Source organism: Cervus elaphus, chromosome 14 (assembly GCF_910594005.1).
Source record: "Cervus elaphus chromosome 14, mCerEla1.1, whole genome shotgun sequence".
Lineage (NCBI taxonomy): Eukaryota > Metazoa > Chordata > Mammalia > Artiodactyla > Cervidae > Cervus > Cervus elaphus.
The window spans coordinates 27,245,816-27,317,904 of record NC_057828.1 but is presented as its reverse complement, the minus strand read 5'-3'; the positions used below and the strand labels follow the sequence as shown (position 1 = coordinate 27,317,904).

Genomic DNA, 72,089 nt, shown 5'->3' with positions numbered 1-72,089 from the left:
ACTATTCTTGTCACAAACAGTGGTGGCCAGAGACACTGAAACAGTGCTTTTAAAGTCTGTCAACCAAGATTTCCATATCCTAAAGAAAAATATCTTTCAAAAATGAAGATAAATGAATACCCTTTTAAATAAACAAAAGTTGAGACATATACTAAGCAGTTAATATAAGAAATGAAATAGAATGTTAAAAAAACATAAAACAAAAAAATCAGAGAAACAGAGGGATAAAAAAGTGGAAGGGAATAAAAGGGAAACAAATAGCAGGATGGTAGGATAAATTCAATGCTATCAATAACTTCATTCAGTGTAAATGCAATGAACAAATTAGAAGGGGGTATGAAGAAAACTCAGAAAAGCTAACCACGTGCCAATTCTAGAACTTTGGAAATCAGTTTGGAAGTTCAAAGAAAAGACAGTTATGATTTTTATTATCAGACAATCTAGGAGGAAAATCACCAGGGTGGGAACTTGACTTCTGACATCATAGTAGAATCCAGATGTCAAAGGACACAATATGTGCAAAATAATATTTAGAGACACAACCTGCACACTGATGGTAGGACATGGGATGACCAGTTACCTGTAAAGGGATCGTAATCATGTGGTGTGATCAGATGGGTCTGCCTGGAGAGAAGGCCATGGGGGCCACATAGGAGCGAGGGAACTGACATTGCTGCAGGATTTTAAGCAAGATTAATAAGTTCTGCAGGTTTACCATACAACACAGTGTCTATAGCTAATGATACTATATTGAATCCTTAAAATTCTCTAAAAGGTAGGTCTTGTGTTCTTAACACACACACAGATCATATCATCATCATCATCCATGATTTTGATGATGGTGATTGTTTGATGGATGTATACATATGCCCACATTTACTGAGTTTTATATGTTAAATATGTATGGATTTTTACATGTACCTTAATACAGTGGAAAGAAAGAAAGAGACTGAGAGAGGAGCGGGGAGAAAGGAGGGAGGGGCAGGGCAGAGGGAGAAGGGGAAAGGAAGGAAGAAAGAAGGAAGGAAGGAAGGAAGGAAAGAAAAATAAGGAAAGAAAGAAAAAAAAGATTAACAAAATAAGGAATGAGACACTCTGGTGTAAAGGAAGAGTGCCCGAGCAGTATGCAAAATATGGGGATAGGAGTAGACAACCACTCAATGGCAGCGAGTTACAGATGCCAGCAGCTGAGGTGGCAGAGGTTCTGCAAGGCGGGGAGGCTGTTTCAAACCAGGAGTTTAGGAAAGTCCCCAAACACATGGGCGGGGCCACGGACAGAGCCAGACCTTGACCTTGAAGAACGTCAGGAACTATAATGGCCCTGGAGTCAGACAATGTTTCCTTCAAGCTTTGTGGGACTTGAAGTTTATACAGTTTGGTGGTTCAATTTAAGAAAAACAGTACAAAGCAACATATACAAAGAAAGACACAAAAGTGACTTCATTTAGAATGAGAAACCACAGCACGCTACATATTTGGAAAAGTTGGCAGTTCACAAATTTTATAGAACACAGAAATACAATGTGATTTCACAACTGATATTCCTGACTCAATGCTCTGACCGCTATGTGTTTGACACATCTTTAAAATACTTTCTTTTTGTGTTTTGATTGCATATTCTTTAATCTCCTTTTCCTATTACAATGATATTGTAATTATTTTCTACACCAGAAAGATGATTCAGTCCCTCCTCTAACACGCCTGATTGAATTTTTTAAAATAAACGTAAATTTTTGAAATAACTTTTGATTTACAGAAAAATTGTGAAGATAGAACGGAGTCCCCATACACCCCACACCGTTTCCCCTATTACTGGTCTTTTCCATTTGCATGGTACATTAGCTGCCATTAATGAAGGGCTAGTAATACATTTCCTTTAACTAGTCAATACATTATTCAGGTTTTCTTAGTTTTTAACTAAATGTCCCTTTTCTATTCCAGCACCCCATCCAGACACCACACGACACTTCACTGTCAGGTATCTTTAGGCTCCTCTTAACTGTGGCATTTTCTTCCTTTCCTTGGTCTTGAGAAGTGGTTTGGGAAGCTACCAATATTCTTGCCTGGAGAAATGCAAGGACAGAGGAATCTGGCGGGCTACAATCCATGGGGTCGCAAAGGCTGGACAGGATTGAGTGACCAACACCTTCACCTCACTTTCACTTTGGAAGTCTACCAACCAGGGATTTTGTACTATGCCCTTCAGTTGGAATTTATCTGATGTTATTCTCATGATTAGACTGAGGTTACAGGTTTCAGGGAGGAAAAACCACAGAGATAAACTGTCATTTTCATTACACCTTATCAAAGGCACTTATCACTCCTCCTTCTCCCTCCCTCCTTTCAATCTGTCCCCTTTGAAAGGACGTCGCTAAGTCTGGGCCACATTTAAGGAGTAGGGAGTCATGCTCCACCTCCTTGAGACAGAACATTTACATAAGCTAATTTGAAATTTTCAGCATGGGAGATTTATCTCTTCTCCTCACTTATGTATTCAATCATTTATTTAATTATTATAAGTACATGGATGTTTATTTCATACTTTGGGTTGTAATCCAATACTATTTCATTTGCTTTATTGTTCAAATTATTCCCAACTTTAACCATTGGGGGCTGTTTTACTTGGCTCCAATGCCACGTTTGAAATACCCCTGTCATTATGTTGCTATTTTTTTTAACACTTTACTTTCTGACAGTGGAGCTATTCCAGGGTCATCTTGCATATTTCCTTCCTCAGGCATAAAATCAACCATTTCTCCAAGGAACTCTGATTCCTTCTAATGGAGATTGATATTACAAAACAAGATCTAAATATTAAGTACATTCATTGACACTAAAATTTAGTCACTTCTGGGACCTTGCAGCTGACAAAATAAGGAAATAGAAATGTATATACTAGCCTGTGTAAATATACATATCTACATATATTTCTATATGTAATCATCTTTATCTATATTAAGCTAAATATCAGTTAGTACAAATGTCTGCTGCTCTCAACTATTCCTTCATGTATCATTCCAGACTCTTTTCCTTGATATTTCTAACCTCCCACTTCAACAGTGAGAAGCCTGCCCCTACCATCCACCCTCTTTTATTTAATTGTTCAATTCCAGTACCATTGTGCACCAATATCAGAATTGTTAACTCTTCCTCCTGTGAGACTCAGCTTTATCAGCTAGAGTATAGTACTTACACACAGTTTCTTTGGCCTTAAGTCTTACAGATTCTACTAATTTGCCAAGTTACTTAGGTCAGCACTCCTTCTGCGCCCCCATCCCTTTCAGTAAGGTTGTTTCACACATTAGTAATACAGTTAGATTATTTTGTCACATTCTGCATTCCATCCGAAGATCTCCTGACCTCTTAAATTATATTTTTTAATTTGTGTAAAGTTCACCCTCAGTGAATATTCCACATCTTCAATAAACTACCAATTGCCTACCCTTACATAGTACTTATTATGTGCCAGACCTGTAACAAACTTGTAGTTAATGGGGATAAGGCAGGGTCAGGGGAAGGATAAATTGGAAGATTGGGATTGACATATATACACTACTATATATAAGCTAGTTAACTAATAAGAACCTGATATAGCACAGGAAACTCTATTCCATGCTCTCTAATGGCCTATATGGGAAAAGCATCTAAAGAAAGAAAAGAGTGAATGAGTAAGAAAGAAAGAAAAGAGTAAATGAATAACTGATCCACTTTGCTCTACACCTGAAACGAACACGTTTTAAATCAACTATTCTCCAACAAAAGTTTTTAAGAAATAGATCACATTTTGTGATGCAAAATGACTAGTGTCTGGCATCCATAATTGTAGGAAATTTGATTTTTCCTAATGAGTGTTTACCAGGCTTCCCAGGTGGCTCAGTGGTAAAGAATCCACCTTCAATACAGGAGACGTGGGTTTGACCCCTGGATTGGGGAGATCCCCCAGAGGAGGAAACGGCAACCCACTCCAGTATTCTTACATGGGAAATCCCATGGAAAGAAGAGCCTGGCAGGCTACAGTCTATGGGGTCACAAAAGAATCAGATAGGACTTAGAGACTGAACAACAAGAAGAGCAAACAATAATTTGGAAAAGTTTCTTTCAGATGTGTTACTTATTCTTAGGAATGTCAAATACATTTGTAGGATTGTGACCAAAGTTGGTAAAACTCTACTGAGGTTTCGTGAACAAGCTGTAAGATTTGGGAGAACTTTCCACAGACCACCAGCTGGGGACGGGCACTTCAGGCTTTGTTTCTCCTCCACATCCACATACTTCTGATGCCGCAGCCCCACACCTTTGTGTCCCAACATCAAGTGAACCCTCCCAGAGGATAGTAGCAGTATTCCTGGTCACCATTCTTGCTTTGGAATAGTTAGTAGTGATGTAACTATACCTGGACGTGTTTAGATCCATGTAAAACACTTCTGCAGTTTTAAATAATTGCAGCTCAAATATCTTTGTTGCTGCAAGTTATTAAAAAATACTACCATGTGGGCATGAGCCTACATTCCTTAGAAAATGAGGGGCCCTGAGGATTAAATTTATTGGCTTCATGTAAATTTACCTCTGAGTCAATCCTTTCATTCATTTATTCAACAAACATTTAATGGTCACCTCACGTGTAAAGGGGCTTGTGTTCAAGTGAAAAATGAGACAAAACCCCTGACCTCATGCCATCAGAAACCCCTTTCAGTAGAAAGAAACAGTACAGCTTATTGACAAGTAATTTCAAAATTTTATTTTCCATGAAGAAAATAAACAGGTTGCTATGATGAAGAATAAGAGGAGGACCTAATTTTAAAACCTGCAAATGAGGTGATATCTAAGCTCAAACTAGAAGGAAGAAAAGGAGTCCAGTACGTAAAGAGCTGGGGATGAGCCTTCAGGGAAGGAAATGGCTCACAGACATACACTCAGGATGGAAAGAGATCAGCCTCCTCCTGGATCTGATGTGCTGGAGTTTAGTGAGAGAAAGAAAAGGGACAAGATTGAGGCTGTGCAGTGAAATGGGAGCCAGACCCTACAGGGCATTCTCTGCAGGCCCAGAGAAGAATGAAAGTGAAAGTGAAAGTCACTCGGTTGTGTCTGACTCTTTGCGACCCCATGGACTATACAGTTCAAGGAATTCTCTAGTCCAGAATACTGGAGTAAATAGTCTTTCCCTTCCCCAGGGGATCTTCCCAACCCAGGGATTGAACCCAGGTCTCCTGCATTACAGGCAGATTCTTTACCAGCTGAGCCACAAGGAAAGAATGAGTTGTATTCAAATGGCAGAGAAAGCGCTGAAGTATTGGGTTGGCCAAAAAGTTCTTTCAGATCTTTTCACTGCGTCTTATGGAAAAACCCAAAGGAAATTTTTGGCCAACCCAATATTTTTAAAAAGAGAGTGACTGTTTGAGACTTTCCTCTTTTAAAGTAGAGGAAACTCTTCTTTTAAAGGAGAGTTCTGTAAGGGGAATAGATTGGGGGGGGGCGGGTCATAAAGGAAGCTGGGAGACCAGTTATCTGGGTGGAGAGCTGCTTTCATCATTTCCAGACCAGGTGGCCTTGGGTAAGCTATTTAACCTCTCTTAGCCTCAGCTCGAAGTTGGGGTGGGGTGAGAAGATGGCCCCTCAGCCTGCTCTTAGTGTACCCCTAGAGTCCTCTGCTGAGACACAGAGCACCTAGGAGGCAGAAGAGTGGTAGAAATTTCTGGTGTTCCAGGTCAGGGTCTGTCTCAACCCTGACTTTCGTCAGCAAGCCAGACACAGTATCGAGTGAACAAATGAACAGGAGGCTATCTCTCAAAGTGAGGTCAGGGGAATAAACTGAACTTTTATTTACTTTGCTGTTCTTGTGTGAACAGCAAGGAAAGGAACTAACTCCTTGGACTTCTTCAATAATCGTATTTTAGTCAGTCATTCGAAGCTCAAGCTTCATGAGAGGGAGGCTAGAAGGAGCTCCAGCTTTGTAGGTGGGCAGGCAGCAGTTGGTCTGCGGATGGCTAAGGGGATCTGCCAGACCCCTGGGATCCACCCAGTGTCAGAGTTGCGCCTGTCACTGTGGTGGAAATGATAAAGCTACAAAATAAGAGAAAGGCCATGAGTTCGCATAGTCTGGGGACCATACCTTTGTCTGGGGGATGAACAGAGCTGGTCAGGAAATTTGCTTAAAACATCCAGACTCTTCCCCTAAATTCTCTTCCCTAGAAGCTTAGCATGTAACTCCCTCTTACTCCTCTGTCATCTCCTCCTCTTTCTCTAAATATTCATTCTCCCCCCTCCAAACTTGCCTAATCTCCAACCCCCTCCTCATCTTTACCCAGAGCCTCTTTGCTTCCCCCATGACATATCTGACACTCTCTCAACTTCTCCAATTTGCATGGCCATCCTCTGAAAATAGCTCATCATTTATTTTTTTTCCACTCTCAGACACATCAACATTTAGTGAGCATGTATAATATATACCATGCATTGAGTAACTTTTCACATTTAAGTTTCACTTCTACCCTATGAGCTAAGTCCTGGTATTTTCCAGATTTTACTAATAAGAAAACTGAGGGGTAGCAAAATGAAGCAAATTGCCTGGAGGAAGTAGTACTTGCCAGACTTGACCTCCTGTTGCTTGATTCCCAATGCCACATTCTTAACTAATATGCCATCCTGTCTCCAAGTGACAGTGATAAAACCTGTAACCTCTGGATGACCTTCCCACAAGGATGGAAGCGTGTTCAAGGTAACAGGGGTCACAGGAAACCAAGTTGTACCTGCTCATAGAGAGGGCAGCTCTGTTCCCTGGAGGGTGGAGTGGGGTCAGGGGACCTGCCATCCAGTGTGGAAGTGGCATTTGGACCCAGCATTGGATGGAGGTGTTCTCCCTGAGATGAGGGATGAAGAGAGTGCCCTCATCTCTTAGGATGGGCCTGAGTGGATGGTTCACAGCAGGAAAAAGAAAACCCTCCAAGGAAACCTGGCAGACGGTCTCAGGAGCTGGTATGGAACACAGGAAGTAGATCCAGGAGAAAGATGTGGCAAAGCCAGGCCATCTTAGTTGCCAGGGAAACAGGAAAACAGCCTCAGGCAGGAGGGGCATCTATGAAGGTGGATGCTATGACAGAAGCGAGTCAGGGTCAACGACTCCCTTTTGGAAAATCAATTTATTTATTTAGTCATCAAATACTTCTTGTGCACCTCCTGTGTTCCTGGCCTGAGTCTCAGGGTTTGGTGTTCATGACTGAACAAAATTGACCAAATACTCTGCCCTGTGGAGAATTAATCGGTGCCACTCTTGCAGTGAAGTGACCAAAATGCACTGGATGATGACAGTGAGAAGAGTGTACCAGGCCTGAAGACACACACAGTAAGAGCTGTCAGAAGAATGAATCACCCAGGATGGGGGTCTGGGGGTGGGCAGAGGGGGACAGGGACAGGAGTTGGGAGGCTGCAGGGGGTGCTGGGAACTCCTAGAAGTTCTGCAAAGAATTTGTAGCTGATGGAGGAAATGTGTTTCTTTTATTGAACTGGGCTCATGAAAAGCTTTGACTGGGATGGTGCAGCTTCTTTAGCTTATGACTATCTGGGGTTGTGCTCCCAGTCAAGGTCAATGATCCGTTTTCCTTGGGCCTCGCAGCTAGTGGGGCAGTCTGGCCAAAGGGCCAGGGACTCTGTCCCAGGTGTCCTGGAGTTGAGAGCTGGAGGGAGGACTCTATTTCTGGCCCAGGGGAATTCAAGACTGGCAGCTTCCATGAAATCTTTATTTTTATTAAAAAAAAAAAAAAGAAGAAGAAGAATCAGGCAACAAATATTTGCTGTTGCAAACTTCTTTGCTTCGCAGAAAGAGTTTACTCTGAAACTCTTTCAAATACATACCAGAGAAAGATCCCTCAGTTGGTGCAAAATGGAATCTAAATAATCAAAAGTGTATTTATGACCAACTTTTCCAAAATTTGCCTCAGACAGGTCAGGATGTCCCAGTGAGCAGGTACTAATAAGGTGGCCTAATTTCTGTGACTGACGCTATAATACCAGTTTAAATTACTAGTTTTGTAAGGCATGTGATAGTAAAGCTATTCCAAACATTTAAATGAACAAATGCCTATGGCAAGGACCAAAAATTAGAGTCTATAATATTAATTGTGTAACTAACCTCTTTTGTGACCTTGAACAAATCATTTCACCTTTGTAAACCCAGGGCTTCTTTCCTCATAAAAGAGAGAGTGCATTAAACAATTCCTAAGTTCCCTTCCCATCCTGACGTAGCATTTCTGCAAGGTTCCATGAAGAAAATCACTAGGAGATTTGCATGAATGGAGCAGAGCTAGCATGCCTACCAAATGCAGAAGAAGAAAAGACACACAACAGCCAGAGGGTCACAGCTCTGAGAGCCTGGATCTAGGCATCCTCCTGTATAGGAGGATTGCACAGATGATGATACAGACTGTGGGCATCACTCACTCAGGAGAGATTTTGTTTTCCATTCTGTGGCCTAAGGGACAAGTTGTTGTGATCATGTAGATAAAGACTAGAGGGTCTTTAAGAGTAGTTTCATGTGTAGGCGGCTCCTTGGAGAAAGGTGCTCTGCATAAGTGAATTCCCAGATAAATCCCAAGTATATATCTGCAGCTATCAACACTACTTTCACTAGGTTTAACCTATTTTTCTCGGAGCTGGTGTGAAGAATATGCACTGTTATTCTGTGTTACCTGATAGGTTGTGGCTGGTTAAGGAAATAAAGTTCTGACTCTGGATGACCGGGTACTCTTTATCTTTAAAGCTTTTTTTAGTTTCCTCGCTTCTTTGTTTTCATTCTCTCTGCAGTTCACTCTCTTCTTGTCCTTGCTTTTTTGTTTTGATTTGCATGTGTCTGTTTCACACAGAACTACCTAGGGGAGGGCATGAAGGATATAACATGTGTAATTCACTTGAGCTTCCTGACTACTCCTTTCTCAGAATGAGGCTTTTATAACTTTCTATCAGGATGACAGAGCTACAAGACTGATCTCCATCAGTTACTCAGGTATGTACATCTGTATTTAGAAATCAAGAATCAATTCATAAAATAAGCAATGATTTGCTTTCATGAATCTCCTGTTTTAAAGAGGGAGGCAATGTGCATTGTGGGAAATTCAGATGGGGTCCAATCAGAAGAGGATCTTGCTCTATGAAATGTGAAAACATCACTTCCTCTTGAACTTTATGCTCTCTTGTCTGCAACATGAGACTAGGAATGCCCACCACAGAGCTGTTGTTAAGTTCAGATGTGGTAGAGAGATAAAGTGAAAACACTTTGTAAAGCACAACATGAAATTCAGTTCTTATGACATAGCGTTGCACTATTATTTGTGGGCCCATCTCATCCTCTAAACTGTAATCTATTTTCGGATAGAACGTTTGCCTTATATCAAAGGGTGAATGCAAAATATTTAACAACTGGCAGGGTGTCAGCCAATCAGGTTGGACCCTGGCCTAATCAAAGCAGATGCTGGTAATAAACAGCCAGAGTGCCTAAGCCTGCCCTTAGATCAGCCCTGCTCTCACCCATGGGAATCTTCCAAAGAACTAGTATAGTACCTTGCACAGGGATGCTCAGTGAATGAACGGAACTGCTGCTTTGCTGCTTTTTATCTACTTTGTATAACTACTCGCAAAAATTTTAGAGGAACGTTCCTCATTAAATTAAAAAAAAAAGAAGAACTACATCTCTCTACATCTCTCTATTTCCCCAAGATGTCTTAGGGGCATGTGATCTGTCTCTGCCCTACTTGACTTCCCCACAGAATATTTTTTTCCAAGCTCAGTTCCAGGCACTAATCCCTGAACACCTGAAGCCTCTTTTCTTTTACCTGAGTTATAGATTCATTAACCCAGACTTTTTAGAAATGTTATTATTAGAACTTTAATCACCCATGTCCTCCTTTTAAGTTCTTTCTAAAATTACTTTCTGGCAATAATAATTATGTCAATCAGGGGCCAGCCAAATATAACTGTGGCCCTCGAGCCAAATCAAGACGGGAGTTTCCAGCCATAATCTATTATTTGGCTCCAAACCGTGTGCTAGTTTTCCTCCACCCCCACCCCACCTCCAAACTCCCTTCCCTGTCCTACCTGGCGTTCTTTGGCAGAAAATGACAATAATAACAAATGGAGTCCTAAAGACCAGGGTAGAATGTTAGAATTGGATCTGTCTTAGCATCTATTGCTTATGTTGGAATCTAGGGCCAGATTCTGCCAGTCATGTCTTAAAGGAATGTGAAAAATGACATCGTAAGTAAATAGGGTCAAAGTCAAGGGCAGAGGCCAAAATAGTGGTGGAATGGCAGGGGGTGGGGCAGGGCTTGGGAGGGTCGTGATATTTGGGTTGGAAGAGAGAGAAACCAGAGACATGTAGACATGAAAGAAGACACAAAGTGCGCAGGTGGTAGGACTCTCATTTTGCAAGGTGATCTCAGCCACGGATGCTTCTGATGTGATGCAGGAGAGCTGTGGCGAATGTATCAGATGCAGACAGAAGTCACATCCAGTGGACGCATGTTAGCCATGGCTCACGTGACTTCCCGCTTTCCCACCCTCCCATCTCTGTGGCCAGAATTCTGTGGAGTCCAGGCTTGGAGCTCACTTTGACCAGAGCCACGCAGCATTTCATGACCCCACTTTCATCATCTTTGCTCAGTATGAGGCCAACGACGTTGTCCCTTTCTGCCTTGACTTCATTTATTCATTCAACAAACAAGCACCAGGAACCTACGCTTTCCCAGACACTGCGCTGGGTGTTGGTGTGGCAAAGATTCTATTCCTAGGGGTAAGGCATTGCAATGACAGACACAGGAAGCCAAAAATCACACTCGAAGGGAGCAGTGTGCTTGAATACTCAGAGGTCAGATAAAAGGCAGACGCCAGTAGTTCAGAGTGCCCAACTTGGGAGGAGGGGTCTAGGAGCCATTCCAGGGTGCTTCTGTAGATGAGGAGGGACCGTGGAAGGATCAGCCCAGGAAGTGAGGTGTTTAGATTTGGGTGTGGACAGCTCATTGGGGTAGCAGTGTTGAGGGGTGGCTTTCCCAAGGTTTGTGGTAATATCCAAGCCCAATCTTGGTAGTCTGGACTAGATTGACAATCCTGAGGATGAAGAGAAGAGGCTGGATCTGAGAGCTAAGCAGTGAGTATTGAGGAGTCTGGTGAATGACTGACCAAGGAAGGTGCTGGAGGCCTAGGTTAAACTGCCCTCTCCCTTGTTTCTGTCTTAGAGACCTGGTGCGTGGAGGCACTGGCTCCCTGCAGAAGACAGTCAAGGAGCAGAAGTCGGTTTAGGAGGTGAGGTGATGGTGAGAGGTCTATGGGTATTAACGCAGACTGTCAGTAGGAGATGTTACCCAAAACTACCTGCTTTGTACACCGAGATGAGAAAGGGAATCCAGCCAGAAAGAAGGTCAATGAATACTCTGCTACTTTCAAGGAGGGAAAAATTTCAGCTACACTGAATAGTGTGCTTAGTAATTTTTTTCTTTTTTCTTTTTTGCATCTGACATAAGCTACTTCTCTGAACCGAGAGCAGCGATAAGCAGCCTGTGGTCCTGCTCTGGTCCATGGACCACACTTTGAAAAGCCTGGGCCAGATGAGTCTGGGCTGCTCACACAAGTAAAATGCCAGCATGGCATCCCCTCCTCACCCCCTCCTTTGTCTTGCTTCCCACTGCACTTCTTAAACAGTTCTTCTCTGCCCTCCATGCTTAATGGATTGTTTACTCACATTTCCTTTTCATTTCTGGAGGAAAGGGTCCCCTGGCTAACGATTGTCCTGGTCCTGCTGACCCATTCCTCTGTCCTCCCGCCTCCAGGGTTTCTTGCTGACAACTGCTTTCTTCCTCTCTTGTACTTTTTGTATCTCATTTCAAGCAGCAACTCAGCTCAGCTGCCAAAACCCCCAACCCCTGCTTTCTGAAACAGAGTTCCCTGGTACTTCCACTCCTTCCATCTAGCTTTTTATCTCATCCCTTTCCTTAATCACAACACTTCTTGAAGGGGGGAGTCCTTGACACTGTCACCTCCTCTGTCATCTGGCTTCTTCTTCCTTGCCTCTCTGCCACTTGCTGTTAGTTGTCATGCCCAAGTGTATTCCCTGACCTCAACCTACTAAAGTTCCCTACAGCATCAGACACATTGTCATCCTCTTTTTTTGAAATTCCTTTCTAAGCTCCTCTTTCTCCTGATCTTCCCTTATTCCTCTGACTGCTTTTCCATAAATTCTTTCTTTTCCCACAAGTGCCTTGCAGATAGGATCAGTGTATTCTTTTAAAAAAAATATTTTTAATTGGAGGATAATTGTTTTGTAATATTGTATTGGTTTCTGCCATACATCAAGGACCAGCATATTCTTTTCTAGAACTACTATTGAAAGTGTATTACTGGGTAAGTTGCTTCCACTCTGGCTACTGTTTTTTTCTGCAAATGAGGAGCTTGGTATGAGGACACTTGCACTGTCTATTTCAGGAATAGTTTGATTTCAATGGCTATTTACTGACTAGTTCTTCTGTGCAAAGAATGGCTTTGGGAAATGCACTCAATAAGTTTGAATGACATCAGGAGCCAAAGTTACTCTACCATCTGTAATGTGACAGTGACCCAACCAGCTACTGCAAACACTTAGTGGAATGAGACAGGGTTAGGGTTCTACAGAAAAACAGAACCAATAAGATGTGTATAGAAACATAGAAGAGGAGATTTGTTATTTGAGTCGGCTCATACAGTCATGGAGGCTCCAAAGCCACCCCACCGCTGCCACCGCCCCAGTCTGCAAACTGAAAAACCAGGACAGCCAGTAATTCAGTCTGAGTCCAAAGGCCTACAGAGCAGGGGACTGATGGTGCAACTCCCGGTTCACGGGTGAAGTTCTAAGGCATAAGTCCCAGAGTCTGAAGGCCAGAGAACCAGGAACTCCTATGTCCAAGGGCAGGGAATTTTTCCCCTTTTACATTTTTGTTCTGTTTGGGCTGTCCAGGGATTGACTTATGCCCATGCACCTTTTTTATCCCCATCTATTTGCTATGAAGTGATGCGGCTGGATGCCATGATCTTAGTTTTTAAAAGCTTCATGGCAAACAGATGGGGGGAAAATGACAGACTTTATTTTCTTGAGCTCCAGAATCATTGTGGACCATGACTGCAGCCATAAAATTAAAAGACGCTTGCTCCTTGGAAGAAGCTATGACAAACCTATTAAAAAGCAGAGACATCACTTTGCTGACAAAGGTCCGTATAGTCAAAGCTATGGTTTTTCCAATAGTCATGTACAGATGTGAGAATTGGACCATAAAGAAAGCTGAGTGCTGAAAAATTGATGCTTTTGATCTGTGGTGTTGGAGAAGACTTTTGAGAGTCCCTTAGACAGCAAGGAGATCAATCCCAGTTAATTCTAAAGGAAGTAAATCCTGAATATTCATTGGAAGGACTGATGCTGAAGCTGAAGCTCCAGTACTTCGGGCACCTGATGTGAAGAGCTGACTCATTGGAAAAGACCCTGATCCTGGGGAAGATTGAGGGCAGGAGGAGAAGGGGCGACAGAGGATGAGATGATTGGATAACATCATCGACTCTATGGATATGAGTTTGAGCAGACTCCGGGAGATAGTGAAGGACAGGGAAGCCTGGCGGGCTGCAGTCCGTGGGGTCACAAAAAGTTGTGACTGACCAACATGCACATTGGTGAAGGTGTCTTCTTCACTGTGATGATTCAAATGCTCATCTCTCCAGGAACACCCTCATAGACCTCACATAGAAATAATGCTTCACCAGAGCTGTTTACTTAACATAGAAACAGGCAGCATATAAATAAGCAAACAAATACATGTGATCAGCATTGCTCACCTTTATTTAGCCAGCCAGCAACTGTTCATTGAACACTTATTCTGTACCAGACATTATGCTAGCTATACAAATATAATCATTGTTTATAATCCTTACAAAACCTCAGAAAGCATTGTTATTATTTCTATTCCAAAAATTAAACTGAGGCTCAGAAAGGGAAATGAATAGTCACAGAAGAAAAAAAAAAGGAGAAGTTGGGACGGTATTTTGTAATCTGCTTCTTCATGTACTTTTTGACAATGTCTATTTTCTCTTCTAAACTGTAACCTCTTTAGGACAGAGGATATGCTAACTTTGTTCATTCATGAATCCCTAGCATCTAAAAGAGAGGCATGGGGTAGACTATAAGTTAAGTAATAAATTGATCAAATTAAACTCCAGGGTCTCTTGACTCTAAAGCCCATGCCCTTTTTGTTGAGAGACTTGGTCTTTTATGAATGCTATGTGTCACAGATATGTATGTATGTGTATGTGTCACAGACTTTTGGGGAACACAAAGGAGAGCCCCATTAATGAGTTTGGGGGAGGGTTTCTGTGTTATTTTTGGCTAGGCCTTGCTAGAGAGTATACAGTCTAACAGACAGGGCCCAAGATGGCCAAGCAGCATTGGGATTGACTTTAGAATGTGTGGGCAGGGGCTGAGAGACAATACTACAGGAGAAAGTTCTAAGGAGTTAAGGAGATGGATTCAGTGCCTGGCAAAAAGTGATCAAAGGAATAGGAAACTCACTCCCTTACAAATACCTCTAGGGCCAGCTCTGTTGATCTGGAACAGCATTATCCAACGGAAATGTCATGCTAGCCACATGTGCAAACAATAGATGTAATTTTAAATTCCTAGTAACTCCATTTAAAAAATGTAACAAGGAACAGGTGGAAGTAGCTTAATAGTATGTTTTGTTTAATCCCATATTTCTAAAATGTTATTTCAAGATGTTCTTAAGATGAAATTATTCATGAGACATTTTGTCTATTTTTCCTATTGAATCTTCAAAATCTAGGCATGCATTTTATATGGACAGTAGGCGTTTATTCATTCTAGCCACGTTTCAAGTGCTCAAATAGCCATGTGTGGCTAGTGGCTACCGTATTAGACAGTGTGGGGCTAGATATACAAAGTATGTTCTGTGGACCAGCTACATCAAAGTTTCTGAAAAGTGTGAGGGAATGAAGAGGCTCCAGTCTCACCCCTGACCCCATGAGTCAGAATCAGCAGTTTAACAAGATACCCTGGGGAATCTGTGTGTAGTTGAAGCTGGAGAAGCTTTGGTCTAGAGAGCAGGCAGGAGCTTCCAGTCTGCTAGAAGCCAAGGAGGATGAAGCAGAGAGCTGTATATTCACAGTCAAGTGCTTCACACATTCCTGATAAAGAGCCAGGAAAACCAAAAACATTAGGCAGCTGCAAAAATACAGTACATTTTTATGTCCCATGTGGTTTTGTGAACTGTGACCTCTTCATTTCGCCAAATCCACTCCTTAGGCCCTTACGCTGAGATCTTGTAATAATTCAACTGTAGGTCGATTAACTTGGGAAAGCAAAACAAGGAATAAATAACTGCAACAAGATGTCACCATTAATTCTGGGATTTAAAATAGCTTTCTTAATACAGGACAGAACACTGGGAAAGCAATCTGCATTGACTGTGGAAGCTCCTGATGGGCTCAAAATTCAGGATGTTTAGATAAAGATTAAATATGCATTTGTGGGGGAGAGTGAAAATATTCATATCTTTCTTCCTTTAGGCTAAATGGACACAAATCAGAGGCTTAGAAACTTATCTCAGGTTTATTTTTGTATTTTCAATCTCTAGATTGCTTTAGATTTCTAAAACTAGACGCTTTACTGCTTTTTTCTGCTTTCTCCTAATAAATTATAGTGGGGGGAGGGCGGGGGGATTTGTTTTCCTTCATTAATAATCATAGCTTAGATTTTCAAATAATTTTTTTTTCTATCCTAGACTTATTTGGTGTGTAGTCATTACCGTTTCAGAGTAGTTCTACACTCTTGGAAATGAAGGCATTCAAAGATGAGGTGTACTCAATTTAGTGTGTCTTCTGTAATACAGGAAAGGAATGGAGCTGTGCTAACACTCAGTAGAATGCTTATTTCCCAGGTCTTGCTCTGCTCTGTCCACAAAAACAAAGAAGGTTGTATTAGTGTATTAGTCAGGGTTTTCCATAGAAACAGAACCACTAGTATGTGTGTTTGTATGTATGAAGTGGTTTTGGGGGGGGGGTTGTTTTAAGGAAAAGGCTTCTCTGGTCATTCGCTCAGTCGTGTCTGACTCTTTGTGACCCCATGGACTGTAGCCCACCAGGCTCCTCCGTCCATGGGATTTCCCAGGCAAGGATACTGGAGTGGGTTGCCATTTCCTTCTCCAGGGGATCTTCCGGACCCAGGGATTGAACCCAGGTCTCCCGCATTGCAGGCAGACAAAGGCAGATGCAGGCTGACGCTTTAACCTCTGAGCCACCAGGGAAGCCCCTCTCTGGTCATAGAGGCTGGCAAGTCCATAATCTGCAGAATGAGCTGTCACTCTGGAGACCTAAGAAGAACCAATGTTGTGTTTTAAGTCCAAAGGCCATCTGCTGGTAGAATTCTTTCTTTTGTTGGCAGAGGGGGAGATTAGTCTTGGTTCTGTTGAGATCTTTAACTGGTTGGATGAGGCCCACCCATATTATGAAGGGCAATCTGCTTGACTCAAAATTCACTGATTTAAACATTGGTCCCAGCCAATGAAAGACCCTCACAGAAATATCCAGAATACTGTTTGATCATCTCTCTGGGCACCATGGCCAAGTCAACTTGACACTTGAAATTAACCATCACAGATGGAGATTGCAGCAGCTCAAAAACACAAGGGAAAAGCTCTGCATCATCATGAGAGAAGAAGGCACAATCTGCTCCTCATACTATGGGATCAAAGAAACTCATCTTTGGGGATCTCCAAGGTTTGAGTACAGTGTCTCTGAGCATGTATTAAAACTCAACATTCAAAAAACTAAGGTCATGGCATCTGGTCCCATTACTTCATGGAAAATAGATGGGGAAACAATGGAAACAGTGAGAGACTTTCTTTTCTTGGGCTCCAAAATCACTGCAGATGATGACTGCAGTCATGAAATTAAAAGATGCTTGCTCCTTGGAAGAAAGGCTATGACAAACCTAGACAGAATGTTAAAAAGCAGAGATATTACTTTGCTGACAAAGGTTTGTCTAGTCAAAGCTATGATTTTTCCAGTAGTCATGCATGGATTGAGAGTTGGATCATGAAGAAAGCTGAGTGCCAAAGAGCTGATGCTTTTGAACTGTGGTGTTGGAGAAGACTCTTGGGAGTCCCTTGGACTGCAAAGAGATCCAACCAGTCAATCCTAAAGGAAATCCTAAATATTCATTGGAAGGACTGACGCTGAAGCTGAAGCTCCAGTACTTTTGCCACCTGATGTGAAGAACTGACTCATTGGAAAAGACCCTAATGCTGGGAAAGATTGAAGTCAGGAGGAGAAGGGGACGACAGAGGACAAGATGATTGGATGGCATCACTGACTCAATGGACATGAGTTTGAGCAAGCACTGGGAGCTGGTGATGGACAGGGAAGCCTGGTGTGCTGCAGTCCATGGAGTCGCAAAGAGTTGGAAAAGGCTGAGCGACTGAATTGGGCATGCATTTGAACTCACTAAGCTTCCCCAAGGGCTGCTACCAGATCCTCTCATACTTGATGCCCTCTGGTCTGGCATAAAAACAATCAGCTTTTGTCTGGGTCAGAGTTGCCCCTCACAGGGATGCAGCAAGACCAGCAGCGTGACTGCTTCCCTCCCACCCCATGAGTGCGGGCCCAGCATCTGACAACCAGACTGAGCTTCAATGCTACCTCATTTCTGGCTGCAAAGATTTCAACAACTCCTTTCTGTGGCCAAATTCTGTTCTAGTCTGTTTATCTCATGAAAACAAAAATGTTTGGAATTGGCAACATTTCTCCTGCTTGACCAGTCCTTGCCCCTCTCTGCCCAAATGTACCTTTCCCAATCCCATAATCAAAAGTACAAAGAAATAATTTGTAAACAAAACAAAACCCCTCTCCTTGGCATATGTCCAGAAAAAAACTCTTATTTGAAAAAATACATGCACCCCAATGTTCACAGCAGCACCTATTTACAATAGCCTCGACATGGAAGCAACCTAAATGTACATTACTGGATGAATGGATAAAGAAGGTGTATACACACACACACACACACACACACACACACACACACTACTTGGCCATAAAAAATAATGTCACTTGTAGCAACATGAATGAAATTAGAGATTATCATATTAAGTGAAGTCAGACAAAGAAAACAAATATCATATGATTTCACTTATATGTGGAATCTAAAAAAAGATACAAAAGAATTTATTTACAAACTAGAAGTAGACTCATGGACCTAGAAAACAAACTGCTGCTTACTAGGGGGATATATTAGGAATTTGTGATTAATATGTATATACCACTCTCTACAAAACAGGTAAACAACATGATCTACTGTATAGCACAGGGAATTATACTCAATATCTTTTAATAACCTACAATGGAAAAGAATCAAAAAATTAATGCATATTATATACCATTTTCCATGCACTTGAACTAACACAGCCTTGTAAACTAACTATGCTTCAATAAAAAATTAATATCTAATGTAAAAGCAAAAGAAAACAATAAAAATTTCTAGCCATCTCAGTCTTCCTTTTTTCTTCTTTTCTTCCTCCTTTCGACTTCTCCCTTATTTCTCCCAGAAGTAATCTTAACAATTGGAAGATGGGAAGTGGGAAAGAAAAAATTTGAACTTTAGGGAAAGTTGTAACAAATTCTAGGTAGGCTAGAAACAACAATTGGTAAAATATTCTGGGTCATCTTGGAGAGTGCCTAAGTCTCTAGCTTTTCTAGTTCCTACTTTGGAGAACTCACATAATACATGAGGACTGGGACTGTGCATTGACAGGGAACCAGAATTTTGTTGTCATTTCTGTTCTGTGCATAATACAGGGAAAATAGTTCATTGGACTGGTTGATGTCATTAATGCAATTTAAAGTTCAGATGAGAAGTTTATCAAGTAGCAGTAGTTTTCCTAGTTCCTGAGAATGGGGGCGGGGGAAAAAGGCAGAGACATTACTTTGCTGACTAAGGTCCCTATAGTCAAAGCTATTGTTCTTCCAGTAGTCATGTATGGATGTGAGAGTTGGACCATGAAGAAAGCTGAACACCGAAGAGTTGATGCTTTTGAACTGTGGTCCTAGAGAAGACTCCTGAGAGTCCCTTGGACTGCAAGGTTATCAAACCAGTCAATCCTAAAGAAAATCAGTCCTGAGTATTCATTGGAAGGGCTGATGCTGAAGCTCCAATACTTTGGCCACCTGATGTGAAGAACTGACTCATTGGAAAAGACCCTGATGCTGGGAAATATTGAAGGCGAGAGGAGAAGGCAATGACAGAGGGTGAGATGGTTGGATGGTATCACCGACTCAATGGACATGAGTTTGAGCAAACTCCAGGATTTGGTGATGGACAAGGAAGCCTGGTGTGCTGCAGTCCATGGGGTCACATAGAGTCGGACATGACTGAGCAACTGAACTGAACTGACCTGAAAGAGATGGGAGGCAGTTGTTGGTTCGTCCATACCCACTATGTCACAGGTTGATCCATACATCAATAGTTGAATGAAATAAGCTCCAGCACTCCATTTGGCCACTCTTTGATCCAATCTCTCTCTCTTAAAATTCTGAATTTTTGTGAGCTGAAAGTTTATGGCATCCATTCATCCATCTTAAAGATTCCAACTTGAACTAAAAATGTCATCAATTCCAATAGAGACTTTTCTCTTACCTGTTTAACACCTTGAAGTGACTTGAACTGACTTGAATTCATTTGAGCACCTACTATGTGCTAGGGGTGGTACTGCAGGCCCACTACTCAGCATACAGAGAATACTTAAATTCACCCATAAAGGGACTCATCCACCACATTTGTACGTTCTTGGCCCTCGCAAGCCAAGAGTGCAATTCTAAAGTGGTTGCTTTATCAATCACGTAAATCAGGGGACCTCACTGAACATTCTGCCTAGGTAGGAAGTCTAGTGGGCCACGGGACTCCTTCACAGAACAATGGAAACAGGGCTTCTCAGAGTGCTGCTCCCCATCTTGCCGAGAATAGAGAGGAGAGTTTCCTTTCAAAGCACATCACCCAACTCCCAGGAACATGAAAAACGTAGTTTCCAGGCACAGGTCTTGATGAAATGCCTCTTTCTGGAAAAAGCTGTTTATTGACATCGGTCACATGTTGGACAATAAACACTGGCCAAGCCCTCTGTTGGGCTTCCCTGGTGGCTCAGTGGTGAAGAATCCACCTGTCAATGCAGGAGACAGAGGTTTGATCCCTGGATTGGGAAGATACCCTGGAGGAGGAAATGGCAACCTGCTCCAGGATTCTTGCCTGGGAAATCCCATGGACAGAAGAGCTTGGGGGGCTACAGTCCATTAGGTCACAAAAGAGCTGGACATGACTCAGTGACTAAACAACAACAACAAAGCCCTCAGTTGGGAAGCTGAATATAAGAAAACAAATGCCTTGAATACTCTAAAACAGATGTTAAAAGGGAAAGTGAAGATACCTTCATTCTGTTGGAACAGTGAAAATAATGAGGGATATTTTCCTAAGTGTGGAAGATGAACATAATGTCAATAATGCTGGCAAATGCGAAAATACAACTATTGTGTGGATTTTAATGAGAAAGCTGATACTTTCATAGATGCTAGCGGAAAAGAAACTGGATTTAAACTGTAAATAGGATAATATGGCAACAAACAAACAAGAATGATGTGTAAACAACATGGATCCCCAAAGACAGATGCTTGATTAACATCTGCATGAATCATTCAGGAGAGGATTGGATTTAGGGACTTCAGAGGTCCCTCAAGTTTCAACTATCAGGGAGAAGGCAAAATGAGTAATTAGAAAAGTGTCAGATGAACCCGGATATGTAGCTAAAAAAACCCAACAATTCATGGCGCATATAAGAAAAATGCTATTCGTTCATTCATTCATTCATTTGCTGACTCACTCATTCATTGATTCAACGGAGCTTCTGCGCTCACCCTATGCTGGCTCCTGTCCTATGTTAGGGATGGGACAGTAACAAGACGTGGTTGGCAAAGGAGAAGTCATTGGCCCTTCCTGAATCTGTCAGTCGAGCCTGCAGTGAAACCCTAGCACTGCTAAGTTTACAGCACTGTTAGAGAGGATTCTGGAAATGGAGTAGAAGTTTAATAGGTCCCAAGCATGGAGGATCCAGTGGTGAGAGAGACCACATGAGACATAGTGGACTCTGGGGAGTTCAGGAGAAAGCAGAGGAAAAAACAGTGAATTCTTCCAAAGAGGTAATTAAAAATAGCCTGGCAGCTGGAGGCTGAGGGGGATATGATAGAAGTTTATAAAATCATAGAGACCGTGAATTAAATGACACAGAATTGTTAAAAGCAGATGCTCTGGGGCCGGATTGTCTGGGTTCAAATGTTGCCTCTGCTGCTTTCCAGCTGTGTGACTGGGGCAGATGACTTAATCCATCTGTATTTCTGTTTCTTCATCTTTCAAGTAAGGCTAACAAAAGTAACCGACTTACAGCATCCATACAGATATGAAGATTGAAATGAGTTCACGTCTGTGAATCTCTTTCAACAGTGCTTGGGACAAAGCAAAACACTACGAAATGTTACCCGCTATTATTTTTTTCTCCTTAGAATCAGTTTAATCAATGTTTAATTGTGAAGGACATAAAGCTCAAGACACACTCCGTAACCTAAAGGGAACTGTAGGATCCAGAAGTGGTACTGTCTTAATCCACTAGGTGATGCTGAGAAGGTTAGATTAATTCCTTCATGCTAGACCTGCAACAAGTCCTAAGGGGGTTTAAGAATGCTAAAGGTGTCTGTTTATCTCTTATCTTTGCTTCCCACAATATGCACAGCACAGCCTGACACAGCCTCCTGCGGCTGAAGGTCTCTGGGCCTGACAGCACTGCTTAATGAGAAAATGATTGCTCAGTTTGGCAAAGGGGAAAATGGTAAGTTTTTGATGTAGCAACACATAATAATAATAAGCCATCCACTGCAGAGCAAGGCATTGCCAGAGACCTAGGGCCAATGAGTTAGTGTTTGTTATTTTCACAAGGAAATAAGTTGGTGTCAAGATCCACACACTTGGGCCTAGTCAGAACCCTCTTGACAAAGAACAGGAGGAATGTGTGAGACCACAGATGGTGGGGGGCGTGGGGGAGGAATAACTAACTGCAGAAAGGGCATTTCTCACTGCAGCTGAGACAATTGTTGTTTAGTCCCTAAGTCTTGCCTGACTCTTTTGCAACCCCATGGGCGGTGGCCCTCCTGGCTCCTCTGTCCATGGGATTGAGAGTTTCTTAACCCCCAAGCCAATAGGTCGGTCGGTCACCTTCTCTACTGCCAGACTGGACTTTGAAATGAGGGCTGATGTAAAGCCTGGTGTTGGGCCCTGCCCTCTGCATTCACTGGGCCTCAGATTGGCTTGCAGGTAAAACAATGGACCAGGATTAAAAAATAAAGAAAGAAAGAACAAATAAAATAGCCAGAATCTGTTGTTTCCTTCCAGTGAAATCTTACTTTGGAGTTTCAGGAGTAATATATGTAGATACATCTTAAGAAAGGAGCAGTGGGGGTGGGGTTGGTCTTAGAGCTCCACCAGCTCTCTGCTGCCTTGGATTTAGTCACTCCCAGTTGCATCACATCCCTTCTCCCTCTGGCTCATCCTAACACAGTTTGAAAACCACTGGCCTAGATAAGCTCTCAAGTCCCCTCCAGGTCAATGTTCGACCTAGCTCTGTGGTTCTGGTGACTTTGGCACCAATGTGACCTCAAATCAAAGGAGCCATTTCAGGTTCTAGAAGAGCACTGTCCAATAGAAATATGTAAATGGCATAAGTCATTGAACATCTTCTAATAGTCATATTCTAAGAAGAAAAGGAGAAGGCAATGGCACCCCACTCCAGTACTCTTGCCTGGAAAATCCCATGGACGGAGGAGCCTGGTAAGCTGCAGGCCATGGGGTCGCTAAGAGTCAGACACGACTGAACAACTTCACTTTCACTTTTCACTTTCATGCATTGGAGAAGGAAATGGCAACCCACTCCAGTGTTCTTGCCTGGAGAATCCCAGGGACGGGGGAGCCTGGTGGGCTGCCGTCTATGGCGTCGCACAGAGTTGGACACCACTGAAGTGACTTAGCAGCAGCAGCAAGAAGAAAAAAGAAATAGGTAAAATGAATTTTATTAGCATATTTTATTTAACTCATATTCAAACTATAGATAATTCAGTATGTAATGACATAAAAGTAACATATTTTACATTTTTTATACAAAGTTTTCAAAATCCAGTGTAAACTTAGAGCACATCTCAAATCAGATTTGTCACATTTCAACAGTCACATGCAGCAAGTGGCTATCACACTAGTACAAGCAGATAAAGAAACTTCAGTGCCTCAAAACCTTTTCCTGAGTCCCAAGTGCACTTAGTCGTTGTTTTAGTTGCTAGGTCGTATCTGACTCTTTTGGGACCCCACAGACTGTAGCCCGTTAGGCTCCTCTGTCCATGGGATTTCCCAGGCAAGAATACTAGAGTGGGTTGCCATTTCCTTCTCCAGGGGATCTTCCCAACCCAGTGATCAAACCCAGGTCTCCTGCATTGTCAGGCGGGTTCTTTACCACCGAGCCACCTGGGAAGCCCCAAACTGCATTTTACCCATGAATTTAACGAGAAAGATCTGCAGGCCTCCTGTGTTCAAAACTCAGAGACAGTGAAAAGCGTAGACGGGCCCTCTCTGTTTCTGTTGCCCCCATAAGCACTGCAGTGGCTCGCTCTTTCAGGGGATCCTTCTCCTTAGCCTTCCCCAAGGCCTAGAAATGTCACAGGATATTTCAACAGGCTGGTCTCAATAGCTTCATCTGCTCATCACCTCACTTTTCTATCCCACTGCTCATCCCCCACTGCTTATTGATTTAACGTCACCTTTATCCTGCAGTTTCCTCTTTCTAAATGTTCTCTAAGCCTTTCTCTGCCTTAATTCTAGTATCTTCAGGAATCCACTTCAACCTTGAGTATTTTGAAAAGCTAACTCTCACCAGTCCCAACCCTCTGCCATCATCCCACACACTTAACCATTTGTGTGCACATAAAAGCAGTCATTTAATTAATACATCCCTTTTTCCTTTTGGTCAAGCCTCACAGCATTTGCAACCTCAGTTCCCCACCAGGGATAAAACTTGTGTTCCCTGTGGTAAAAGTGTGCAGTCTTAACCACTGGACCACCAGGGAAGTCCCTTAATACATTTTTCGATATTATCCATATTATGTCTCATATGCTGGCTTAAGGTAGCTTCACCCTCTTGCTTTAACACAGTGCTATGCACTGAAGGAAATCATATTTTTCTCACAATGTTTGTTTGTCGGAACAAAGATACAGCTCAGTACAATCATGTTAGAACACTCAAATGCAGTGAAGACGTGTCACTATTTCTTTGGGACTAAAATTGAACATTAAGGCTTTGCCAGATATTTGTATACAGATCAGGTTCACAGCCACTGGTTGGCTGATATTACTAATTTAAATATAAGGGTCGTACTTCAGATACTATTTCCTCATTTATGACTCAAAAAATGGAACAAAATCAACTCTTTTTTGTACAAAAGAATCTGTTTTTTTTTTTCTACCACTATAATTTGAATATAAGCTATACACTTAGAGATGCTTAATTTAAAAAATAATTACATCTGTGTATATGTTAATGACATGTTTATTCCAAGTTTTAGGCTTGATAACTGATGAGGAATTTTGCCGTCTTTCCCAATTTTTCAGTAGAACTGGCTTAGATTCTTAGCTAACTAAATTATAATAATTCACTAGTTTGAAACTATAATAAAATAATCATCTTATTAAATGAACTGCTTTCCTTTTGAAGTTACTTTCCCCTCTGGGCCTTGTAGAAAGGCTGTTAAGAAGTATTCCTCAATTGCATAAATTCCTGCTTTGTTTGGACTTAGATACTGAGGTGTCAGCAATGAATTCATAACTTATAAATGGTGAGTACCTTTAAATAGAGGCACAGCATTTCCTGAAGTAAAGACAATACTTTTTTACTGAATGCCCTTGATCTGCAGAGAACCTCTCCCCCCCTCACCTTTCCCCCTACTCCCTCTACCTCCCCACTTCCCACCACCAAAGCGCTTACACTGGAACTTTTTCCTTTTCTTTTGAGCTGGAGTTTTGCTATTTTACAGACATATAAATAAACATAGTGTTTCTGAATGAACAGTATAAGAGATGAGAGTCAGAATCAGGACTTATAGTTAGAACTCTCCAACCCTGGATTAGTCAATATTTTTTCAATAATTATCTACAGTTAGGAAAAGGCAAGTTATTAAAGCTGCAAATAGATCCAGGGTTAGAGCCTCTGGAAAGTTCTTTTCTGATTTCTGTGGAAACTACCCAGAACCCACCTTTCTTGGCCAGGATCTGCTGATCCCTAAAAATGTAAGGACTAAATGGTGTCTCCAAGCCAGTCACTGGTTATCATTAAAGGGTAATGTGTATGTGTGTTAGTGTGTGAGTGGAGAGGGGGGCTACAAAAATCCTTTCCTGTTTAAGATCATTGCATGCATTCACTTCAGTTTGAAACACTGCTGTGAAGCCTAGACTGTGTGCATATGTATATATGGGATCTCTCAGCTCACTGAACATAGCTGGCCAGCAGGCCAAGGTTTGGCATCTTCAAATTTCAGGTCTGTACTTAAAGCAATGACTTGAATATGTCCCCAGGTCACTTAGCTCGCCTACCAGGCTTGCAACCTGAAGTACGTCCAGACGCCTTCAGTCTGGTAAGAGAAAAAGATCATAACCAAATAGTCTATAGTGCTCAGAACATATTACTCCACTGTAATTATTTCACTCTTTCACCCCTGCCTCTCTCAGACAGGAGACAGGAAAACGAAAAAAAGCTCTATTTCTTTAGGGTTCCTTGATGCAAACTCTCTGCAGTTTATCTCATCATCTCCACTTCTTTTCCTACCCCAAGACTTTCCCGCAGTTTCTCTGATATTTCCTGACGACGAACAGGCCAGCTGGCAACACACCCTCCTCCAAATCCCCTCTTTTGCTCAGATGGTCGCCTCTGCCCGCGACCCCTCCGGCGACGAAAATCAGGAGAACCCAGAGAGGCGGCGTCGGCTCCACTCATGCTGGTTATTTCTTCTCAGCTCCAGCTCCCTTCCTCCAGCAGCTGCTGTTCCAAAAGCTCCGGGCTGTTGGGTCCTCGGCTCCTAGGGGCCATACAGGGTGGCGGGCAACTGTGGAGGGGCGAGGGGAAGGCGGGCCTCGGGCCGGCAGCGCGCTGCTCTGCGGAGCGCGGCGCGGGGACCTTACTCGCTGGGTGGAAGAGGGGGCGCTAGCGGGCAGGAGGCCTTGCCCGGGTGCCGGGGCGGGGGCGCGGCGAGCCCCAGGACGCCCCGGCTATGGGGCGGTGCCTGTGCAGCCCCTCGGGGGCGCGCCCGTTGTAGCTTTTGGCTGGGAACCAGGCTGCCGCCTCCGAGCAGCCCTCCGCAGCGCTGCCTTCGAGCTACGGGTGGAGGCCCGGGAGGCAGGCGAGGGAAGCGGGGGCGTGACTGGGGCGCTGAAGTAGGCGAGCCACAGGGCGCCGCGCCACCGCCGCGCCGGGCAGCAGTAGGGCAGTCGGAGGGGCAGCGACATCTGCGGGCGGGCGGTCGATGCTTCCTGGCGGCGCGGAGCAAGCGGGGCGGCCCCGAGGACTCGGGCGGCGGCGAGGCTGGCGGGCCTCACTGCGGGTGGATGGACGGCAGACTTGCCAGTCCCACTAGAGCCCAGGCCTCCAGCGCATGGCCCCGGGCCTAGACTGTAGAAGAAGCAACGTCCCTGGCCGCTCGCTTACATTCATTCCCCCGCTCGGCTAGCTGGGCGACGTCCGTGGATCTTCGGTTTATCAAGTCACCTCGAGGGACTCAGGGAACCCGTTTTCCCAAATGGGGATAGTGATTATTCTCGTTGCCTCTTGCCTTTGGAAAGTTATTCTAACACGGTTGATCAGCCAGCCAGAGTAAGAAGGAAAAATAAGTAGCGTGGTCTGTCCCTTGGTGAGGGGATGTAGAGGGATCCCGCCAAGTGGGCAGAGCCAGTTTCAGGCGGAGCGGCAAACACAGCCCATTGACAATTCAGCCCCGGAAAGGGTTAACTGCATCCTGCAGGTTCGGTTTACATGTAAATAGAGAGCAGCTGCTCCGCGCGGGCCCCAGTTGGCCCTTTTAAGTTTTTGATTGGTTGCCAATGACATCACCGTCCGTATTATAACACAGTGGACCCAAAGCGGCGTCGGATAAACCCTCCTTAAAGAGCCATGGCCACGCCCCGGCTCCGCCCCCTCCAGGTGCCCATTGGCCGCGAGCTGCAGCGAAGTAGCGGTCAGGTTTCTCCGGATTCCTATTGGTTCAACCTGCCGTCGGTCGGCAGCCGACCCGCCCCCTCAGAACCTTACATTTACAGTGTAGCAAAAGAGAAAGTAACTATGTTGCTGCTGGAGATCAATGAAGCCTAGTGAATGAGGGCTGAATGTGCGAATCCCTTGCTGAAGCGGAGCGCCAGATGGTGGAGGGTTACACTTATTTATGAAGTAAGTGGAAGTCACTGTGGCTACTCCTGAGAGTCCAGGGGTGTGAGGCGGTGTGAGTGTGAGTATGTGTGTGGTGTGTGTCTGCGCGCGTGTGTGTTGCGATGTTTACGGAGGAGCCACAGCAGGTGAGGTTGAAGTGTTCCCGCTGTTGGCTCACGCCGCCCTGTGCGTTTACTCTCTCTGCAGTCTACTTGGATTGGGGGCGAAGGAAAAAATGAGGTTTGTTGGGATGCTTTGCGGCAGTTTTAAAGGCCAGGGACTTGTTAGTGCGCTGTGTTGCGAAGGAGGATGTTAAGTGCCCCGGAGTGGGGAAGCAGCATTCTCTGACCACTTAATTTTCTTTCCAGCCGCTGACTAGAGGTGGAAGAACGACTAGAGTGGGAGGGGGATAGCTCAGTGTTTTTCGGGGAGGTTTCCTAGGCTGTCTGGATGGTTTCACGGGCAATATAAACGCCCGACCCTCTGCTGCAGGGATGCAGGTCTCTTTATACACTCCGTGCGTGCGTGTGTGTCTGTGAGAGAGAGAGAGAGAGAGCGTGTGTGCGCGCCGCGCACTCTGTGTGGAGGTGGGGGTCCCAGCTTGTGTCTCCGCGAGCACGCTTCTGCGTCCCTCTCAAGGGAAATGGACTGTTGATCCTGGGACGTATCCTACCAGGTAACACAATAGCAAAGACTTTTCACCGCTGGGTCCAGCTGGGAAACAGTTATAGCTTCTGGAATAGTACTCGCTCTTCAAAAAATACTACGCAAGGGAGGAAGGGGAGGGGAAGGGAGGGAGGGAAGAAAGGAGAAAGGGAGGGAGAACAGGGGTTGGATTCTTCTTGCCCATTCAAAGGTGGTGAGAGAAAGCTGAGTCGGTGGGGATATGTGGATGTGATAGGTGCGTTGTGTGTGTGTGTGTGTGTGTGTATTCTGCCTGTGACATTTTGGCTCTGTGTCTGAGAATGGTGACAGTCGTGTGTAGACGGATGTTGGATGACATTTTTCCAGACATCTCTTAAAGTTGGTTTAGACGAGCTCCTCTTGCATGGCGTTTGGTTTCTCCTCTCTGTGTATGTCTAGTAGGAGAGGAGCCGGCAGGGCCCAGGAGTGGAGTGCCTCTATGACTATGGGGAGGATGGCACTGTCCCTTTGCAGGTACCCTCTCATGAGACAGGACATAGACCCTGTGGGCAACTCTTTACTTCTCACTGGGAAGTCTTCTTTATGAATCCATCCTCTTGAAGAGGGGGCACATCTGTGTGAGATCAAAAGATTATGCATAGTGGCTGCCTTCCGCTGAGAGAAGCTCTAGGATGTTCCTGTAGGGAAAGGTGGAGAATGGAGAGTTGAAGTGGTCCTTTCCTTAAAGGCAGGAGTGGAGGGGGTGGTGTGGCAAGGGAGCCATCTGAGGGATGGATCTGTCAGGATCGGGGTTTTCAGACCTCCCTCCCTAGCTTAAGGCTTTGTTTTAGGGGACCAGTATGTAATGAAAGAGGAAATGCAGATTAATTTATAAATAAGAGGGCAATAGGAAACATGGGAGGTTTTAATATGACTCTGTTGTGCTTTTCAAAGGACTTGGGAGAAAGAAAAGTGAGAATAGCTCAAAATTAAAGAGATTCACTTAGAGGGCTACTTTCATTCTGATATGCAGAAAGTTGACATCTGCCCCTGATGTATATTTAGCTGCTATATATTCCCATGAGCCTTGCCAGCACTCTTGGTCATTCCTTTGCCTTTGCAGTGGCTGAAGGAATTACATGGAAAGTATGCAAGGGTGGACGTATGGGTCCTTCTCAGATGGTTGCAGTATACTTCTGCCCTGGAGATGAGGCCCAGAAGAGATGCCTCTTAACAACCTTCCCTTCCATCTTGAGCTTTTCTGATCCTTTGTGCTTGTACTTTTTCTAAGGCTGAACTTGGATGTGGGTCCATGAAAAGTTGTTCATCAACATTTGCATAGACTTTACATCTAACCTTAGACTCAGCAAGGACAGGGGTTGGGGAGGGGGGTGGTCCTCAGGTGTGCATCCTCTTCGAATCCCTAGTGGTGAGAGTCAAGCTTTGAGTGACAGGATACTGGGCATGTAGGACGACTTCACTAAGAGGGATGCAAAGTCCTTTCCTAGGGATTGGATTCGACTGCTTTTTGTGTCACATGACTTTATTCTTTCTTTCCCCCCCCCCTTCTTTACAGACTGTCTTGAGTTCTTCTTGAATTGCCAGTTTTCAGCCTCCTCATGCCTCCGTCTCCTTTAGACGACAGGGTAGTGGTGGCACTGTCTAGGCCCGTTCGACCTCAGGATCTCAACCTTTGTTTAGACTCTAGCTACCTTGGCTCTGCCGCCCCTGGCAGTACCAGCCACCCTCCTGTCATCGCCAACACCGTTGTGTCCCTAAAGGCGGCGAATCTGACGTATATGCCCTCATCCAGCGGCTCTGCCCGCTCCCTGAATTGTGGGTGCAGCAGTGCCAGTTGCTGCACTGTGGCAGCCTACGACAAGGACACTCAGGCCCCGACCCAGGCCACTGCCGCTGGCACCGTCGCCACCGCCGTCGGGAGCTCTGCCGCCTGTCCTGCCAGCCAGATGGTCAACAGCAGTGAGAATGCAGGCTCTCTAAGTCCATCAGGTGGGGTGGGCAGCCCTGTGGCAGGGACCCCCAAACAGCTAGCCAGCATCAAAATAATCTACCCCAATGACTTGGCCAAGAAGATGACCAAATGCAGCAAGAGTCACCTGCCGAGCCAGGGCCCTGTCATCATTGACTGCCGGCCCTTCATGGAGTACAACAAGAGTCACATCCAAGGAGCTGTCCACATTAACTGTGCCGATAAGATCAGCCGGCGGAGACTGCAGCAGGGCAAGATCACTGTCTTAGACTTGATTTCCTGTAGGGAAGGCAAGGACTCTTTCAAGAGGATCTTTTCCAAAGAAATTATAGTTTACGATGAGAATACCAATGAGCCGAGCCGAGTGGTACCCTCCCAGCCACTCCACATAGTCCTCGAGTCTCTGAAGAGAGAAGGCAAAGAACCTCTGGTGTTGAAAGGTAATGCCCCCACCCCTTCCCCAAGCACAGCCCTGGGGTCACCCTGGGTTTTCTCTGAGAAGTACCAGCATCCTCCTTCCACTGGCTGCAAAAGACCAGAATTGCCTTTCTTCTTCTTATCTTCCCTTCTGTGCCCTCTCTTAATTATTTTGGGGTTGGGAGAGAAACCCAGCAACCTTGAACTGAAAGCCAGAAGATTTGGGCTCTAGTCTTTAATTCACCTTCTCATTTGCATTGTGCAAGTCATTTCCCCCTCTCGGAGATGGTTTTCTCATCTTTCTAAAAAGGGGCTCTATGACACCAGATGGCATCTTCACTCATGCCTGCTCTGGTACCTCTGTTCCATTCAAACTAGCTGGAAAGTTCTTGTCTCTCAGACTTAACCAAAGCTGATGGAACGGAGAAAACCGCAACTGTGGTGAACTGCAAGTAAACCTCCAGGTACCCAGTTCTTTCTGTGGGAAATTCTTCCTCTTTCTCACCTCTCTGAAAGTGACCTTCAAAAAGGGCAGAGATCCTTATTTTAGGACCTCTTAGAGAGTTCACCCCAAACATCCGTTCCGTTGCCAAAACTCCAAGGGAAAGAGTCATTTTTATGAAATACTCCCCAACACACTGTTTCTTCTGGTGTCACCTGACAACTGTTGACATCATAGCTCCTTCCAAGATGGGGTGGTGGGTCACTTGCCCCAGGACACTGAGCATGAATAACCGGGATGTCAGTGTCACTGAGCCCTGGCAGGAGGAATTAATTGCCCACCCGTCTCTGGGCTCCTTCTGCACAGCATTGCCTAACCTAGAGGGAGTCCGCATCCCCTGTCCCTCCCAGATGTACCTCTTTGCCCTTGGATGCCATCCTTTGGGACACTATACACCACACTTCATCTTTAGTGTTTTTTGTCAGGTGGTGGCAATGATGGTGGTAGTGAGAGACAGTCATCTTCTTTCTTCTCTTTCCTTGCGTGTTGAGTCAAGGCACACAGTCTGGGCCACATTGGCAGCCAGTCTCCTGCACTGTGTAGGCCAAAGGCATCGCTGGGTTCCTTTGAACACCTTGCATATTTAAATTGCAACAGGCCATTGGAATGAGCAGGGTAGTTGGTTTTCCGTTGTGGGCTAGTTCTGCCATTCTTCTTGTCTTGCCAATGGTGCGTTCTGCCTTTTGTTGAGGAGTGTTCTTAGAAATCCATTTCTAAATTTCTTGGACATCATCTCCCCTGCCCACCCTCACTGGCCTCAAGCCTACTCTTATTGGGCTCAACTAGCACAAAGGTACAGCTTCCCTTAAGGAAGGGCTGGTAGGCTCTCAGGGGAAGAAGAACATCATGGAAGTTACATCCAGAGTGTTCCAGAAGCACCCAGGCATTTTATATTGTTTTTGATGGGTTTTTTTGTGGTTACTGATATGCTCATATTTTCTCTGTGTATCCTTGTATTTTGTCGTTTTGTATTCTTGTTTGGCTGACTTTGCGTGATTCCCAGTAGGTTTACCCAGCTAGCGTTCTGTCTCTGTGATCCTGGCTTGTCTCATCTTTTTCAGATGAGAAAATACACTCTACCAACTTATCATTTGTAAGAGTTTGTATTGGGGAGCCAAGAAGTGGAGAATCAATGGAGTGATCTTCAGGGTGGTCTCTCGCTCAGGTAGAGTAGATGCCGTTGAGGGAAAGCAGGCCTTTTGTGTCCAAATGATCTGAGAACAGGCATCAAATAATCCACGTGAAGATGACCCTGGACTTAAATATTGAGAGTGTTGAGGAGGAGCTGTAGATTCTACCCTCTACTTTGGAGTGGGCATTATTGTGTATGGGGGTGGCTTGTCAGTTGCTGGGAAATGAATCTCCTAGGTGTTGCTGATCAAAGTGGGGTTCCTCTCCCCATTTCCTGTGGATGCAGCTGAGAGCCCAGGCAGCCTGGGCTTGTTCCTCGGTGTCAGTAAGGTTGCCTCAATGGGGCGGGGCCAGACATGCTGCTGATGTCACCGCTGGGCGCCTGCCGCCACCACCGCCAACAGGGCTCATCATTTTCGGGTTGGTGAGACGCAGCGGCAGTCGACCTGGAAGTTGCACTGGTGGTAGAGGTTGTATTATTTGTAGTTTGGGCTCTTTCTTCAAATATCTGGGAATCTCGTTGAAGATATGTAGTTCGGGAGCAGAAGGATCTGTAATGTACTTTATTAATTATTTTTGTCATTGTGATTTTAGTCTCTTTGGGGGGGGGAATGGCCTAAAATTGGGGCCATGATGGTAAAGAAGGGAAATAGATCAACATTAGAATGCCCCTCTAGCTGCCCTTTCATCTGGGTAAACCAAAGGTTAATACCACAACACCACTGAGGTGAAAATGGGGTGGGTACCTCTGAGAAAGCATGGCCAGCAACTTCTCCTAGGTTCCTGAGTGGGTCTATCAGACCATTCTGATCTGGCTTTTCTGCTGAGGTTTATTTTGGTAATCCCCACCCTTGGTGATGTAAGATTTTATTTTAGCAAGAGTAGTAGCGGTACCATTTTGGAAGGAGTGGTTTTCGCAGGGAAGATGTGGTGGGGGTGGGGGTTGGTTAGCATCTGAGGTAGATGCTTCTAAGGCTTCAGGAATTCATTTTCAGAGATTTCAGTCCAATCTCGGGTTAATTGATGGCTGACCCCTCTGATTCTCTGGTTTATGTTTGTAAACACTGGTTGCTACCCTCCCCGTCCAAGTTTTACGTCCCCCTGTTTCGGTGCCATGTTCTCCATTTTTGGTGCTGCCTGTCAAGCCGAGTGGCCGCTCAGACACTGTTTTAGTAATGCTGTGTCAGGCTGGGAGGAAACTGATGATAGGCGCAGAAGCCCCTGGGATTAAGTGACTGCTCTAATTTACAGTCCCCTCCCCGTTGTGACCTACGTCTGAATTCGTATTTTATTCTCATCCTCCAAAGAAGAAATGGCATCAGACCTGTGCTTCTGTTCCACCTGGCAAACCATGAGTCAAATGCGTACATGTGTAGAGACTTACAAAGGTTTAGAAAGGATTATAATCTGTTTCACACAAAGTTGATTATTAATGTGATTTTGTACCCAGCTGAATAAGGAGGCTAGATGATTCTGGGTTTTCCATAACAAGAGCTACCATGTTTGCTATGATGTTTATAAGGTTCCCTTTCTTTACAGCAAGGCTGAGTCCGGGAAAGTAATTTGTCATTTACCTATGTAGGAATGGATAGTCTATTATCACCTCCTCTTTAAAGACAATCTGTGCCTTTAAAACTTTTATTTCAAATACAGAGAAACATAGAAAAAAGTATCATGATCACCATATACCTAGTACCCATATTAAACAATTGTTAATGTTTTCCCTCTCTGCTTTCTCTTCCTTTATTGGTTGTTGAAATATATTAGAAAATAGATAATGTTTAACTATATTTCAGTATGTTTCATGTTTAAACTTAATGTTTTCAAATTAAGAAGGATGGGCATATTTTATAGTACAGTACGGACAACATTTTCACTCCTAAATATTGGTGTCATGTTCCCTTGTTGACTTTCTCAAACTTGGAATTCCACTTTGACTAACTGGCTACTATTGAATCTATGGGAGTGCCCCCCCACCCCACCAACACCCACCCACTCCCCCAGACTGGGAGGGATCTATAGCGTCCTCTTCCACAGGAGTCTATCAGGTCCCATACCTGTACTTGCTCTGTGCTGTCACAAAACAAAGAGTGACTGACAGGTCTGCCTCTGAGTCAGCAGTATTTATTGGGGGGAGGGCTGGCGGGGGATGAGTGAGTATCACTTCAGGAAGCTGATTCAGTAGCAAAGATTTGATCACATAGAAAGGTAACTTTTTATGCTAGAAAACTTTCCGTCAAAACTCCTGAAGTGAGCAACATAGATGGCACATCTTCCCATAGTCACAAAGGGCTCTGAAGTCAATAATTGTAGGCAGTACTGAGTCTGATGACAAAGTGAAGGGCTGTGCTTAGACATCAGAGACCCCCGAGGAAATATGTTTTCTCTTCTGCATTGTTTTGTGGGGGAAGCAAAAGTCTTCCTCTTGTCCGTCAGGGATGTTAGGAGGATTTTTTTTTTTTTTTAAGATATGTGAAACAAAAGCATAATCTATATTCACAGGCTTACTGTTTCTGAGCTTCTGTTTAACATCCAGACATACTGAATATTAGCTGTGTAGCAAACGGTGGAGAGATTCAGGCAAGAGCAGGGGGCCAGCCTGTCTGAGCTCTCGTCTTGGCTCATGTGCCCTTGGCCAACGGCTACTTCCCTTATGTCCTTATTTTCCTTATTTACAAAAAGGATGTAACAGCGGTACTCTCCTGGTAGTAGTTTAGGTAGTAAATGAATTAATGTGTACAAAGTGTCTAGAACAGTTCCTCATACAGAGTGAGCTCTCACTCCATGTAGCCCAGTAGTATTACTATTGGTTGAACAGAAATGATGGTGTCAGTAAAACTGGAGTTTTGGCCTTTCTTCCAAAGGAGTGCAAATAACAAGTTAGGTACAGCCGTGTGTGTGTGTGTGTCTGTGTGTGTGCGTGTGTGCGTGTGTGTTGCTATGGTCTAAAAATAACTTGATGACTGTTACCTAATTTAAGTAGCATACAGTTGGAGTGCCAAGTAATTACAAAGACATGTTGGGTCAGAAGGCCAGAGTAATTTCGGCATATCCTAGAATTATTTATTCAGTGGGGAATTTGTAAAAATGTGATGATAAATCTGTCCAACGAATGTCCCTTAACTAAATAATGAAAGTATAAAACTATTAAGCTTTGCTTTTTCTGGCCTCTCATCAGGCTGATTTATTTTTGGAATAAGGATTGTAGTCTGACTATAAAAGGGGAGGTGGAAGGAGTGGGGAGTATGCTTCATTTTGAAAAGTTCTCGAAGCTCTGCATTTTGATGAGATGGAAGGCCAGGGACAAGGAGGGAATTCATGGAAAGGCCTGCTCATGTCTTTCAGCGAGTCTTGAACTTTCCCTCCAGCTGGTTCAGAGTTGCCTGTATCTTCCTTAAGCTTTTGGATATACTGTGCTGCTTCCTAATTAAAATGTCAGTGAAAAGCCCACTCCTTGTGTGTTCAGTAGAGTTTAGCTCACTTTCAGCTGAGCTCCGATCGGGACTTTGCCACTGACCAGCCAGAGGTGTCCTTAGGTAACTCAGCTTACCACTCCAAGCCCGTTTCTCTTCACTGTAAAACAGGGATAATCCCAACATCAAGGATGAAAAACAATGTAAATAGAGTGTCTGACACATAGATAGCTGTCAATAAATCAGGCCCCTGGGCTCTGCCCCACTATCCCCACACCCTTTCAGAATCTCATCCATGAGACTGGTGGGGCGGGCAGTGGGATGGGAAGGAGGGGTGCCCCCTTCCTAAACACAGCCCTAGAGAGCATGTTAAATAGGAACCACTGTCCTCACCCATTTAGATCAGTTAAGTTAACCATCTGGCTTGTCAAGGACAAGTTCAAGAAACTCCTTTTAGATGAGAAAAAGCAGGGTAGAGGAAGGGAGATTTGGCAAAATTACAGGAACCGAAGCATTCTCTAGACACAGCCTTGTGTTCCTACTCTCAGGAGCCAGCATTAACCTCTGACCAGGAGCTGGCCCTGCTTCCTTTATTCCAGCATTAGCACCAACCAGACTGCCGGGCCCAGCATCACTGGGGAGCGCTAGTTTGGGCATAAGTTTGCAGTCCCGAAGCAATTTGGTTCAAGCAGCTACAGGACACACGAGGGGCAGCAGTTCTCATCCCAGGAGAAGTCATCTCACCTCTTCTGAACTCGAGAATCCCAGGGCATAGAAGAGGAAGGAGGCTTAGAGGTCACTAGTCCAGGAACCTTCACTGCAGGCTGCGCCTTGAAATCACCTGAGGCAACTTAAAGCCTAGGATGCTCTGTTCCTACCCCCAGTGATTCTGATTAAATTGGTCTGGGGTCCAGCTGAAGTATCAAGACTTGTAAAAGCTCCCAGGTGATTCAAACACGCAGTGAACTGGGACACCATCAATCTCATCCAGTCTTCTTGTTATGCAGTTACAGAATTGGGGCCTAGAGAGGTTTACTGCTTGTCCAAGGTCACATGCATGATTAATTTCAGAGCCTTAGTGCAAAAATAGGCCTTTCCAGGTCGATAGGTTGATTGTGTGTCTGTGTGTGTGTGTCTGTGTGTGTAGGTGTGTACTATAATCTAATGATAACAGTATCTACTATATTGTATGCAAATATAAAATAATCCATATGTAATTTTAAAGATATATCTGTTTTAAAATCTTTATTGAATTTGTTGCAATATTGCTTCTAATTTTTTTTAATCCATCCATCCTGTTTATTAAGTTCACTATGTTTTTTTTTTTTCCCCAAACTTTAAACTTTTTATTTTGTATTGGGATATAGCCGATTAATAATGTTGTGATAGTTTCAGGTGAGCAGTGAAGGGACTCAGCCATACATGTACATGTATCACTCTCCCCCAGACTCCCCTCCCATCTAGGCTGGCACATAACATTGAGCAGAGTTCCCTGTGCTGTGCAATAGGTCCTTGTTGATTATACATTTTAAATGCAGCAATGTGTACATGACCTTCCTAAAGTCCTTAATTATCCCTTCCCCTTAGCAACCATAAGTTCATTTTCTATGTTTTGTTTTTTTGGCCTCAAGGCATGTGGGGTCTTAGCTCCTCCACCAGATATCAAACCCAGGTACCCTGCATTGGAAGGCAAAGTCTTAACCATTGGACTGCTAGGGAAGTCCCTAAAATAGTATGTTTAATCGAGGATGAGATGGTTGGATGGCATCACTGACTCAGTGGACATGAGTTTGGGCAAACTCAGGGAGATAGTGAAGGACAGGGAAGCCTGGTGTGCTGCAGTCACAGATTTGGACATGATTTAGTGACTGAACAGCAACGACAATCAATCATTTCAAGTATTGCTACCTTTGTTCTTGAATTTGGGGATTTCAGTCCAGAAGTATAAGGACTTAAGTCTAAGATATTATGAAACCAGCAAGCTTCATGGCCCTGATATTTACCTGGGTCCTAGAAATATAGAACAATACTCATGGTTATTTGATCCCATCTTCCAGGGAACTTAATGGTTTCAGGAAGAGCTAGAAAACAATGATCAAAATGCACCCCTATAACTAGATGTCTAAGGACTTATGGATTGGTTGGTTTCTGTGCATGTAAAGCCCTGTGGGTGTGGGAGATTCATTCATTTCTTTAAATTTTCTTTCTTGTTTTTTTCATTGAAGTATAGTTGATGTAGAATATAGTGTTGCATTAATTACTGCTATACCGCAAAGTGATTGTTCATCAGATATCACTGAATGCCTTCTACGTGCTCAGCACTGGTCTTCATGCAGAGGCATCTGCCGTCATAACTAGGAAAGTTTGAATGTTAGAATGAGATCATATGTGGACCAGGCTAATATTCCAAATTCATTTCACCTTGCAGCTCATGTACCTGTGTGGATTCTTCATTCTCTTCTGCAGCAAAATCTTGTTTAAGAAACAGTTTATCTGGAGGAAATATCATTCTCCTGGGAAATCCATGTTTGTGTGACCTTTGGCTTTTTTTCTCCTTTATTTTTCCCTTTCAAGATAGAGTCTGGCCTTTTCTTAGCACATCTTCTTGGGCCAACACAATTTTTTTCCAAAGTCTTGATCCAAAAAGAGGTTTTTTTCTTTTTTTAATTTTTTGGTTTTTTATCAAAAAAGGAAATGCACATACTCTCTCTGTCTCAAGAAGCTCAAGGCTGACAGGCCTCCTCTGTGCATTGGAGTGGAACTGTGTCATTTGAACCTCACTAATTTGGGACATGTTGCTGATAGGAATAAGACCTGTGTTTATTTTTTCCTGCAAGCTCTCTATGAAAAGAGGACATGCAAAGCAAACAAACATTGTAAATGGTATTTCAGAGACAAGGTTTTGGCCTGCTTAGGAAAAAAAAGAGTTTCCAAGTACAATTAAAAACCACTCTAAGGGACCAACTGAGCTATCAGGGAAGCCTACTGTAAGGGACAGGGCTGCGATAAAAACACAAGCATTTATCATTTTGAAGCCTGTGCTATTTTCCCTAAACTGTGTGGGTCCCTCTTGCACAGATTTTCTGTGGCTACAGATCCATGTACTGTAACCTTACTAATTAGAAAAATGGGAGGGAAGGAAAAAGTGTGAGTGTGAACCACAGTCTGAATTTTATTGTAGAAGTATTTCAAAATACACATTTTATATTCATGTTGATGTAGTATCGTTTCTAATTATGAAGTCCTTGATTCTAGATGCTTTTATGCATAAGTGAGGAGGAAAGTCTCAGCATCTTTTTTTTTAGCTTATATCTGTATAATCTATTATTACTTAAAGTTGGGAAATATATCTATACTTATGTAAATATATTTACAAATACATTATATATATGTGTGTGTAAATATAAGTATATTTATAAATATATATATATGTGTGTATATATATATATATATATTTTCCAGCCCCCACCCCAACAAGACCCATATTTTATGTAACTTAAAGGGAAAACAAGCTTGAGCCTATGCTTTTGGATACAGAAATGAGCGTGCAGCCTGGTATTTTCATATAAGATAAAGTATGCTACCCCATGCTCTGCCTCTACATCACTAATGGGAAGAAAAGTTTTGTGGACTCATCAAATTATCCATATTGCCATGATGTTTTATTTGTGATAGAAGTCTACTTATCTTTCTTTCACCACCCCTCCCCAAGTCTGGAATTTCATGGACATCGAAATCAAGCTAAACTCTTCCAGAACTCTTCAACAAAGGGTGTGGTTTGGCCTTTCTACTTCCCAGTGGACTCCCATCAGGCATCTGTTGCCCAATTCTCAATTAAGTAAATAGATGGAGCTGCCCGATGCAGGGGGCATTGTCAGGCTGTCCTCCCTTTGAGGAGTGTAAGCTTTTCCCCTTATGATGTGAGCTCATGTGAGCTTACTTTATGTCCCTGGCTAAGGAGGCTGTCACCACTTTAGGCAGAACATTACTGTCCAGCTCTTTAGTACTCGGTGCTTATTCTATGGGAGAAATTATCCCATATTTTTTGAACTGTGGCTCTGGGGTTTGCTACCACTGGGCTAAGTATCACCAGCTGTTGCTCCTGGCAGACAGGGAAGAAAAAGCAGGTTGGGAGGAAAGGAAGGAGGGGCAGGGGTGCAGAGGAAAGAGAACAATGTGAGGGCAGAGGGTGCTGTCAGAGGCAGAGACCGGATCGTCAGGCTCCTCGACTGGAGTCCTGGGTTCCAGTTTTCAAGGCAGTGAATTACTCTCATTAGTTATGACAAAATGTCTGTGTCCCTCTTAAAATAATAAGACAGACTTCTCAGAAGGGCTTCCTTGAAGGGATCCGGGACTTCTTCCTGGGCCTTGTATTTCTTATTAAATAGCATATTTTTATGCTATTTAAGATCTGTAAGATCTATAATGGTCTGATGATTCTCATGGAGTGATATTTTACTCTGACAGTGGAATACTATGTAATCACATATAACTGACCATCCTATCATCCCTAAAATTAGAAAATTATTTTCCATATAGTTTCGGGGGAAAAAAAGCGATTGAAAGCTTTCTATGTGCTGGGCATTGGGCTATCACATCAGCGTGTTAGTTAGTTCCCAGCACAGCTTCCTGAGAGAGGTTTTAGATTCCTAGTTTTACACGGGAAGAATCAGAGGAGGAGATTCAATACCCTCCCCTGCCCTGATTGTTAACCAGTGAGTTTCACTGGTTAACTGAAATGAGAACTGAAACCCAGTTCTAAGGATCTCAAAGGCTCAGTTCTTTCCAGGCTGGCCACATGTTTATTTACAAGCAAGCTATAGATCTCATTCCTTAGGGTCCCTTTAGCTGTGCTTTGTCTATGAAGTGTCCTTGGTTACCATATCCGTGCTGCCCCACACCCCCATTTTCTTGTATTTCCTCAACTGAAAATTCCAGTGCTCAGAGTGGCTGACTATGTCCTCAGAGAGGAGCTGGCTGCTCAGTGACCTCATCCTGAATTATATCCCAACTTTGGGAAATTTCAAATTTTGGTCACGGCAGAGGTACTAACTAGAGCAACCAATCAATGAAAGAAATGTTTAAAAACTGCAATGATTATTTCTGGCATTTATGAAATGTTTGCTATCTAGTGGACTCTGACATGGGAGCACTATTTCTCATAACTGTACTCTACGTATGAGTGACTGAGACTCAGAGAGGTCCAGACACTTGTCCAGGGTCACTCAGCTGTACCTGGTAGAGACTGGGCACAGTGTTCTGAAGCTTCTGCTCCATGTATTTTCAACACAGAGATGTTTAGAGTGCATTCTTCTAGTAGCCTGTGGATCTGAGGATGAGGCTTCCTTCTTTTGTTCATATGAATGTATCACTTTCTAGAGTTGGGAGTAGATAAGGAAGAAGGAAGACAAGTATGAAATTATATATAATGAGTAAGAAGGCATGTTTGATAGGTATATATGACTATATCCCAAAGACTCTAAGACCCAACAATATTTGATTATTTATGGTTTATATTCATTATCTGTTCTATTAATATGGATAATGATATTAACTATGTTTTTTCCCCCCTCAAGGGTGTAAAGAATTTCTGTTGTTACCATTTCCACCTCTGGGAAGTGAATTTTCTGGGATTAGTGAATAAGAATTTTATCAAAGTATTTACTATTTATTGTTTTCCTCTTCTACTTTCTTTATCTTTCTTCTTCTGTTCTATAATCTAAGCTTATAAATACAGCTCAGGTAACCTGAGTGTGACAGGGACAGACCCCAGAGAAAGCATAAATAACATTCTTGAAGGATAGCAGAATGGACCCCTGGGAACCATGTGCTTGAAGTAGTATTCATTCAGGCAGAATTACTGAACATTTTTTTACACTGTCCCATTTTACAGATATGGAAACTAATTACTTACCCAAGAGAACGTCAGTAGTTGGTAGCAGCACTGGCATAGAATCCATATTTCCTAACTCTCTGTTTTATTAATTATCCTTTAAATCCCAGTGGGAGTATAATGCTTTGGTTTGCATTTGAGTTGTTACTAAATAAGCAAATTTTGTGGGTTCACGTGTTTGGCCAGGTTGCTTCATGTTTTCCTTCCCTTCCCCTTTGTAAGGAGCTGATTAAGTGACTTCTCAGTGAATTGATTGGCTGATTTGCATTTGTATTCAGCTTTCCTATTAGAAATTTGCATCTTTTCTAGCAGAGGGAATATATTAATAGTAAGTTAACAGCACAGATTCTAAAGTCAGCCTGCTGAGTTTGAATCTCAACTTTGCCACTTATTAGCAGCATGAAGTTGAGTGAAATAAATTTGGTGTGCCTCAGTTTTCTTTTCCATAAACTAGGGAAGGGAATGACAATTTTCTCATGCATTTCTTTGAGGTTAAATTAGATAATATATATATGAACAATGCTGGACACATAGTTGCTAACATTTATTACAAATGTATCATAATTATAATACCATATATCCGTAATAAAAGTTCATCATCATAGATTTATCTCCAAGGGATATATGAGTAATATATTCAGTCAAATAAATTGACATCGCCACTGGTGAATGTAAGTAAAAACGACTCTTTGATGCTTGGCAGATTTTTTTATGTTTAAAGGTTTGGAAAAACCCAGCCTTTCTAGTGGGGTGGATAGGTAACTACATCAGGACTTTTTTCTGAATCAGTGCTACTCTGGAAAATTATATACTATTTCTATGTAAGGAAATCTTATAAAATTAAGTCTTAGAAAGACTCAATTATATACCCACTGTTGGACTATTAAGAAAATTTTAGAAAGAAAAATTAGATGATACGCTAATCCCCCGGACTGGCCTAGTTTCACTTTTACATATTCTCTGCATTCCTTACCCATATATGTGCATATTTTGCAGAGTTTTTCATACAGAAACTGAAATTCATTTTCACTTTATACTGCGTATGCTTTTATTTCCTGTATAGTCATCACAGGTTCTCTTTGAATGTTATAACGTGTCTTATTTTATGGTTGTATCACTTTTTACTTAATTCGTTTGTCTACTCATGAAGTTAAGATTATTCCCAAATGTTTGATATTATAAGAGAAATCTCTGGAGGGAACCCCCTGTTTGGGAGTTTCTCTACTTTTCCATTGAGGAATGGAAGCTCCGGGCCAGCCACCTTGGGTTTCTTTTTTCCCTTTAATCCTCCTTCATTTTTTCATTCCTGCGTGTCTCTTCAAAAACAAGCTCCAACTGCCTATTAGAGTTTATTAGGTTTGTAGGGAAGTCTTTACCTTTCATCACAAAGTGTTTGCACAAATTTTGTGTGTGCCACACACGTGCCCTAAGGCATGTACTGTAAATCTCCAATTTCTGTGTTGGTGGGCAGAATAAGGGAGTGTAGAGGCACCCAGTCAGTACTATTAAAAACCAGAAACTATTGTGGACATGAATGATCTGGCAGGACCAACACCACCTCCTTGTTTCAGAAATCTGAGTCACTGAATCAAATAGCAGTTTGATGCTATTGATAAGACATTTTGAAAGGAATATCCTTGCAAATAACAACAGAAAGAGTTAGATTTTGTGAGAAGCTATTAAGTGTTTGTGCCCCTGCCCCTTTCTCCTCCTTTCTTAAAACACTGGGGTTTTAGTGCAGCTTGGAATTCTTTTGAGTGCTTAAGCAGTCAGAAGAATACATCAGGATGGAAAGACAATTCCCATTAGTTCGTTTGCCAAATTAAGGTAAAATGCCCTTTAAATAGGAGCTAATTCTCTGACAGATAATTAGCTTGTCTTTCTTGATAAAGTATGTGAATTGGATTGAGTTTATTATAATTAATCTTGCATATTATGTAAAAATGCATTTGTCTGCCCTTATTAGGTGAATCTCTTCATTCCTACCTTAAGGGTGGCTTAGAACTTCTATCCCACTCCAGTAAGAACTGACTGAATTGGATGAATGCCAGGGTGATGGGCAGCTTTGTTAAGGTTGGGAGAGGCTGAATGTGGGGTACCGCTATTCAAAGACAGGGCTTTCTTAATAATGTGTGTGTGTCCTCAGTCACTCGGTGGCATCCAACTCTTTGTGGCCCCGTGGACTGTAGCCCACCAGATTCCTCTGCCCATGGGATTGTCCAGGTATGAATTCTGAAGTGGGTTGCCAATTCCTACTCCAGGGGATCTTCCGGACCCAGGGATCGAAACTGTGTCTCTTGCATCTCCTTTACAGGCAGGTGAATTCTTTACCATTAGTACCACCTAGGAAGCCCTTTTCTTATTAATATCTACATCTAAAAACAAACAAACAAACAAAAACTTTGATTATGTTTTGGGTCCTGAGAAATCAGATGCTACAAAGCTGCCTAAATAATTGCCTTGAAATCAATCTCCTACTCATGACACTCTTTTGGATTTACAAAGCAGAGCATTTTCTAGGGACCGAAGAGAGGGGTGATTGGCAAGTACACTTGCTGGGGTCTAAGCGGTGACTCTGGGAGGTGGCCTGAGGGGGAGCAGAGGGGCTACCCAGCGACTTCATGAGCGCAGTGTGCCCCCCCTACCCTCCGCCCCCCGTAGCTTTCTTCCTCCCCACCCTCCAGCTATTCAGAGTTTCTTGAGACTCCCCATCTGGCTGCTTTCAGGGCTTCTTTTCTCATCAAAAGCTATTGTCCATGGCTACTTGATTTTGCCAAGGGCAAATGTGGGCTGGGGAGATGGAGTTTGGGATTCAAAGGACACACTGTAGATGATTCACCCAAGAGCCTCTCTCCTCCAAGCTCAAGTTTTTCTTTTCCAGAGAAGATATTTGATGTTGTGTGGGAGTTGCCTGACACAGGGCTTAGACCACCTTAGGGTGTAGCCCTTGGTCACTGTGTGTGTGTGTGTATGTGCACACACATATGTTAGTTAACATTTGCAAAATGGACACTCAGCATTACCTCATTTAATGAAGATAGCAATAGTCATCTCTATCTGCAGCCGTGGCTCGATATGATAGCCATGAGCTACATGGGACTTGAAATGAGGTGAGTCCAAACTGAGGTGTGCTGTGTGTTTAAGATACATGCTGGATTTCAAAGACTTTGCATAAAAAGTATTTAATATATTGCGTTGATCATTGTTTTACTGTAGATTACACATTGGAATGATACTATTTTGGACATGTTGAGCTAAGTAAAATATGTAATTAATGTTAATTCTACCAATTTCTTTTTCCTTTTTTAAAATATAGCTATGAGAAAAAAGATTTGTTACATAGCAACTGGCATCATACTTCTATGGAATAGCATTGATCTCTATATAGTGATAACAGTATTATTATCTCTGCTTTTTAGATGAGGAAACTGATGCTCAGAGAGCTTAGGTAAATTGCCAAAGTCACACAGCAGCAAGTCAAATTCTTACTGCAAAGCCAATGTAAAGCAATGTGATTATAGGGTAGGGACTTTGTTTGTAGTTTGAGCTCCGCCTAGGAGGAAGTGGGGGCTGGAGATTGAGTTTTGTCACGTGACTAGTTCACTCAGTGGGGCCTAGCAGTGAAGCCCTAATGAAAACTCAACTCCAGAGCTGCATTCAGCTTTCTGATTCATGAACACAATGGAAGGCTGATTAGTCCACGGGACGCTGAAGGTCCTTGTTCAGGACCCTCTCAGCTCTCTCTCTGTGTATCTCTTCACTTGGCTGGTCCTGATATGTGTATTCTTTGTAATAAAAACATCAAGCTCTTTCCTGCATTCTGTGAGCCATTTAGTGAATTATCCAACCTGAGGGGGAATGTGTGGGAAGCCAAGAACTTTAAGCTGATTGGTCAGAAGTGCGGGTGGCCTGGGAACCCCTGGGCTTGTGGCTGGCGTCAGAAGTAAGGGACAGTCTTGTTGGGTTTCATGCCCTTAGCTTGTGGAGTCTGTATTGACTCTGTGTTGTTAGGGACAGTTACACTGTGGTTTTATAAGAATAGACTGCTTTCCATCGAGATGTATGTTTTAGGGGTACAGTGTCCAGGAAAACAGAGTACTGTAGCTTAACTTCTCTAACCCCACATCTCAGGTGACAATGGCCAGTTATGCTCTAGACTTGTGAAATGACTCAGTCTTCTGGCAACTGCTGTTGACCACGAGACTTGGCCCTGAGACAGGGTAGCCTCTGACACCACCATGCCCAGAACCTTCCAGCCTGCAACTCTTGGGGTCCCTCTGCTTCTTCATGTCCAATAATACCACATAAAGGGTGATGACATATATATTACATATCACTTTGATAACAGAGATTTTTAAATGTTGGTGTTGGGATTAAGTTCCTTACAGAAAACTGTTGTAGGGTGATAACATAGGTAGGTGTGTTTTATAGTTTTTTTTTTTTTCTCTTTTTAAGTAGTTTGCAATGTCTGGGGCTTCCGAGGCTCAGTAGTAAAGAATCCGCCTGCCAATGCAGCTGACTCGGGTTTGATCCCTGGGTCAGGAAGATCACCTGAAGAAGGAAATGGCAACCCACTCCAGTATTCTTGCCTGGAGAATCCCATGGACAGAGGAGCCCAGTGGGCTAAAGTCCATGGGGGGGTCGCAAAAAGAGTCGGACACAACTGAGTGACCGAGCAGCAGCAGCAGCAATGTTTTAAATCACACTTTTGCCATACGTGTCCTATTGACATCTCCTAAATGCTGTGTTCAGATCTTTTCTTTAGGGGCTTTGGTTTGGATTTTTAAACCATCATTCCATGTGTTTTCTTTTTCTTTTTCAGTTTGGTTTCGCCTTCCTTCTTAAAATAGACACTCTGTCTTCCCTGTGGTCCTGCTAACTGTCACCCTTCTGTTACCGCTGAGGCCTGGCTCTCTTCCTGAAGGCCCTCTTAGGTCACCAGCTCCTAGAAAGTGGACTCCTACAAGGGCATCTTGGGGCTGCCCTAGAAGGCTCATTTCTAAGAAAAGACAAACTTAAGCTGTGTAGTTCCTGCAAGGGGAGAGTCCTTTACCAATGAAAACGAGGAATGAAACAAAGACTGTTCTAGAATTGGAAAAGAAGTCTCTTGAAATGCCCACGGTGACTTGATTTCTACCTACTTGGGCCAGCTCTGGGCACTCTGCATGCTACCACTATGCCAGGCTTGCTCTTTAGGACTGTTCGGCTTTGAGGTTGCAGAGAGTTAGGTAACTGCCACTCTCAGTAACTGTGGGAGATAATTCCCAGTTCCTAGGAAGGTTAGAAAGAGTTTGTGAGAACCAACCAAAAAGGCACAGAAAACTGGGCGTTCTCTTCCCACTCTGTGTCCCTGAGTCTCACCTTCCAGAAGACCAGTGGCTCTGAGAAGTGCTTTGTCTCTGTCACTCAAGAACACCGGTAACGTGACCCCTGCGGGAGAACCAGGGCTGGAACAGTCTTTTTTAGAGAAGAGGAAACTCCTGTGTTTGAAGAAAAAGCTCCTAAGATATGACTGTATTTTAAAATGGCTGCTGAGTTAAGTAACTTGCGCAAAGGGGCAAGGTTAAGAGGGAGGGATGGGAGGACCCTGGAATTGCTGATTTTACACCCAGCCTCTGTCCCTTCAACAGGAGGCAGAAAAAATGGCCCTGGGGCTGGTGAATTCACATATTGTGACTCATCCATCTGCTAACTCAGCTTGTCTCAGTGGGCAAGCCAGTTAGCTGGGAGGGGGCCCAATTAGATCTCAGTACTGTCCCCCCCAGCCCACATTTCATGCTTAATAAATGTGTGTATAAATGGACTGGGGGGGTCTCTCCCCCTGTTCCCTGACTTCCCGCAGGCTGAGTGCTCCCTCCTAAGTAAGCTTTTACTTGTTCATGGCTCTTTCTATTCATTTATCACTTAAATAGAATGTCCACGAAGGAGGCATGGAGAGAGGAGAAAAGGTTAAGGGCCACAGGTATGATCTGTCTTTGACCCCAGCCATCCTCAGGCATGGCTCTTGGTCAGTTCTACAGGCTGCCTCTTCCCATGAGCCTTTCCAGCCCCCCTTCCCAGTCTGGGAGGGGGACAGGATTTCTGTGTCCTCACGCTAAACTCACCTGGCTGGCCCTGTACCTGTCCTACACAAGTCTCAATGGGCTGGCATCACTTCAGGTGTTCTTTTTTTAAGATTTTATTCAAGTATAGCTGGTTTACCGTGTCATGTTGATTTCTGCTGTACAGAAATCAGCAAAGTGAGTCAGTTACAGCTAGACAGACACATCTTCTTTTTCATATTCTTTTCCAATGTGGTTTATCACAGGGTATTCGAGGAGTTTTAAAACATTTCTTCTGCCAGGCCTTTTGCTTAATTTCCTCGATTTTTCCTTCATCGCTTTCTTTCTCTCATTTGACTCATCTTCAGAGACCATATATTTTTAAAAGCTTTTTAATCTTTTAAATTCCTAGCATTATACATGCTAGGAATTTAAAAGATTAAAAAGTTTTAAAAGATATATGCTGAGCAACATATAGTACATCTTTACAATGAACTGGATCTTTCCCTTCTCATTCCAAAGCTCATTTAATCTAGAAATATTTTTAACAAATATGTAACCATACTGCTTATTGTTTGTAATCAATGTGTCAAGAAATTCTGTCATTCATAGTCAATATTTCTCTTCTTTACAAGGAAGTTATAAGTTTTGTTGCTGCTCAGTCACTAAGTCCTGTCTGACTCTTTGTGGTCCCATGGACCGTAGCCCATCAGGTTCCTCTGTCCATGGGATTTCTCAGGCAAGAACACTGAAGTGGTTTGCAGTTTCCTTCTCCAGGGGATCTTCCTGACCCAGGCATCAAACTCATGTCTCTTGCATTGCAGGCAGATTCTTTATCACTGGGCCACCTGGGAAGTCTGAGATATAAATTAGGAATAGCTATTTACCTGTAACTGACACTCAGAGAATTTACAGTATAAGGACACTCAGCTAGTAATTGGCAGAGATGGGATTGGAATTCAGGTCTCCTGACTTCAAACAAGTTATTCTTCCACCCTCAGTGGCATTTCCTATCTCAACTAATGTGTCTCTTCTTTAAACTCTAGAAACATTTAATGAGCACCTACTATAAAAATCAGGTATGGCTGTAGGTGCCAAATAGTGCACACTCCCAATTTCTATGAATAACTCCCAGTATTAGTTCATTAAATCCTTGAAGTGACTCCATTGTTGCCTGTTGGAGCTATTATTAGCCCTGTTTTGCAAATGAGGAAGCTTGGGTGCAAGGAGGCTAAGGAACTTTGCTGAAATCATGCTGCTGGAAAGTGCAGCGGCTGCCTGAGCCACAGGGCAGTGATGTTGTTTTTCCTCTAAGATGCACAACAGCTCGGCTTTGTTGGGATCCACACTTTAAGAATAAACAAGGGAAGAAATTAACAAGTGATTTCAGATAAGCGATCAGTGAAGACTATGAAAGTTTAGAACTTCACAATATAGTGAAAGAGATCTGTGGGAAAGTTGCTGTAAATTAAAGGAAGACCTTTACGACGACGGGATCCTGTTTGATCTGAGGTATGAATCACCTACACGAGAACCTAGGGGAAGGGAGTTCCAGGAATAGGGAACAACACGTGCAGGTCACTAGGGTTCATAAATCCCATGATAATGGCTCTCGTGGTTGTTCATCGATGTCCAGTTTGTCCACACTGTGCTGAAATTATAGAATGCTGAAATTGGGAGAAACTTACAGATGATCCAAACCCCTGGTTTGCTAGAAGTGGCATGAGGGGTCACAGAGCTAGCACCCAGTACAACTGCAGCATGGAAGCAGGGGCAGTGTTCCAAGTCCCTGCTGTCAGGATGTCCGTTCCCCGAGCACTGCTAGGCCTGGCTTCAAGGGAGGGGGCTGGCACCCTGCCGGTGCCAGACGTGGGGTGCATCTCAAATTTCCTCTCCTTTTTGCCCATCCCAGGTTGAACCAACCATGACCTGGCCGACCTTCCACTAAACCTCAAGTCTACACTGAAAATATATGATCCCAGTCCTCCCTGCCAGAGATGTACTGGCTTCCTGGTTTAGTTTTCCTTCCCTTTCATCCCAGAAGGTGATCCATGACATGGGGACACACCAGCTTTTGACCTGGTGCAAACTCGTGTATCTCTCGGCACACCAAGGCCCCTCACCTGGCTCTAGGCTGATCTTTCCAAGTTCAGCCCTCATGTGGGGCTTAGACCACTGGGCACGGCTGACTCAATGAATCCTTGAGCCAAGAGAGCTCATGCCTGCTCTTTCTGGCAGTTTATCCTTAATGCTCAGACTTGCTTAGTATTCTTGCCAAATATAGAATTCAGCTCAGTGGCTTGAGGAAGTTGTTGCTATGCCTTTTGTGAACTGAAAACTCTGGTTCAGTAAAACGACTCATGGTTTGATGTTGACACTTGATCCTTTCCCCTGCCACTTCCTGAATTCCCTAAGCCACAGCCTTTTGACCCCCAGATCATAGGAAAACACATCCTTGTAAAAGCTGTTTGTTTGGACATGGGAGTGTCAGCCACAGCTAGCGGAGATGCTCACAGCACTCTTTGCCCGGTGCTTCCCTACACGATAGTAAGGATGAAACCCACCCTTCACTTTCAAGACCCCATCTCGCTTCCTGCCTTTCTTCCCCTCCTCTTGTCATGGATGTTTGTAGATGACCTTTTACGAACATGATTTCCAATGGGAATGTTTCACAGTAGAAATATGTTCTCTCCTGAGGCCTGCTCTTGATATTTCTAGAGATTTATTTAATTGGACTCTACTTAAATCCCTCTGGGAAACATACTTTTGCCATGAAGTTGTGATGTGTTTAATTTGGGGTCTAAGATAAATGCTGGTCCTCAGGGGAGGTGGATCATTAAGCAACAGTTTTCCTTTTGTACAGTGGGCTTGTTTAATGAATAACTTTACTGGGCTTTCCTCTGTTTGTTTGTTTAGCAATGCTTCATTATTTAAACTCCTGCGCTGCAAAGCAAAGAATGCTTTCCCCTCTCTTCAGAGACCTAAACAAGCGTGGAGAGTATCTGCTTGAGCTCTTGGGGAAAACACGGCTTTGTGTTTTATGGCTCTCTTCTCCTGTTAACATTCTCCCCTCTCTGGTCTTCCAGCATGATCTCATGGATTTCCCCCCCCCCCCTTCCTTAATCCTTCCTGATGGATTAACCGCTATTGAGCTTTTTAGTGAACAGAGGAGGAGAAGCCCTAACATGGTATCGAGTGGCCTCCCTGATACACAGAAAGTCTTCAGCTAAACCTTTCTTCAACCCAGAGAGAGGCTTCAGGAAGGACATGGGTCAGCACTGCTCCACGGGGAGAGTATAACTAATGAGGAGGCATGTGTTTTGGGGAAGAAATGGGCTCCTCTGCTTGTAGCTGGCTGTGGCACAAAGGTTCCGGAAGATTCCACAGGCATGCTTTAGGCAGCTTTCCCATCTTGACCTTGGACCACTTCTGGCTTGAATTTGAGATATGGTACCTACTTGGGCTGGCTCCCAGGGGTCAGATTCTCAGGCAGTCCGCAGCCATGGGTATGGTACTTCCAAAGTAAGCATTATAATTTATATTTTCAAAAAGTAAGCTATAGTGGGAATTAAAAGCATTGCTGTGTTTGTCTGCTTGGGCTGCCATGACAAAATACCATAGACTGGGTGCCTTCAAGAACAGACATTTATTTTCTCACAATTTTGGAGGCCAGAAGTCCAAGATCAGAATATAGGATGGTCAGGTTCTGGTGAGGTCTTCCTGGCTTGCAGATGGACACCTTCTTGCTGTGTCCTCCGTCTGAGACACACACAGAGGGACAGACCAAGGTATCTGCTGTCTCTTCTTGTAAGGGTTCTAACCCCCTGTATAAGGACCCCGCCTCATAACCTCATCTAAACCTAATTATTTCTCAAAAGTCCCATCTCCAAATAATATCACATTAGGGATTAGGGCTTCAGCATGAGAATTTGGGTGGGGACAGGGGGAGACACAGTCAGTCCATAGTGGGTACAAAATGTGTATTCTGCAAAAAGAAGGGTATGAATTTTGCCCAGGTTTGGAGTATAGATAAACTGTGCCATCTGCCAAATTATTAATAACTTTTTTCTCACTCTTCTCTCTCTTTCCCTTTCAAACTCATATTGATCATGTATTATGGACTTCTAAACATTCAGGAGTTTCCTGCTGAAGTTAGATTAACATCCCAATTGCTTAACGGCTCCAAGAGGCCCTCTGCAGACTCCTGGGCCTCCTCTGATCACTCTCGCTCCCTCATTCTGCTTCATCACATTCTGTCCCTTTGAGTCATCAAGGCCTCATGAGTCTCCTGCCTTGGCCTCTAGTGCAGTCCTCTCTGCCTCAACTGTTCTCCTGGGTCCCCTCCCCTCTAGCCATTTTCCAAACCGGTCAATCCCTTCTTATCCCCAGAGAGGCTGCCCTGAAACCTGATCTAATCTACCCCCTCTCACAGCATCCGAGACGTGGAGGGCACCTCACGGCCCTCATTGTCATTAATCATTATCTTTTTATTTGTGTTTTATATGTTGATCATCCATCTCCTCCCATTGGACCCTGACTGATGGGGAGGGAGGGAGGTGGGGAGAGGGAAGGGGCGTCGTCAGCCTGTCACTCAAATCTTAAAATATCTGGGAGGGCTTGCTCTCAGATAAAAGAGATCTTCTAAATATTTACTTATATATTTCACTGTGCTGTGTCTTAGTTCAAGTATCCAGGCTCTTAGTTCCCTAACCAGTGATTGAACTTAGGCCCCTTGCACTGGGAGAACACAGTCTTAACCGCTGGACTGTCAGGAAAGTCACTAAAAGAGATTTTAAAAGTTGTGTTCATGTAACAGGTGTGTCTGTTTAGAAAACCCATAGGCCTGAGCTGTGTGTTTGCGATGTGCCTTTCTCCCTAGGAACTGGTTGGCCTGGGATGAAATAGGTAAAGTTTAGATGTGGAGGGACCAGAAGGAAATCTGAACTTTTCACGTTTTCAGGAACAAGAGGCTTGAACTTGTCTGTCTTTTCTATCAGCCCCTCTATATACTGTCTGTAGTTTGATAGGTACACTTTGTAGCAGAAAGCTGTTCCCTTGATTGAATCCCAAAGCTCTGTCTTGAAAAGAAGAACTATTGCGTTAATTTCTTTAATTGGCATTTTTGTGAGTGGGTGTGAAAGTCAGTCTCACAAATGAAAATGAAGTCCATAACGTGGGACTTTGGACAGACTTGGGGGAGAAGGGTGCAGCTAGACCCATAGAGGTCAGCTCCGACCAGTCCAGGCTCGGCCTAAGGGAGCATGGACAACTTCTCTTGCCCCTCAGGCTGAAGAAGCGACTTGGAAAAATCAATTATGCCTGCCTCCTGCCTTCCAGGTTGTTACTATTATTGCTCAGTCCCCAAGTCATGTCCCACTCTTTGCAACCCCATGGACTGCAACCTGCCAGACGTCCCTGTCCTTCACCGTCTCCTGGAGTTTGCTCAGATTTCTATTCATTGAGTTGGTGATGCTATCTAACCATCCTCTGCCACCCTCTTCTCCTTTTACCTTCAGTCTTTCCCAGCATCAGCATCTTTTCCAATGCGTCTGCCCTTCCCACCGGGTATGCCAAAGTATTGGAGCTTCAGCTTCAGTCCTTCCAATGAATATTCAGGGTTGATTTCCTTTAGGATTAACTGGCTTGATCTCTCTGCCTTCCAGATGGTGCTTCCTGAAACTTTTAGGAGACAGAATGGGGAGGGTGATGTAAAGATGGTATTCTCTACACTCGGGGGCCTCATGGTGTGTGTGTTGGGGGTTGGGGGGACAGGAGGGAGGCTTGACCACTTTTCCCATCTTCGCTTCAACTCTTTAAAAATAGGTTTCAAAAATATTGTGTGGATCCATTGGACGTTTAAGCATCAAACATGTTCCAGGTAGAATCTCCCTTTTGTTTTCTTTCCAAAGTGTTTTATGAGAGAGGCAGGGGGAGGGTGGGGAGGGAGAAAGAGAAGCTAACAGAGGTAGGCTGGCAGTTCCGGGGGCCAAAGGGTGTTTTTCCTTAAAGTCATAGTGACTTCTGCCAAACCTGAGGGGTTCCTCCTGGCTGTGGGAACTCAGCGATCTTAAGTCTGAAGCCTGCTCTCAGAAAAGTCATCTGCTCATTAAAAGAACACAAGGCTGTTTAATTGTTGTCTTTGTGGAAAATTTCATGACTGTCATCAGCTGTTGCTTCTGGCAGTGCTTTCTGTTCTAATGTAAATAAATGAGGTAACAGATTTAAAGAAACAGGCTGTATTTACATACTTGGAGAGCGAAGTATGCTCTCAAACAATCTGCCCGTGTTCTTCAAATACACACAGATTAAACTGCTCTATCCTAAACACTAGTTACTCATTAAAGCCTTAAAGTACGAAAGCTAAGGAGGGGGCAACGCAAGTGCACCACCCTTCAAGGGAAGTAACAAGAAGCTGCTTTTTCTGTGCAGTTGAGAGCTACTTCAGCAGGCTGAAATTTAATCCCCAGCTTTCTTCTCCACCAATTCAGTAGTGAGGCAACTTCTTAAAAAATTTCATTTTATTGAAATACAGTTGATTTACAATGCTGTGTTCATTTCTGCTGTCCAACAAAGTGATTCAGTTACACCTAGACATATGGTCTTTTTCATATTCTTTTCCATTATCGTTTATCACAGAATATTGAATTTACTTCCCTATGCTATATCGTAGGACCTTGTTATTTATCTACTCTATGTCTAATAGTTTGTATCTGCTGATCCCAAATTCAAAATTCATTCCACGTTCAACTTCATTTTTGTTGCTTTTTTGTTTGTTTTTGATTTGTTTTTAAAGTAGCTTTATTGATCTATTATTTGAATACTATAAAATTAGCTCACTTTATGTTTTGTTGAATTATAATTGCCATATATTACATTAGTCTCAGGTGTATAACATAGTGATTCAATATTCTTATACATTACAAAATGATCACCATGCTAAGCCTAGTTTCCATCTGTCACCATACAGAGTTATTACAATATTATTGATGTTCCCTGTGCTGTGAATTTCATCCTCATGACTTACATATTTTATAGTTGGAATTTTGTACCTCTTCATCCCCTTCACTTTTTTGTCTGTCTCCTAACAAACCAAATAAACAAACAAAACAAAACTGAAACAGACTTATTAGAGAACAAGCTGATTATGGCCCGAGTGGAGGAAGCAGGAACAACTTGTGAGCTGAGGGTAGGGTGGTAGGGTTAAAAGGAGAAACTCTGAAACTTTGACAAAAACATGCTAGTGTCAGCGTTTCTTGGAATGCATACAATTAAAGCTTCATTTTCAGTTTTTATAAGTCAAAGTTCCTAAGTCATTGGATCTTTCTGACTCTGTTTGCTTTCTTGAGGTAAATATTTAGGCAGGAATTAACAACAAAAAAATTCTTTCCATTGAGGGCAGTACAAAGATTCTATCTGTCAAAGAAGGAAGTGATATATTTTAAAACACAAGAAGTCAGAGCCCCCAAACAAGTTAATAATTGGAAGTAGTTGTAGAAGTATGTAGAACCAAATATTTAGCGGAAAGCACACTGTATATTATATGAAGATTTAGGAAAGAGCAAAAATTATTGCTTTTAACTCTTGATACATATTATAGCGAAATATTAGCTGATTCAGAGTGCTAGAGTTTATAACCTCCTGAGCTGTTGTAGTAGAAAGGATGGCAAATAATCTGGAATGTCGATTTCAGGTAAGCATTAATAGTCTAAATTATGATTTTTGTCCAGCAGAAAATTCAATGAAAGGACCATATCATTAACTCAAAATTTGAGAATATTCTGGCATAAATTTTTGAAGACTTTTCTGTTTTTTTTTTTCCTCTCAAAATATCACCAAATATAACTTTGTTAAATTACTATTAGGTGTAAAGATAGGGGTAATATTTATTTTGTGAGGGGCATTCTTGAAGTAATTTCCACCTATGATTTGTCACTAGGTAAGATAGACACCAGAGAGATCCTTTTACATATCTTTTAACTTACATGAGTTATTTCCAAAAAGAGATTGATCACCCATCCATGACTGAGAGATTGATCTCTTCCCTACAGTTATTGGTATCAAAACATATCAACAAATCACCTATCTTCTTATAACATGTAGCTAAGTCCTGTGTACAAAGGGATTTAAATTGGGTTATTCCTGCACTCTTTCCCTGATGCCTGATATATAATAGACTGCCTTCTACACTTGGCTTTTAAAGTACATCTGTAGAGAACTTGTATCTCCTACTAAAGAGACCAGACAGTACAAAATCCATGAGACAAGGGACTAACAAACGAACAGATATATCTTCCCAGAACACAAATACTGCCCAAATAATCAAAATGTGCTCCTTTGAATTCAAGATCCTAATTTTTCTTAAAGAGTTTTAACCTTTATGGTAACTTGTTGCTTGTGTTTTTTCACACATTGGACAGTTCACATGTAAGCAATGAAATGACATCATTTTAAGGGTCATAGGGATACTCTTCTCTGACTCACAGTCTCCACCAGCAACACTGTTGGACTCAGCCTTCTAAGTTTCTCTCTTCCCCCCGTAACAAAGTCGTTTCTTTATCCCTTTTGTTCTTACCTTACACCTGGTGACACAGTACTTCTGACTCATTCTCCCTCTGTAATGCCACCTCGCTTAGGAAAGGATATGCATTCCCTGGGGACACAACTGATCATAAAACAGTTTAGGTGATACCTCCTGGTATTGAACTTGAAACCATTCCTACTATAAAATCCCCTCTTGCATCTATGACTTATGAAGACAATTTCCTGAAGAATAAGAGGTGGAAGTAATCTTTGTGGATCTAGATTATATGCCTAATATCCTATAATATTCTAATATTCCTCTCTCCTGTTAAGGTGGGTGATTTTCTTCCCTGAAAAGTATGAAAGAATCCCCCACCCACCCACCCCATCTTCTTTGAGACTTTCAACTCTGGAAGCCTGACGTCAGCTCCAATTTATTCAGGCTTTGTGAGAATAGGATCTTGAGAATCTGCTCAGGTGGACTCCAGTTTCCACAGAGAACCCACAAAATAGTATCCACAAGGACCCATTTTCTAACAGTCGCTTTCTCATTTATAGTGGTAATAACTCATGTAGCATCTTATCCATATTAAGGGCTCTATGACCTAAACACTACTGTTAGTTCCACATGATGGGTGTGGAAGTTGAAATGCAAAAGTGTTAAATAACTCACCAAGGTAACACAGCTAGTTAGGAGGGAAACCACGATTCTCAGCACAAGCAATCGGGCTCCAGAGTCTATGTTCTTAACCACTATCATCAAGCACCACTTTACTTTAAAAAACTAATTACCCAGTAAGAAAATCTAGACAACAAAAAGTAACAATGAATATGCTCACAGCAGGCTTGTAGAAAAGTCCATCTTGCATTCCTTTCCACTTTTGTTTGGATGTTCATGCCATTTGCTGACCTTCAGTGAGCATTTTCATTAGATTTCTGGAAAATACTCTTTTCAACTTAGCGTACAGCCAAAAAGCTGGGGTGCTAAAGTGCTGGCCATCTTTGGAAGATGGAAATGTTTTGCTTATAGATTCTGCATTTGGATGTAGTTTCTTTAATTTGCCACCCAGAGCACTGCTTCTGAATCACATTACAGAGGGCTCTTGTGTTTCTAGAGCTGGGATAGCCAAAACAGCTACAAGAGCTGAAATGCATCTATAAAGAGAGGTTTCCCACTTCAACTAGAATCCATTGCTTCAGTAGTACTCTCACCACACTGACCTTCTGTTGGAGGAAACTCACCAGTTGCGTTTTTACATATTTTGTGGGGGTACTGTGTATTCTTTGTTGTTGCCATTCAGAATCCACATGCTGACCATACTCATTTTGGCAGAGAACCTGGTTTTGAGATAAGGTTTGAAATGTCTGCCCCCAGGACTGTTGCTCATGCCTGGGAAATATTTGCACTGATAACTGCGAGGAATTTTGTGTCTGGAGAGATCACTCAGTCTGTGAGACTTGGGGGCACAGGGGAGAGAAGCGAAGGGAGGGGAGAAGAGGGATTTGACTGAAAACACTCAATTCTCCTCTGGCAAAACCAGGAATCCAAAGACATGCAGACTTTTCTTGGGAAAGCTAGGATGAAGAAAATGAAATCAGATGCTTTGTTTAGGAAAGACAGGATGCTGTTGCTTTCTTTATAATAAAAGTATATTATTTAAACTATAAAATTGCTCAGATACCTTGGTTCCTAGTTCTTCTTCAATAAACTTTTAAAATAAAAGCTCTCGAACATTAGCTTATCTATCATTTAGAGTCTTTATATTAAGCACAATTTTTTTCTGGGTTATAACCTCATATCTTGAAGCTCTTTTATTAATTCAGTTTGTACTTTATTTTTCCTCCTTTTCTGGCTTCTTTAGAAATTTTTTTGAGATATCTAGTTTTCTTTTTTTTATGAAAGTATAGTTGATTTACAATGTTGTATTAATTCCTGGTGTATAGCAAAGTGATTCAGTTACACCTATATACACATTCTTTTTTAAAATTTTCTTTTCCACTGTGGTTTATCATAGGGTATTGAATATAGTCCTCTATGCTATACAGTAGGACTTTGTTGTTTATCCATTCTATATATAAAAGTTTATATCTGCTAACCCCAACCTCACACTCCACCCCTCCCCCAAATTCCTCCCCTTTGGCAACCACCAGTATGTTCTTTATCCATGATTCTGTTTCATAGATAGATTCATTTCTGTCGTGTTTTATATTCCACATATAAGTGATATCACATGGTATCTGTCTTAGAATTTTTTTTTAGGTCTTTAAAGTGGTAGTTTCCCAAAGTAATGAAAAAGGTGCTTAATATGTGCTATATATTGTTTCAAAATACTTTATTCTTATAAATCAGTTTAATTCTCAAGACTGTCGATAAGGTAGGTGACCCTGTTTCATCTGTGGGGAAACGGAGAGGCCGAGAGGTAAGGACCTTGTACAAGGTCTCATTGCCAGTGTTTGGCAGTGCTGGGATTCAGGCTGAGCAGTCTGGCCTCAGAATCACTGCACTGCGTTGAGGGTTCTCACAAACTTCAGAGTCAGCAGATCTGCTGAAGGTGAGGGCAGCAGCAATGATGACACTGTAGTAATGAAATATTATTTATCAAATGCCCGATCATATGTTTACATAGGTATCCTATACCATGATTCTTTGGGTAGGTGATATTATGCCCACTTCACAGATCAGTAAACTGAGGCTTAATGAGGAAAAGAGATTTGTACCAGGTCTTACAACTCTCATGAGACAGAGTCACAGTTGCAATCTGTATCTGACTGCCTCTTACCCTTCTCTTAACCACCATGCTACATTGCCTCTGTCATCTTGTAATGTTCCTGTGTTGTCCTAACAAATACAAGATAATCAAAGCTCCTCATGAAGTGACCAGTCTGTTCAGCTTCTATGGGATGTGGTAAGGTAGGGAGGAGGGAAAGTCATTGGAAGAGAGAACCACATGAGCCCTCCTCCTTCCCTTCACTTCCAAACCCCTAAGGGAAGAAAACAGTCCTCCCTACAGACCTCTCTCTCAAAGCCACTACTATAAGATTCTGCTGGTTCATTTTGCTGTAAGCACCATCCTCAGAGTTCTTTAACTGCAGTATCTTTATGTGCATGACCCTTAGGGAGAACTGATGCTGACATTGGTCAGCAGACTGGCAGTTGAACAGACTGTTTGTTCATATCCCTCAATGAGCGTTTCCTTGTCTAGTTAATATGTGTGAATTAGAATATTTCCTTTTCTATCCACTCTGCCTCCAAAGATTCGATGAACAGAGTTCCCACATGGCTTAAACATACACATAATTTCGCACGTGAGCACCCCCTGGGATCCGGAGCATTTTGTGTCTGTCTGTCTCCAATTCCCTCTCTTCCCCTCCCCTATGGGTTTTCTCCCCCCATTAGGCAAATGGAAGGCTCATGCCACCTGTTAGCATTACGTCATTGGCTCCCCAGAACACAGTTGCACCAAAGGCCTTAAACAAAGTAGTTCTTCTTGTATTGTTTGCACTCAAAGAGCTGATATCATGCCAACTGATGTCATTGTATGTCTTTGTGTAACTGCTATGGCAACTGGGCAGGTGGGGAGTCTCCAGCTGATGTCATTGGGGAAGGAGGTGTAGAGACAGAATTTTAAAAAGCTCTATGCTGCTTTTTTTCTGTGTGTGTGGTTTTCTGGTGTGCAGTTGTTTTTTTTTTTCCAAACTAGCTGCTTTTAAGACAAATTACAGCTTGAGTACCCGAAATAAGAACACAGAGAAGCCTCCCCCCCTCCTCCACCTACCCCCTAAAGGCTTCTTTTGAGTTTGTTTTGTTGTTCTGTCCTCTCATCTTATATGGAAAACTGTAACAACTGTCTTTTTCTTAAGGAAAAAAAAGTGAACTAGGTTCCCATCACAGAACTGGTGTGGAACTGTTTGCTAGGATTTTATGGAGCCAGAGCTGAGCAGACTTCTAAATAACTCTTCAGTCTCTTTCATGGAGCTTGTGTTGGTGATGGTGGGTAATTTCAAATTCTTGTTTAGATATTTCACTAATGAAGTTTTTTCTGGTAATCTCCATTTCTTCCATCTGCTTGAAAAATGATCCCTTTGGATCCAGATAAACTTTTTACTTTAATCATTATTTCATAGCAGAGTAAACTAATAAATGTAAAGGCAGAATTTAATTCTAGAAATTAATTAAAATGAATCTATAGCTCTTGTTTTTCTTTTCAAATATGTTTAGACACAGATGGTCATGATACTACTCCTTTCAAATCACCTTTGAGTCATGGCTGCATCTTAATGAAAATAATGATTTCCCGGGTTTTTACAACTTGTGTGCCATTGGCTGTGAACAGCACTGAGTCTTGGTCTGGATTACAGCCTGGAGCTTCCTGGTGTGGCTGGCAGAGATGAGACTTGAAATGGAGCAGGACATAGATTCAGAAACTGGTGAACAGTTCGACTTCCTGTATTTATTTTAACACAACCATATCCTGTTCACACTTATGTTTCCTCTCTTATCTCCTCAAACTATCAAGAGAGAAGTAAGGCATCTGTCTGGAGGACAGGGGGAGTGGTAAATGTTGTGTTCTGATGACTTTCAGCTTCTAGGAGATCTCCAGCTTCTGCCTGTGTTCAAAGGGAAGGCCAGAGTGTATCTGATTGATAAGAATTAGAGCTCGCTGAGTAGGTAATACTGTCAACTCTGATTTCATAACCCTTACATGCACATTGTGTAACTTGACGTTCATAATAATCCTTTGGGCTTACCCACAAACACATCTACCAAATATTAAAGAAAAAGTTTAAACAACAGACTATAATCCATACATTTCCTAATTTAAATGAGTGCTCTTTTTTGCTTGGTTCTTTAGCTTTTGATCATGTGGATGGTGAGCATTTTTGAATCAACTTTTTTCATTTAATATTAAATAGAAACATAGTTTTTATTTTCATATGCCTTTCACAACTTTGAATGGCTACATAGTATTGTACCTGGGTGACTGACAACTTTTCTCTTTTCAAAAATGTTTTTGTTTTTGACTTGGCCTTTCTAGAAAACAGATACTGCTGTAGTGAACATCTTTATGCATCTAGCTGGATATCTTTGGGCAGAAGATTTCCTTAAGATATATATTCCCATAAATGATACTGCATTTGATGCGGGGGAGGTCTGCATACTTTGTATGGATCTCTGTATGCTGCTGCTGCTGCTAAGTCGCTTCAGTCGTGTCCAACCCTGTGCGACCCCATAGACGGCAGCCCACCAGGCTCCCCCGTCCCTGGGATTCGCCAGGCAAGAACACTGGAGTGGGTTGCCATTTCCTTCTCCAATGCATGAAAGTGAAAGTGAAGTCAGTCCTGTCCGACTCTTAGTGACCTAATGGACTGCAGCCTACCAGGCTCCTCTGTCCATGGGATTTTCCAGGCAAGAGTACTGGGGTAGGGTGCCATTGCCTTCTCCGGATCCCTGTATACCAGATTCCTAATAACACTAAGAGGTATATGTCATTACCCTCATTTTACAGATGGGGAATTTGAGGCTGAGAGAGAGAAATTAACTTATCCAGATCACAGACCCAGGAAGTGGTGGAACTGGGATTATAACCAAGATAATCTGGGTTCTTCTAAGGTCCTTGCTTGTAACCACTCTCTTGTTTGGGAGCAAACTTGGCCTTCTGGGTGAGGTGAGCTTACAAAGGGTGCAAGTCACACACCTCCACTGCCCAGTTAGTTAGTGGCAGAAATTCTACACCCGAGGAAGTCATCTGTGCCTTCCTGGGCTCCTAAAGTGCAAGGCTGTATATAGGCCACTGAGCATATGACTCTTAGGGGCAGATCAAATGTGCGGCTAATGAAATTGCCTGATGCTTCGTGGAACTCTTTCCAGGGGAACATGCCCCAGTTTGGATAAAAGGCATAAACCCAAACTATTGCATGCAGCCTCCGAAATTTGCCCTGGGTCTCCCAACCGACTTTCATTTGTGTTTTGATTTTCTTTCTAAAAAAAATACAATAAGCAACTACACACATTCATTCTTCCGCCAGCTCTGAAGTTCGAGGGGGGAGTCATTCTCACTTCCTGTGTTTGTGTTCCAGGTGGACTTAGCAGTTTTAAGCAGAACCATGAAAACCTCTGTGACAACTCCCTCCAGCTCCAAGAGTGCCGGGAGGTGGGGGGCGGCGCGTCTGCGGCCTCGAGCATGCTACCTCAGTCCATCCCCAGCACCCCCGACATCGAGAACGCCGAGCTGACGCCCATCTTGCCCTTCCTGTTCCTTGGCAACGAGCAGGACGCTCAGGACCTGGACACGATGCAGCGGCTGAACATCGGCTACGTCATCAACGTCACCACCCACCTGCCCCTCTACCACTACGAGAAAGGCCTGTTCAACTACAAGCGGCTGCCGGCCACCGACAGCAACAAGCAGAACCTGCGGCAGTACTTTGAAGAGGCTTTTGAGTTCATCGGTAACTATCTCCCACGGGGAACTCTCATCTTCCACCTTCCTTTTCCCTCCAGCTTTTTGCTTTGATAGCAGGTCCAAGATTTCTGCCTGAGCTGCAGAAAAGCTACGCGGAAGTGTTTTTGGGCTCCACCACCTGGTGCAGAGTATTCTCCTACGTCATAACCCAGCAAGTGTTTTGGAGCCACGGTTATCAAAGTACAGTCATTCAACTGGGTTGGGAATCCATTCAGTGAGACCTCCTCATCTCTCCAGTTCTTAGTGAAAAAGTGGCAGGGGTTAGCATCGAGATGTTCTATGACATCATCTCAAAAGAGTTGGTAGAAAGGAAGAAGTTGGTGGTCAAAGCAGGTGCAGGGGTATATGGTCTACTGAGATTCCTTGGCATTTTGTAGGGAGTAAAATATAGCCTGCCCTCTGGTGAGCTTCCCTGTGTCTCAGACAGTAAAGGATCCATCTGCAATGCAGGAGACCTGGGTTGGGAAGATCCCCTGGAGGAGGGCATGGCAACCTACTCCAGTCTTGCCTGGAGAATCCCCATGGGCAGGGAACCTGGCGGGCTGCAATCCATGGAGTCGCAGAGTTGTTCACGACTGGGCGACTAAGCACAGCAGAGCACTGTATCCACAGGTTCCACCTCTGCAGATTCAGCCAGCCACTGACGGAATTTCTGGATATAGAGGGCTGATTGTACTGTGCCATTTTATATAAAGGGACTTGAACATCCATGGATTTTATCCATGGGAGTAGAGGGATCCAGGAACCAATGCCCTGCAGGTTCTGAGTGCTGGCTGTATTGTAAATATGACACGGGCTTCTAAGCTCATCTGTGTCTCCCTTACCTTGAGTCAATTGCCATTGCTTGAGATCAAGGTAGCATTTGCTGAAGGAGTGTTTCTGAAGGATATTTTTCAGAAACACAGTGCTATAGTGAACATCTTTATGTATCACATCAGTGCAAAGGTGGCGGGGGGAGTGGGGAGTGGTATTCCCCTTCAGTTTGCTTTGTCTCTCCATTCCTAAAGGTTGTGTAGCCAAAGGGTGTGAAGTTGAGTGCTCATGAGATGATGCTAGATTTCCTTAGTTCACCCAGGCTCATTGAAGTAGAAAAGACCAAATAGTATAGCCCATGTAGTTCTCAAGGAGAGAAAGTTCTAGTAGCAGCAGGCTTTAATCTCCAGAAGGAAGCAGCGACCAGCCTAACCCTAATCCTCAACTTTAACTTTTGCTGCTTCTAAGCCTCAAACTGTTGCAAGGCTTAAATGATCATTTGGAGAGGACCTGGTACTCAACAATTTTTTTTTTCTCAAGTGACTCCAGTCTTTCTTATACAAAAGAGTGACCCAGTCCTTTTCCTAAATATTGTAGCAGGTTGTTACTGGCCTCTGTCTCAGGAAGAATGCACTCATGTTCAGTGCTCCTTTGTCAGGAAAAAAAAAAAAAAAACCAACTTGGATTTATCAGCCATTGAAGGAGGTAGATTTGCTGTAGAGTTGGCAGCTCTGGTCACTTGGCCCAGGCATTTTCTTGCTAATCTTGCCTGGTTTTGCAGGGCTATGAAATGTTCAATCTGGAAGGAAATTCCGAGTGGTCACTAAACTCAGACAAGTAAAGTGACTTCTCCTAGATTGTAGGAACTTTAGTGTTAGAGAAGGGACCAGAGCCTAATGCTCTTGACTCCAAGGCCAGACACTGGGGCTAGATGCTCGGGCAGTGTTTACAAGGCTCTATTATTGGGTTGGCCAAAAATTTGTTTGGATTTTTCTGTAAGTCAAATGTTACAATAGTTCTAATGCATAATGCTTGTGGATGCAAAGATACCTTAAATTCTCTATTAATGATATCTGAATCAAACTTTGAGTCCCAAGGGAGAAAAGTTTGCATCCAAGTAGATGAGGAACTTCCTGGTTGACATATGATGTCATGAGTGCAATTTTTTGTCTTAGTTCCAGTTGAGGGAAGTTAGGAAATTGTTTTCTGTTTAATGAGTAGCATCAGATGTGCTTAGGGTCTAAGAGGATTTCGATCAAAGCACCCACATTCCTTATAAATTATTCAGGCTCACCTGGTTTTTTAGAAAGAAAACAAAACAAACAAAAAAAATAAATAGCATTAAAGCCTGGAAACAGGTCCACATCACACCCTGAACAGGCACAATTTTTAAATTTTCATTGTTATATCATTGGGTAAACTGAAATCTTACAGTCTTGCTTTAAGAAAAACACACCCTGTTTTAGAAACATAATAGCATTCACAGAGAGGCTGATGTAAACTAAGCGGAGTCTAGGTTTAGGATTTAACTATGACAGTTGGTTATTGCTGTGTCGGCTAATATTATTCCTGTATTTGCCTGTGCCTGGTTAGTATTACTCCCATTATTCAGATCGGAGGATTGAGCCTCTGAGGAGTTACAGGATTCATGCAAGTTCCTCTGCAAGGTGGAACCATGGCCAGACCTAGCCCTTTGTGGCTCATCTTCTTAATCCCCATGCTTCCCACTCTTGGGGTGGAGGCCATTAAATAGTGTGTGCTAAAAAAAAGAAATTGAAAACAGGAGATGCTTTTGTAAAATACTGTTATCTATGAGAAGTAAGTCAAATCTCTGAATTTTTAAGATGAAAATTTGCACGATGTTTGTTTTATTGAGCTATGAGTGAGTAACCAGTAGAAGTAGTTCATGTTAAAATGTGGCTCTCCTTTACATACTCTTTTCCTAGTCTTCTAATTGGTATATTTTTCAGGGATACTCTCTTTGGGAAGACTTTTATCGGGTTGGCCAAAAAGTTCACTCGGGTCTTCATACTCTCCAAGAACCCAAATGAACTTTTTGGCCAAGCCAATAGTTTAGAAGTATCACTAAGAATTCATTCAGACAGTGCCCACAAGCTGTTCTCCTGGGTTTTTAATATATCTGAAAACCTTTAAAGTATTATCTTTTTCAATTGCCCTGGATTCTGAGCCATCACTGAAATTCCTCCGTCTTCCATGTCATTGCCATGTTAGAACAACATGCACGGATGTGTGGGGATTGGACAGTTCAGATGGAGGTCACACCCTGTGCCTGAGTACTGCAAGTCTTTAGTTTTGCAACAGTAGGGCTTTTTGGTGAGATGCTGAACACAGTAACTTTCTAGTTTTGTTCCTTTAGCCTCCTTCAGCATTTCCTAAGACTGAAACTCTTTATCTATTTAATACTAGTTCCTGTACAGAGCAGTTCTACAATATAAAAAAAGAAGTTCTTTTTCTCTATCACAGGTGGGAGGGACATTGTTAATAATACTAGTTTCGATAAGTGACACAGTGTGACGATGGGAATTAGCATCCTTAATCAGAAGGGTCTACTTAACCAGTGACTTATTTAACATTTAGGCTGATGATGTCATGGCTCCTTCCTCAGTTGACCACCATCACCTGTGAAGTCCACTATTAGGGTGAATGACTCTTTCACCTAATCTTCTGTCTAAATGTAGAAATGTAGGTTCTTATTCAAGCTAATGTGGCTTTTAGCCAGTTCTGGAGGTTGTGACATAAACAGACACAAATAGGAGATTATACTTAGTTTCCAAACCATTTTAATGTCCTCTTTCTCTACAAAATATGGCGTCATCAAGTCTAGATAAACGCTAACCTCTCTCCCTCCATCTCTCTTTCCCCTCCCCGGCACCTCTTGCTTTTCTCCCTCATTCCAGAGGAAGCTCACCAGTGTGGGAAGGGGCTGCTCATCCACTGTCAGGCGGGGGTGTCCCGCTCTGCCACCATCGTCATTGCTTACTTGATGAAGCACACGCGGATGACCATGACTGATGCTTATAAATTTGTCAAAGGCAAACGACCAATTATTTCCCCAAACCTTAACTTCATGGGGCAGTTGCTGGAGTTTGAGGAAGACCTGAACAACGGTGTGACACCGCGAATCCTTACACCAAAGCTGATGGGTGTGGAGACAGTTGTGTGACCATAGTCTGGCTGGAAAGGATGACTGTTCTCCATTAGGAGATGAAGAGGAAGGAGTATGGATTCTTTCTTTTCTTTTTTCTCTTTTTTTTTTTTTTAGATGGGGGTAAAGTTTGTGAATGGAAGCAAACTTGTTTAAAAACTTTATTTTTAACCAGTGTGAGAAGAATTTAACTTTTGATGCCATTGAGATTTACTTCCCACCAACTGACAAAGCAGGGAGTCTAAAGAAATAATTTTTTTAAGCCAACAATAAAAATATCATAAAACCTGTTTCTTCCCCTTTTCCTTTTAAGCTATTTGTAGAGTTTACGATTAACTAGTCTGTGCAGGTTCATAGACCGAAGATACTACACTTTAAACCAATTAAAAAGAACCCAAAGTAAGTAGAAAAGACATTGAATCATGAAGACCTAGGATCTGCCTGACCTGTCCTTACAGAAAACAAAAACCCAACCAAACCAAGCCCTGCTGTGCTCACTGGTGCAAAGAGAAGACCAGGGCAGCTTAAGTGGTCTAAGAACCCTTCACATTCTTTAAAGAAACAAAGGATACTGTTGATTTTGTGTGTTTCATACTCTGGATTATTTTTCTTCCCTCTCTGTGTTTAAGAGATTTTTTTTTTTTCAAATAGCAAGGAACTGACCATTATACCATATGCCTTCACTGGCTCCTCGTGCAATAATATGGTGTTTTGAGTGTGCAAATGAGTTAGAGTTGGCAGCTTAAAAATAGACAAATAGTGAAAAGTTGCCAGCTTGGAGATAGAAAGGAATTAAACAAAACCAGTTACTTTCTTTCCCACCTTTTTCCTTTTTTTTTTTTCTTTGATTTGATTCTGGTTATAGTGCCATAAACCTTGTTACATATGTATATCAGAATGTAAAAAAAAAAAAAAGACAAAAATTTATTTAAAAATATTTTTCGCAAAAAAACTTGGTGTGTTTCTGTTGATTGTGTAAAAATTTTATTTTCATTATATAAATGAAAATCATTTGGAAATGTGTCTTTTTCCTCTTCTTTTCCTCAATTCAAGTATCTCTTACCTCTTGTAAGCTGTCCATGTAACGTAACTGAAAGTAAACACAAATTTTTGATACAGGGATAGAAAGATGAGGGAGAGGAAATATTCTCTGGCCTCAGTGTGAAGCAGGGAGAATTAGCAAGGAAGTGAAAAAGCTCTAGTCTGCCGGGTCACGGTCCCCTCTATGGTCGTAGTCCTGCCATCCACTTCTGCCAGTGTAATTCCTCTTGCAAAGGGGAAACCTCAGGTAATCTCCTTGAGAAAGGTGTGAGGTTTTACACCACACCTTGGTGTGATGTCTTGGTGACCAGGTCACAGCCAGATTGATGGGTTAGAATTCTCTGATCCTCCCCAGTGGCGCTTTGATCAATATCTGTGACCCCTACAATATCAATATTGTAGGGGTCTTGATATCCCCCTTCCATTGTCATTTACCCACTTGGCATCTTTGGGAACATTAATCATGAAGCATTGCAGGCAGATTCTTTACCATCTGAGCCACCAGGGAAGACCTGGTACATACTGCAACACACCGCTGTCTCCTACTTTTCTGCCAGCAAACTGAATTCAACTTCATAAGTACAGCTTCCCCAACACACTTGGTTAATACATAGTCGGTATTCCATGGGTTCCCAGTCCACAGAGGAGTAGGGAGGGTGTAGGGGAAGAACACAAATCAAATGTTTTCCATGTTTTATTAAAATAGAAGCATCCAGGGAATTGGCCATAGGGAGGATTCACAGCAAATTAAAATTTGCCCAAGGTGAGTAAAAAAGAATGATTTTGAAATTTCCAATTCTATATGAGTACATTTGGACATAATATCCTTGTGAACATTTTCTGACCAGTGTTATAATGAAGTATTTTTGACATTTTAAAAATAGCTTTTCTATTAGAAGTGATTAACTTTTTGTTTGATTAGAAAAGTAGAGACTGAATTTAACAAGAATTAACTGAAGGTTGTCTTGACTTAGTTTGGTTTATTACAAAGCATTAAGGTGAAAATCAAATTTTTCTTATGGTGCTTTCTACTCTTCAATCTAACAATTTTCTTGGTGCTAGAACATATTTAAGGAGTGGGATTGATGTGTAATTAGGGATTTAAAATATATAATGATTTACTATATATTTATTTTTCTTTATTCTAAGTCCAAATATTAAAGTTCTGATAGTGTGAGTTTTATTCCCTTTTTTTTTTCCTTTTTAACAAAATAAGAATTGCTATAGTTTCTTGAGCTATATGGAAATAATTTATGATTTTTGAACTTTATAACATTATGGTTTTGAGAGCAAGATTGTCCTGGGGCAGATAGGAATTCTGCCAATGAGCATACCAAGAATTCTGAGAAACTCATCTTCTTTCTACTAATCTGTTTTGAATCACTTAGCCTCTGTTTCTTCATGAGGAATGTTAACCACTTAGTGAAATTTACATGGATTAACCAAGCCATTGCACTAGAAACCAGATTCCCCAGGTTTTGTTACTGAGTCAGACTTTGGTTTGCTCACCTTCCAGTTGTAAAGGCAGTCTGTTGACACCAGGTTGTGGTGAAGGAAAGTGCAGTGTTTATTGCAAGATGTCAAGCAAGGAGTTAGGGCAGCTGGTACTTAAAACATCCAAACTGCTAGATGGGTTTCAGCAAAGCATTTTTAAGGACAAGGTAAGGAACTGGAGTCCCGAGGTATGTGATCAGCTTGTGCTGATCGGCTGATGGTGAGGTAACAGTGCAGCGTTACAGAGCTTAACATTATCATTGCTTAGGTGCCAGTAGGTCTGGGGGTTGTGTGCTCATGGCCATCAAGTAGTTAATTTCTTCTCTTTGATGGTGGTTTTAGCATCTGTGAAACAACTCAGGAAATGTGCATCAATACTGTCATCTAGGCACTTCAAAAAGGATCTAAGCCAAGGATATGAGGGAGGAGTTTGCCCTGAGAAGGTCCCATAGGGTTCTGCTCTGTTACAGGTTCTGAGCCTCACTTGTCTCAGAGCTTTGGGACTGAGCCGGAAATTCACTGTTGTCTTCCTGAGAAGCAGGGTCTCTGAATAGCTGATGAACATATTATTCTCTGAGTCCAGCAAGAATTGTTTCATGTTGGATTAATTTAACAATAGAATGAATCTGTAATGTATCTAATCAAATAAAAGAAAAACACAGGCATTGTTACTTTACATTAAATAGAATAGTAGCTTCAGCTCCTCTATAAGCACTTCCCCCCACCCACAGTTAATATGTTTTTAATCAAGGAATATTAACCCAGAAGTAGAGTTCACATTTCATGGAGGAGCTCGTGCTAGCAACTTTTGGAAAAGGACATGTAAGGCAGGACATGTGGCAGGGGAGCTGACAAAAGGAGGACATGTACAAGGGAAGATATGAAAGAGGAAATGCACATGTCTCCCAAACCACATGTTGATAGTAAATGAGAAAAGACAACCCTCTGAAAGGTGATAACATACGGGCAACAGGAGAAAATGGGAGTTTATAGTAAAACAAACAAAAAGAACTAGGAAAACTAAATCACACTTCAGAAGTTGAATAAGATAGAATGCTTGTAAATTGCTCTAACTAGATCTTCTGGAAGGTGAGAAATTTGGCAAGTAAAACTGAATAGAAATCAAGAAATAATGGGTGTCACCCTGACTGTGAGTAGGCTCTTATAAATAAGCTACAACACATTATATTTTATTCCCCAAGCATTGTAACATCCAATCTCCAGAGATATGGGTTGATATTTGTTTTTAAGCTCTCATTGGAGACAGTCATAATATATGGATGTGTGGAAGAGAGCATCAAAAATGACGAGTAAGGATCCAGAAAGGCAATAAGAAGGTATTTAGAAATAACTGTCCAAAACCTATCTGTAGAAGATTTTCTGACTTTATGGAGATTGTAGACTATGAATGCCAGTGCTTTCCATTGTTCCTGATTTCCTCCTTTGTGACAAACTTTGCCAGTGTTTGCTGGAAGATACACAGGGTTAGACAACTGTGTGCTATAGTGAAGAAGTCAATGCGAGTGTATTGCCTCCATGCTTGATGATGATGATCCATGTCTCTGTGGATCAACAGAGCTAACAGGGAGAAAAGGTGGCCATAAAGTAAAGGAGAACAAGGAAGAACTGTAATTATGTGGAAAAACATAGTGCCCACATTTACCTTTTACCAACTTCCATGATGTGGGTGGCTTAGAAGTATCCAGTACCCAGAAGTATCCTTTCCCATGTTGCTGACCATGTACCTCGTGCAGGACTTATGAAGCAAAGGAGGAGATCTGGAAATAGCTTTAAGAGCTGCAGTCACAGTTATGGCCCTAAGCTAAGGTGAGTTTCCAGGTAGGTGAAAATGTGCATAGATTGCAATAGTCATTGGTGTACTCTTCATAGTATAATGGCTGCTGCTTCTTGTGTGTTACAATCTCATGCAGATTTCTTTTAAGGTGAACCTTATCCCAGTGTGAAATAGAGAAAGGATTTCTGGGAAATGCAATTTCAGATTCAGCTAAGTTGACCTCGCACAAAACTGCCAGAGTCTATCATTTGCCAACTTGCTATCCATTTACACTTCTCTTAACCATATATATATATATATATAAAACTTCCAAACAAAGACATAAGAAAGTGATGTTTCCACCTAAGAAGATGCAGCTATCACTTCCACAGTTGAAGAGATACTAATCCTCTCTCAAAATGAGAGTGCATAGTCTCATGTGTTACTTTATTCATTTGGGGGCAATCATTTCTCTTGTACTTGAGATCTGCTCTCTCTTTGAAATTATGTAATTTAAATGCTGAGATATAAGGATATTGTAGATTGAATTGTGTTTGCCAAAAAGATGTTTTTGAAGTTTTAATTTCAGACCTTGTAAATGTGATCTTATTTGAAAATAGCATAGTTGCAGATGTAATCAAGGTTTTAAAAGGTCATATTGGATTAGGATGGGAGCTAATACAATTACTGGTATAATTGGACAAATCCCTCTTATAAAAGGGTGATTTGGACACACACAGAGGAACCAATGCCATATAACTAGGGAGGTGGAGACTGGAGTGATTCATCTAAGAGTTAAGGAGCACCAAAAATTACTGGATATCACCAGAAGCTAGGAGAGAGACATGAAACATATTCTCAGAGTCTCCAAAAGAACCAACCCTGCTAACACCTTGATTTTGGACTTCAAGCCTCCAGACTATAAGGTAATACATTTCTATTACTTTTAGTTACTCAGTTTTGGGGACTTTGTTATTACAGCCCAAAGAGACTACTACAAAGAATAACCACATTTAATATTAGATGGTACAATAGCTATAGGAGAAAAAAAGAATTGATTAATATAAATCAAATATATTTATACCAAAGTAAGAAATGTTTATAACTCTTACTGTCCTAATTTCTACAAGTGATCATGTAGTCATAGGTGATAATTATAACTTCCTTCTTTTACTACCCATTCTATTTACCCTTTGTCCTCAACAAGCATCTCACCTGCTCACAGTTTCCTGGCTGTTGGGATAACCTAAATCTTTATTTTTGATGGATCTGAACCTTTGGCAGTCCTACCTGCATTGGGTCCTTTTATTGT

General features: G+C 42.6%; 1 protein-coding gene across 1 annotated transcript; it reads left to right on the top strand.

The window, feature by feature from the left end:
• Positions 1 to 27,427: 27,427 nt before the first annotated feature.
• On the top strand, positions 27,428 to 67,487 carry DUSP10 (dual specificity phosphatase 10). Its single transcript, XM_043923752.1, has 4 exons — positions 27,428 to 27,575; positions 29,755 to 30,608; positions 62,164 to 62,535; positions 66,221 to 67,487. Exons 2-4 carry the CDS (start codon positions 29,798 to 29,800, stop codon positions 66,484 to 66,486), a joined length of 1,449 nt encoding a protein of 482 aa, XP_043779687.1. The 5' UTR covers positions 27,428 to 27,575; positions 29,755 to 29,797; the 3' UTR covers positions 66,487 to 67,487.
• Positions 67,488 to 72,089: the final 4,602 nt, after the last annotated feature.

Excerpts from the sequence above, each read along its gene's own strand:
- DUSP10 (XM_043923752.1), top strand. The coding sequence starts at position 29,798 with ATGCCTCCGTCTCCTTTAGACGACAGGGTAGTGGTGGCACTGTCTAGG. Across the intron at positions 30,609-62,163 it reads AGAACCTCTGGTGTTGAAAG|GTGGACTTAGCAGTTTTAAG; the intron begins GTAATGCCCCCA and ends TTTGTGTTCCAG. Across the intron at positions 62,536-66,220 it reads AGAGGCTTTTGAGTTCATCG|AGGAAGCTCACCAGTGTGGG; the intron begins GTAACTATCTCC and ends CCCTCATTCCAG.